The 64,415-nt window shown below is 42.8% G+C and overlaps 6 protein-coding genes and 1 long non-coding RNA gene across 8 annotated transcripts; 3 read left to right on the top strand and 4 right to left on the bottom strand.

Annotated features, from left to right (window-relative positions):
- The first annotated feature begins 16,938 nt into the window (after window positions 1-16,938).
- LOC128737378 (uncharacterized) lies at window positions 16,939-19,543 on the top strand. 2 transcript variants are annotated; one of them, XM_053832004.1, is made up of 4 exons: window positions 16,939-17,109; window positions 17,425-17,785; window positions 18,540-18,822; window positions 18,905-19,543. In XM_053832004.1, exons 2-4 carry the CDS (start codon window positions 17,455-17,457, stop codon window positions 18,999-19,001), a joined length of 711 nt encoding a protein of 236 aa, XP_053687979.1. In that variant the 5' UTR covers window positions 16,939-17,109; window positions 17,425-17,454; the 3' UTR covers window positions 19,002-19,543. The 2 variants fall into 2 exon arrangements, with proteins under 2 accessions (XP_053687979.1, XP_053687978.1); XM_053832003.1 differs by having other exon boundaries at window positions 16,940-17,109; window positions 17,420-17,785.
- Window positions 19,544-19,804: 261 nt separating this feature from the next.
- On the bottom strand, window positions 19,805-20,895 carry LOC128733482 (uncharacterized). Its single transcript, XM_053827093.1, has 3 exons — window positions 20,880-20,895; window positions 20,555-20,817; window positions 19,805-20,470 (listed from the first exon to the last, which is right to left on the bottom strand). Exons 1-3 carry the CDS (start codon window positions 20,893-20,895, stop codon window positions 19,805-19,807), a joined length of 945 nt encoding a protein of 314 aa, XP_053683068.1.
- A 1,534-nt stretch (window positions 20,896-22,429) lies between these two features.
- LOC128738443 (uncharacterized) lies at window positions 22,430-22,957 on the bottom strand. Its single transcript, XR_008412114.1, has 3 exons — window positions 22,929-22,957; window positions 22,553-22,696; window positions 22,430-22,495 (listed from the first exon to the last, which is right to left on the bottom strand). It is a non-coding gene; the product is annotated as an uncharacterized LOC128738443 (long non-coding RNA).
- A 12,227-nt stretch (window positions 22,958-35,184) lies between these two features.
- LOC128735052 (GTP-binding protein 128up) lies at window positions 35,185-36,741 on the top strand. The gene is made up of 4 exons (XM_053829521.1): window positions 35,185-35,367; window positions 35,438-36,273; window positions 36,338-36,460; window positions 36,527-36,741. The coding sequence occupies exons 1-4, from the start codon at window positions 35,326-35,328 to the stop codon at window positions 36,627-36,629; spliced, it is 1,104 nt and encodes a 367-aa protein (XP_053685496.1). The 5' UTR covers window positions 35,185-35,325; the 3' UTR covers window positions 36,630-36,741.
- A 23-nt stretch (window positions 36,742-36,764) lies between these two features.
- On the bottom strand, window positions 36,765-37,509 carry LOC128733473 (salivary glue protein Sgs-3-like). The gene has a single exon (XM_053827081.1). It carries the CDS (start codon window positions 37,482-37,484, stop codon window positions 36,765-36,767), a length of 720 nt encoding a protein of 239 aa, XP_053683056.1. The 5' UTR covers window positions 37,485-37,509.
- A 7,377-nt stretch (window positions 37,510-44,886) lies between these two features.
- LOC128733600 (golgin subfamily B member 1) lies at window positions 44,887-47,159 on the top strand. The gene is given in 3 exon segments (XM_053827312.1): window positions 44,887-45,385; window positions 45,542-45,999; window positions 46,002-47,159. Coding segments are annotated over 3 exon segments (1,380 nt in total). The 5' UTR covers window positions 44,887-45,170; the 3' UTR covers window positions 46,709-47,159.
- On the bottom strand, window positions 47,149-48,372 carry LOC128733599 (GTPase Era, mitochondrial). The gene is made up of 2 exons (XM_053827311.1): window positions 48,117-48,372; window positions 47,149-48,060 (listed from the first exon to the last, which is right to left on the bottom strand). Exons 1-2 carry the CDS (start codon window positions 48,348-48,350, stop codon window positions 47,182-47,184), a joined length of 1,113 nt encoding a protein of 370 aa, XP_053683286.1. The 5' UTR covers window positions 48,351-48,372; the 3' UTR covers window positions 47,149-47,181.
- Window positions 48,373-64,415: the final 16,043 nt, after the last annotated feature.

The raw sequence follows: 64,415 nt of genomic DNA, 5'->3' as shown, positions 1-64,415 counted from the left end.
AATTCTGGAATTTTTACGACAACGCACCGTCGCTTTCGAGAAGGAACATCGTTTTCAACGAGGGGTCAAGAAGAGCAGCATCAGCAAGTGGCGTCCGCGATTGGTCATGAAATTTTGTGGGAAATGATCCCAAGGTGTGGAGCGTGCTGAACCACGCTTTCCATGCTGCAAGTTCAAGAGGTACTGCTTGTGCATAAACCTAAGCGGCTTGAGTTTTGCTGGATTATGCAAGCAAAAGTGGAAAGCGTGTAGGACGCTATATCTCTGCATATTAGCGTTGGTAAGAGGAAATGCTTATCAACTTAGGGACTATATTTGCTCGTTTCATTATCCTTGATTTTTTTCAGGTATAACAAGTTCAAGTTGTCACGTAGTTTTCGAGCCGCAAATCTCGCATGTGCATAGTATTTCTTGATATTATTTCGATATATTAAATTAAATTATGGTTGTATATGAGCACCATTGGCATTAAATTTGTTAAAAAGGTATTTTTTATATCTTAATTTTCGTAATTACTGGCTTTACAAGAAAATTTTCGAATATCCAGGTTAGTCTCATATAACTAGTGCTTACATACTTATATTATCCATCTAGCTCCCCCCATCTACTAACAACAATTCCTTTCCCGAAATACTAGTGAAGATGCAGAGGATTCCCTGGTCTTTAGTAGCAACAAGTATTGGACTAACATTCCTTCCCATCCCACCAGGACCCGAATTTGGACGTGGCCGGCGTCGGTATTGATCAGCTTGCAGGGACCTAATAAGGTTGCACAATGAGGAACAGTGTGTTGTCCCAAGTATGGTTTTTCCAGTCATCATTTTACAATTTTCATCGGTCCTGGACAATAACGGAGTAGCAGCACACGGGCGATGTCCTATGCTTATGCTTATGCCTATTATGCAAGCAAAAGTGGAGGCGAACCCTCAATTGATGAAAAACATTGTTGATACTGTTGTGGTTTTTCATACGTGTCAGACCGTGTCCGTCGCACGCGGTGATTTAGTGTGCTATGCGTGATGTTTTTGACCATGAGATCCTGTGATCAATTTTTGGCGGCATCTTAGACGATGGGGTTGTGACGCTTGCTCATGAATCATGAACTATACCAAGTCCATTATCGAAATACCAGTTTGCATATCAAGCTGGTAAATCTACAATCACAGCACTAACACGCTCGTGACGAGAATTGAAAAGTCTCTTTCATCGAAAGAAATAGCATTAGGCGCGTTCCTCGATTTCGAAGGGACCTTTGATAATGCATCCTAATTATAAGACAATTTGATGACTGTATAGCCGAATGGATCCACAGTATGCTCACACGTAGGCAAATCATCTCGGAGCTGGGAGGTAGTCAACAACCGTGACTGCAACCAAAAGTTGTCCACAAGGAGGGGTTCCTTCACCCCTGCTCCGGTCATTGGTGGTTGATGATCTTCTGAGAAGCTTAGAGGGAACAGGTTTCGAAATTATGGGTTTTGCTGATGATTTGGTCATCATTGTTCGTGGAAAATTCGACGACGTGATATCGAATAGAATGCAGAGGGCCTTAAACTTTACACTGTCTTGGTGTAGACAAGAAGATCTGAGCTTTAATCCCTCAAAAACAACAATTGTTCCTTTGACTAGGAAGAAGAAACTGGTTAAAATCTCTTCATCTTGGGGAGGATGAAATTAAATGTAGGGTCTTAGTTAAATCTGGGAGTAATCCTAGATGCAAAACTATCTTGGAACGCACAATTAGATGCGGTAATTAGCAAGGGAAACACTGCCTTGTGGGTATGTTCTAGAATGGTGGGAAAAACATGGGCCCTCAAACCAAAAATGGTGATGTGGATCTACACCGCCATTGTGAGACCTAGGATAGTTTATGGTGGCCAAGAACTAAGGAAATTATTAAAAAGCTATTAAAAAGTTGAACAAAATTCAACGATTAGCATGCAGGGCCATAACTGGAGCAATGCAAAGCACGCCTTCAAAGGCTCTAGAGGCTATCCTCCACTTGCTACCCCTGAATCAACATGTTCAGTTAGAGGCTAAGAAAAGCGCACTAGCACTAAAACGATTGAAGACAATACTCAGCGGGAATAAAACCGGTCATTTGAGTATTATGAATCTTCTACCTGCTGGTCCAGCTGCGGAAATGAACAGTGATTGGATGGAAGCCAGAGCCAACTATGACATGCCATACACGGTAAACGAATTCTCGCGTTCGGTATGGGATGGAGGGGGACCTAGTGTCCGCAGTGGTTCAATCAAGTTCTATACCGACGGATCAAAAATGGGAGTAAGAACGGGTGCTGGAGTGTGCGGCCCCAGAACAAGATTATCTGTAGCAATGGGCGACTGGCCAAAGGCATTCCAGGCAGAAATAATAGCTATAATAGAATATATACACGTCTGTCTTAAAAGGAAATTTAGACATGCTAATATCTGCATTTTCTCTGACAGCCAAGCGGCACTAAACGCCCTTAAAGCTTTAAAGTGCACCTCAAAAATTGTCTGGGATAGCAGTTGCCTCTTACGGCAACTAAGCCGGGCGAATTCAGTAAATTTGTATTGGGTTTCTGAGGTATAGGATCCTGGGTATAGAGGGGAATGAACTAGCAGTCGAGCTACCGAACAGTCATCGCCAATTGGATGGCCGTACAATCGCTCAAACAATCAATCAAGCAATCAAAAAATTATAACGCCGAGTATTAAGGTTACTCAAAAGTTGCTGAGTCTCAATAAGAGAGATCTCAACACGCTTACCGGTCCTTACAGGACATTGCCCGAGTAAATATCATCTTCGGAATCTCGGTTTTGTACAAGATGATATTTGTCGCCTGTGTAAAGCCGAGAGCGAAACCGCGGAACACTTGCTCTGCAATTGTGGAGCACTAATAGGACGCAGACTGCAGTATCTGAAAAAGGGCTTACTAGAGCCTAGAGAGATCTGGTTTGCGTGGCCGATCAGGGTAAAAAGCCAAGCTAAAGCCTAGGTGCTTCATTCCGTTATCGAAACTTGACCTTCTGTTTTTATACGACGGACTTCGCAGCCAGCTGTTAGTGTACAGGACAATTGCAGGGCCAGTTACTACGATCCTATTGAATCTAGCAGCCTCTTCCAGTTGGGATTCGAACATACGACGACTGGTTTATTAGACCAGCGTCATACCTCGAAGCCAACTGGGAGACTAATCAGGCCGATCAGGGTAACAAGGTTCATAAACAAAGTCATCCCTAATTGGCACCTGTCTCGCTCCAACTACTAGCCTATCACTTCCTGAATAAGTGATAGGTAACCTTGAAGCGTACAGCAAAAGAAATAAACGGGGCATACCACAATAGTTCAAAATAATGGACCTCAGTGGTAAGGGTACCCAAAAGAAGGGGGCATACTAAGTATATAAAAAGGCGGATATTGTGAAGCTATTAAAACACGGCAGGCTACAATGGGCTGGTCACTTAGCAAGGATGCCGGATGAGAGACCAGCGAAAACAATATTTAGCATAGGACCTGACAGAGGCCGAAGACTTCGAGGTAGACCCCGTACCCGCTGTTGACGTGGATGCTAGAGCAGCGGATGTTAGGGGCGACTGAAGAGCGGCAGCCCTACACCGAGCTAATACATACTTTTTATACCAAAGCTAGAACCGAAAACTAAAAATGTTTAATAACTGTGTAACAATATAAATTCACATTTGACTATAGCACTAACTCCCGATAGAATTCTACAAAAAAGCCAACAACCGCCAGCAACGGCACTTCACTCCCTGCACCCAGACCAGTCAATCGAGACAATTTGCGTTTGAATTGTCACCGTTCGTCGGTAATTTAATTTTTGTTATGTGGAAATGGAGGGCCTAATTAAATAGGTAGCTTAAAAATGATAGACAGAAATGGATAGTTTAAAAACTATCAAACAGTATCGAACTGATAAGCATTTCGGGAGTGCTGATTCTGCTTTAATGTCGAACGAATCTCGTGATTGGTTTGGTGAAAATTTGTTCTTGAAATTTGAACGGTGAATCGAAACGACATTACTGTATCACCTTCTCGTTTTACACAAGTGTTAGTAACAGATGATATAGTCAAACGTGTGCCTATGAGAACGTTTTACGAACACTTTGACAAGTTAGTAAACCTTCTTGCCGTCAGGAACCGCTTTACTGACGACGGACAACCAGTTCGGTATAACAGGACGGCAGCACACGTCACGAAGGCAGCCTATCTCATGCTCACCACGCCGAACACCAGCAACTCTGTGATCATCCGGACCCCCAGCGAGTCGTCGAGCGACATGCCTATTCGCCCACTAGACGCCACTAGATCGCCACAAAACCTGGCCACGTCGAACACCAAACAATAGGGACGGTTCACTAGCATCGCAGATCCATCGACGCAGTCGAAAAAAACTGTACGCCATAGTAAGAACCGACCGAAGCGTTCCGAAGACACACAACAGTCATCAAGCAAGGTCATGGCCTCTGTATTTTGAGACACGGTTGGAATTTTGCTTATCAATTTTCTACCAGAGGGCCAAACGATCGACGGTGATGACTACGGTGAGCAAAGAGCGCTGCTACCATGGTTCAAGTTGCATAGAAGGAAACAATGCGACCTTTCAAAATTCCCATCATTGTCCAATCTCTCTGTACAATACCACCCATTTGCTTGTAGTCGAAAATCGTCCGTTATGTTCCCTGCATTCAGGAAGAGTGACAATTGCAATGTCAAACACAATCACGGAAATGCTTTTGTGTAATTACTCAAGAAAATTTCACATGTAAAACCACATCTCTACCTCACGTAATCAGCTTGATGCAATCCATACCAAACTTATACTGAAACAGCATTTGATAGTGTCGAGCGTGGAATTCCGTTAGCTAAGCCCGACTGTATTCCCACTTACGAGATTACAGAATGGGAATTTATTGAGTGTGTCTTTATCTAGTTGATATCCAAATAATTCAACAGTACCTCGTTGTAGTACCTTAGAACAATTATTGCTGCGTTATTTTGTAAGTGTACCGTAGTAGAATCCTAATCTAGAAAATTTCCAGCTCGAAAAAATCCACGTGCAAGCGGGACATCGATTCTGACTCGCGCTTTAAAAAAAAAGCAATTGAAAAAATTTAAGATGAAAAAGAAAGCAGCTAACAGGACAACAACACTTGAACTTGTAAGACGGCTGCAACGGGAAGGCGCCAAACGAATGTGTTACGGCAGTTATTAACTATGTTGCGAATATTTAAAACAATCGACAATAAGTTACATATTTATGATGGTGCCAAATCCTCAAGATAGAGAAAGAAATAATACTAATGCTTGCTAAACTCACAAATGATTGTCTTAAAACGATTCAAGGCAAACATTCAGTCGATTCAGAGATTTCATTTTGACTAGTTTACACTTTGCAACATTTTTTTTCGCCTCAGTAAATCAAAGATTTGGGATAGGTGTTGAGCGTGTAATCTAAGTTTAAAAAAACACTAGTAAAATCAGACTAACTAACTGAGACACGTTTGTTGCAAAGATGTTCTAGTAAAAAACACTTAAACTAACATCTAGAAGTACGATATCATTAAGGAAAATCACATCAAAGTTACACTTTTCGCATGTTCCCCACAGCAAGACGCTGAACCCTAGGTTCCACCAAAACTCCTATCACAAAACGTTACCACAACAAGTACGGCGGCGACGGTACCTTTCTACGGTGCAGTTGAGATTGCAATTGAGCACAAATTTTTCCACCTCGAACGAACAGTTCAATGCCGATGGATCATCCGCACTCGTCGTCGCATTTCCGTTGGTGATCCATTCGCGGTTAGCCCTTTGTTGCAACAAAGCCCGTGATCCAGTTCGCGCCCCTCGCCGGACGATACGAATGAATCCGCCGATGGTCGTCGAAGCAGTTGCTTTCCAACCGGGAGATGCAAAGCGAGCGGTCGAGGCATAAAAACTGGTACGGATTGTCGCCGCAAGAGTGGGTTTACCGATTTAGCTGCTCCACCAAAGACCCGTCGAAAATCGGGTTCGTCCTTCGAGCGTGCCTCGCAAGTAGTCGGATGCGTTGGCTCATCGAACGAACCACCGAAACTCATCGATGGTTGCGAGTAGTGCTGCTTCATCATGCGAAACTGTTTTTGCTTTTCCCGAATCAGCGTCTGATAGTTCTGGAGTGACAGACGACGGATGTTATCTTGCCGCGGTATGTCACGAACGTGTTTGGCAATATCTACGGCGGCCGCAATCAGCAGTATTATCAGCACCGATAAGAACACGTACATCGAAGAGTTGGAGCCCTGGTCGTGGTTCGTACGATGAGAGCTGACAATCTTCCTGTCGTGCCCTTTCCCAGTGTCTAAAGTTTCGAACGATTTCTCTTTGGAGAAGTAAAACACTTCCATATCCCTGCACACCTCCGGATACTCCTTCATGCGATCCAAAATCGATTCCGTCTCTACACTGGAAGGCTGGAAATCCTCCACACCAAAATCAAACCATTTATCGGATTCATCTTCCCTATCCATTCCGCCCGTTCCAGGCAGATGTTGCTTTTTCGTAATCTGATGAAACGCGTGTCTCCCCACATGACCACCAACGCTACCTTTGGCCTTGGCGCGCACAAAGGCCTCCCGTTCGCGGGCTTGATTGATTTTATTTTTGTAGAAGTTTATGATAACCATAAAGACGATGAAAGTCACGCATGAGTACAGGTGCTTGTGGCCGGACGTCATTTCTGCTTGCTGCTTTCCTTACTTAGACCGTTTTGCTGGGCACTTACACTCCGTCGGATGAGTAAAGCTGAACTGAGCTCGTCCCTTCACACCTATAGGGTGGAAAGCACCTGCTGTAAGCATAGGTTGTGAGTTACTAATAAAAATCGATAACATACCGACAACGACGACGATCACAGGACTGATAAGGAAGTGAGACGACACGGCGGCGGCGTGCTGATGGGTGGATAATCGTGTTTTTTTTCCTCTCCGACGCGGCGGTCCGGTCGATAATAATCCCGCAAAGCAAAGTGTGCAATATTAATGTATGCAACTTTCTGCAAAGGAAGTAATCACACTACTAATCGTCGGACGATGGATTCCGGGGGCAAATGCGACCGTAGGACGAATGACCTTTGACAAACAGGTGGCTGCGTTCACTCTCTCTGCATCTCTCTGTTATTGTTGGTGGCACTACATTGTTAGGTGGGAGGTATGGCATATTTTGTGATGCTTTACGAGCATGCGCTGGCGGCGCGTTATATCCTTAGCTGTTGTGGGTGTGTGTCGCTTGTCCTGGTGTGCTTCGCTAGTAAAATTGTTTTTGTTTTGAGTTAAAAATAGCTCAAAATAGGGAACGGTATACCTAATGTTTAATTGCTGCATACTGGAAAATCCCTCCAGCCTCAGGATTGCCATCATTTAATCTTCAGGATGTAGGATTGCTCTAGTAAATAGAAGCGAGTAGCAATATGTGCGGATAATCCGTGTTCGCGTTTCGTCCTTAAAGATGCAGGAAATTCTAAGATTTCGTTCAAGTCAAGTTCAAGTTCAAGTGAATCAGGATTGTGTCAGTCAGTCAATGTTTCCCAAAATCATTCTAAGCTTGAACGTTGGAACGCCCTTTCAAGGGTCTCCAAATTAAGTAAACGATTTCTCATAGGAATTTCTTCTTTAAAACCCCCGAACAAATGTTGTCGACATCTTTGTCAGCATAGAGTCCCGATTCGAGTTCGTACTGTTTTACGTAGTCGTTTCCATTCAATTTGATCTTGTGCCAGTGGTCACCTATTTCCCAGGTGCCATTTAGCACGTAACCTACCACCTTACTCCAGACGTATGATGAGAATCTCTTCCAGCAGTGCCTGTAGCTGGTGAATCATTCGCCTCCGCCACTCTCTGCTTTCAGTGTGTACTCCGTCAAACATCGTCTACAGCACCATCCGCTGAAACACGGCAATGGCGCGTATATCCTCCATGAGCAGCGTCATAGCTTCAAGTGCATAAAGAACTACCTATTTAATGAAGGTTTTGTACATTGTCTCCTTCGTACGACGGTATATGCTTCTTAATCATAACGTTTCCCGAAGGGCATTGTCGATTCCCTACTTGAATGCACTGCTGTGATGTCATCACAGGTTTTTTTGTCCGCGGTTACTAGTGATCCCAAATATACGAACTCATTTCCTAATTCTAGTTCGTCGCTGTCAACCATTAACGTCCATCTGCGAAACCTAAGAGTGTGCTACTTTTACTCATAAACATACCTCCCGTCGGATCACCCCCTCAAGAGTAATGTTGAAAAGCATGCATGATAAGCCGTTATGTTGTCACAATACTCACCGCATAATCTGCCACAGCTGCTCTCGACTGTATCGTATGGTGCTTTGAAGTCAATAAACACCGTGATGCATGGGCACATTGTGCTCCCGACCTTTCTGCAAGATCTGTCGGATGGTACAAATTTAGTCTGTAGTGACACGAGCCCCCATGAAGTCAGCCTGTTAATTTGCTACGAAACTGTGAGCTCTCGGTGACAGCCGACGTAACAGGAACTGGAAGAGTACCTTGTAGGCATTACCAGCATTACGCCACGATAATTGCAGCGACTAAGCCGATCGCCATTTTTGTACTAAACAACTTCCTTCCATCCTCCCGTAGCTTCTCTCAAATCTTGAAAATAATAATCGAATAATAAGATGAATTTAGTTACGAGCATTTCTCGGCCATGGTTACAAAGCTCTGCTGGTAGACGGTCCATACCGGCGGCTTTGTTCTTTGCTTTTCCTTCTGAAACTTCGCAATTCAGGTATTCATCGAAAGACTGCCTACACCTATCGACCACCTCGTAATCAGATTTCCTCCTTCGTCCCTACACATGCCAGGTTTCGGCGTGTAGCCCTTACGAGATTGGTGCGCCTTCTTGTAAAACTTACGCGTGTTATATATGAGCTCGGAATAATTGTTCCAATTCTCCACGAGCCCGATATCTCTGCCGCTATTCTAACGCCTGACGTTGAACCATGAAGAGTTGCCCGTATCAGTCTTATTGATCAGTTTTGTTGGAAAACCATATTCAAGCATAATTCGCAGCAACTCAATTCACTTCACTGAATCGTATGTCGCCTTAAAGTCTGTGCACATTTGGTGAATCAGCGAATTATATTCTCGAAATTTGTCGGTGAACAGGTGATGCACTGGTATTTACCAACAAAACTTTCCCGCTATGGCCTCAGTCTATTGTTTGCTGAGACGAGAAAAATTATCCCCCGTAACTCCCACATTCCAGTCGATGGCTCTTTGGTGATAGGTTGAGAACTGAAAACAAAAATAATTCCTTCAGGCCTGGTTAACCTAAAGTGGATGGGCGACTTCCGAATCTCGTATATTTCTCAAAAGCATTAGTTCTTAAGTAACCTTTCGAAACGGGATAATATCATCACCTATCCGCGCGAGAATGCCTCATTCGTTCTCGTTTCCGCGTAAGTTCATTTCGCAAGCAAATTATTAAAAAAAAAGTTGGTTAAGCGGAACGTGGTTTTGCGTTCTCTCCGCTTAACTTGTGTGCTCTCAGAGACGTCAATCTTGTTTAGCGGTAAACTCTTTAGCGCCCAAGCGACAAGTTTCGGAGAAAGAGAGTTTCGCGTAATAGACCATATTGCAGGCACTTCTTTCAAGTACCACATCTACTACCCTAGAAAGGTAGAATATGGAATCGGTTTCGTAGTGTTGGGCAAACAAAAATAACGACTTATCCGGTGGAGGCCCGTAGATGACCGTATAGGTGTGCTGAGAATTAAGGGCAACATCTTCAACTACAGCCTAATCAACGTATACGCACACGCACAAATGAGAAATCCGATTATGCTAAGGACGAGTTCTACGGTAGACTCGAAAGGACCAATGGAGAGTGCCCAAAACATGTGAAAATCGTCATCGGATATGCAAATGCACAGATCGGCAGGGATGAATTCTTTCGTCCTGTCATTGGAAGAGATAGCCTTCACCTCTCGACCAACGATAACGGTCTGAGGCTCATAAATTTCGCCGCGAGCAAAGGTATGGTCATCTGTAGCACCTATTTACTACGTATGAGTATTCGAAAACACACTTGGAGGCATCCAAATGGGGACGTGAACTCTCAGATCGATCATATATTGATGGATGGTCGAAACTTTTCATATGGCATCGATGTTCGATCTTTTTGGGGACCATATATCGACTCTGACCATCATCGCGTCGTGCATAATAGCGAATTTGGAACAACTGCGAGAGACGTGGTGGGCACGACGCGTGGAAGACAGCGTAACAGCTGGTTTGATGCCGAATACCCAGGGAGTGACAGATGACAAGAACCAGGTCAAGAGTCGCATACTGACTGCGAGTACACGTCCGAACAGAGATAGGTATAGAGACACTATTGGTCAATATCTGAGGATTTCTGATGAAGATGAACGGGTTTTGGATATTTCGAATCGTATGACCACCCATAGTAAAGTCCGAATCTAAGTAGGTCAGGTTTGCAAGTACAATTTCACTTTCCCGGAGAGCAAGCCTCAAGCATTACATCGACTGAAGATCATCGAGGAAATGATGAACTCTGATCCTCTTTTCTTATTCTTATTAATACCATCACAGCCACAATAAAGGATTCCTGGAAATAATTTTAATTATTTCTTATGATAGAAATATTTCAAATTATTTTCTTGTCTGTATTAACATTTGGAAAACATTTAAGATACATCGCAAATGTTAAATCGGCCAGGCCAACTGTGATGTATTGCCGCAAGGACGATTCTGTGAAATGTATCTTGTTTGAATAAGCTATTCATACATACATACATTTCTGAATTAGCAGGGAAAGAAGAAACGGGGACGTCTCGTACCAACCGTTTCTGATAAATTATTAAGCTTTCTTTCGTTGGGAGTATTTAGCTAGTAAAGATTAAATAATACTCCGGACCCTCGAGGATGAACTTATGGCATTTAGGCCAAAAGTCCGACTGCAATAGGCCAAGATTATAGCACCTTATTTCGCTCTCTGCAAATAGATGAAACATCTCAACTACCAAAGATGTAGTAAAAGGTATAGATTATTCGTATGACATGAGTTACTTAATAAAGTAACAAAAATTACTGTATAATGAAATTACTGGATGACGAAAAAGAAAAATTACTTAATATATATTAAGTTATTGTTTTCGTGGAACTTCATGACAAACAAAAAAACTACAAGGTATACAGTCCTAAGGGTTGTACGAAAGGGTGACGTAGGACTATATCAGTTCAGCAGATCAAAGACAGGGGACGGGGGTTCATAAGTACAATGCCTGCAACCTTTGAGACATAGAAACTTCTTTTAAAAATCACTTGTGTGCATCTAAAGGTTGAAATGGTAATGAATTATCCTCCTACCACAGGGGTGAGGGGTATCAAAGCATCATAAAATAAATAAATACAAAATAAATTCATGCCTCCAAAAAAACCCACACGCCAAATTTGGTTCCTTTTGCACGAATAGTTCTCGAGTTATGAAGAAATTTGTATTTCATGTGTATGGGATCTCCCCTTTTTAAAGAAAGCAAAGGTTCTAATCCACCATAGAATAAATCCGCCCCCCTGTTAAGACGGATGGGTCTCATTATACCATAGAAAACATTCCTGCCTTCTAAAACCCCCGCGTGCCAAATTTGATTTCATTTGCTTGATTAGTTCTAGAGTTATGAGGAAATTTGTATTTCATTTGTATGGGCCCCTTTGTACCATCCGTACTCTACCCTAACCATGCACAACATCATGTAAATAAATATTATGCAACAAGCAAAACAAAACAGACAACTCCGATCGTATTGAGACACACGGCGGGCACCGAACGCAAGCACCAGCGCCATGCATACACTTCACAAGTGCACGCATTTTGCTGAGCCGGCTCTCCGACCTGTCGGTGGCCTATGTGACTCGGTGTAAAGTTTCAAATTACAATTTCAGAACCAAATGTATCGAACAAAGAATCTTTCTGTCCCAGTAGTCTATCTCTTTTTAGCTTTAAGAGTACATTTAGAATAGGGAAAATATCGATATGCATTACCGATATTTTCCACCAAAATTTAGCTATGAAAGCAAACCCTTCGGATAATAAAACAAGCCATTTCGATTTCAGACTTTGTGCATTCAATGCGACCCCAATCGGGCTATCGCCAACTGAAGAACTTAGTCCCTCAAGCAACCCCGAGATCCGTTGATCTACCACGGGCTATTGCTAAAGTCCAAAGGCTAAAGCATACTTCAATAAACCGTCCGCGCCAACAGTGCTGTTATACCTTCTTAGAAGAAGATGGGGTCTCAGAATAATTTTGGTTCCTTTTGCTCGAATAGTTCTCGAGTTATGAAGAAATTTGAATATTATTTGTATGGGGCCCCCCTCATAAAGAGGGGAGCGGTCTTAATTTACCAAAGAAAAAATTCTTGCCTTCTGAAACCCCTACATTCCAAATTTGGTTCCATTTACATGATTAGTTCTCGAGTTTTTGTATTTCATTTGTACGGGAGCCCCCCTCTTAGACGGAGAAGAGTTCTCAGTACACCGTAGAAAATTAATCCTGACTTCTAAAACCCTCACATGCCGAATTTGGTTCCATTTGCTTGATTAATTCTCGAGTTTTGAGAAAATTTATGTTTCATTTGTGTAGGAGCCCCCCCTCTTACACCCCCCTTAAAATTGCTCTCTCACTCCCGTATAAAATTGCTGGTCATTTTATCTATCCAACGACATATAAATTGTTTAGTTTCGTTCAGTAGTTTAGTAGTTATTAGCATTTGAAATCTTTCATTCAAACGTCACACTTCTATTTTCGTTTTCACAAAGTGCTAACCAGTCCCAGTATAGTGAACAAGTTCTACGTCAAAACCAAAACGATCTCACCGGTATTTCCTGTTTGTTCCATCGTTCATTCCATTAGTGTGCAAATTCATGAATCCGGTGCTCTCCAAAGCAGTGGACATTTTCCTCGCACAAATTTTAGAGCTGAACGGATTATTCTGGTCATCACCGCCACTAGCGCATCCAACAGTCACCCCGTTGTAATCTGATGGTGTATCTACTGGGCCAGAACCCTGTGAATGTAGATTTTCATATCCTTGAACTGGGGACAACTTCGTTAACCTGAGGAGGACAATCAGGCACCACCACTGAATAACTCTTCCGATTGAATTTGACAATGACGCATTGAGGACACCTCCGAAAGCTGGATTCCAGGTGTTTCATAGCAGGACGCCTAGTCTGCAAGAGCTGCTTCCGTGTGAACGACTGAATCGCTAGCTTTAAGGCTATCAACATCCGCTAATGGTGCTGGTAACTATTTTATGACTAGTAATACATATCAGGAACGCTTGATGACTTATTCTTTCCGTATTGGCTACAATTACCCTGTTACAGTACAACACACCTATAGTTCAATTACTTTAAAGGTCTAAAATCACCAATGACCTGATTCATTGAATAATTGAATAATTTTCACAATTCACAAGAAAAATTGACAGCAAAAATTTTTGCTGCCGACCACACGCGTTGCTTACTGCGATCTTCAGATGAACTCTGATCCTGTTTTCGCTGAAAACTATTGTAAAAAGATTCAGAACTACGTCGACAAGGGAAACTGACTGAACCGCCTAATACCTGGTACTAGCAGCATTTCAGTGTGGTAAGCGACGAAAAATTTCGTATAGTCATGGACGCAAAACCCAATTGGCATGAATTTTCATTAAATGACCTGTAACCTGTTATTAATGGGACCAGACTTTGTCCCGCCATTGGTGAAAACAGCGAAATCAGCATATACAAGACCCTTTTTTTTCCTTTTTTTCGGGTTATCCAACTGGTCGCTTAATAGCGTATAAAACTCTGCGCTGGGCCCTTTTGTGTTGTCAACAAAGTGTCAGGGAGACCTCAAACATCAATTCTACCTGACGAGACAGGCACTGGCGCCCACTAAAACACAGGTAGAGCCCCAAGCATAGCCGTCACGCCTATACCCGCAGGCGGAGGCGTTTCGGCCCAGCGCGGACTCCACGAACTGACTCTAAGATCTCTCTGCCAAAGACCGGAATGTCATATTTTAAATATAATGATGATGATGACGATGATGATGATAATGATGATGATGACGATGATGATGATGATGATAATGATGATGATGAGAAGAAAAATAATAGATCGAATTTGTAAATGTGCTTTGGACTTTTTGTACCACTCGAGTTGCAATATGTGGTATAGTGAAGAAGTGGAGAATTCGTCAGCCCCGCCTGACACTGGTCTTCAACCGCGCGCACGCTTTTAGTTTCCCAACACAAACAACCACAAATGAACCAATAGATAAGACAAATTTCGGAGCAACTCGGATCAACTTATCAGAGCAAATTTAATCTTTCATCCCCTTAGCATTCACAATGCATTCCCACGATACAAAGTAAATTGAGCGCAGCACAAGCTGGACGTTCGCGGTAGTCGACAGAAGCTTCAAAATATAGAGACTCGCCCGCCGAGACCAAAGTGCTGTAAAGCTCTGGGCTTAAACGTCTCTTTAAGACTCGACCCCTTCCCATAGACAGAGCCCGCGGGCAGCCATCAGAGCTCAGGACAGCCACGGGGCCAGTGCAAAAATCCTACTCTATCTAGCAGCACCGCCTAGCCGAAACTTGAACACGCGACACGAATTGACCTAATTTTCCCATCTGCTACCTAAGAAGTGCTATTACCCGTAATCATTACAGAGTGGTCCTTCGGCATCCAATCGGATCTGGTATCCCGCTTACATCCCCTTACTAACCCTAAGCCTCCGACCAACTGAATCAATCCGACATTTTTCGGAGATATTTGTGACAGTTGTTATAAACAGGGATGAATCCCAGAAAACTTCATCTATTGTCAGAGATCCTTATACTGGCATTATTCTTAAACGGAATAAAAGCACTTTCTGAACAACGCAACAATCACATTTGGTAAATTTTTACCCCGAGTCCCACTTGAAATCACAAAAGTATTTTGATATATACCCACATTCAGAAGTAAACGTGACCGCTGTTCATTTACTGATTAGTTAAAAAGCCCTACACCACGACAAGGTTCAGTTTTATCGTAGGGCGAAATCAGCATATACAAGACCCGTAACTAAATTTGTGCTGCTGTAAGCTATCAGTTCGGTTGCTGGTTTGGATAATGTTACCGACGCTAGTTCGTAAAATGTAAACGTTCCCATGCCGGCTCTGGTACAGCAAGTTTCCTTGACAACGGAAGTTATTTGGTGGTCTAAGCAGGCGAAATAATAATTTTCTTTAGAACAACCTCAAATCTGAACAAGAAGCATTTTTTTCCAAGCTCGTGAAATCTATTAAGTAATTTATCTCTTATTATAGATAGGTAAATATAGTTTGGATAACAGCTGGATTGCGTTTTTAAAACAGATAGTGTTCTGTTAATCTGAAGTAGTTAGTAGCTTTGAAGTTCCCAACCAAATAACGGAAGAATCGGACATCTTCCGCCGGTGAGCGTTGCTCAGGTCGTTTGCTACCAGGAAAAAACTACAACCTGTGCCATTTGTCTTCCGCACTTAGACGTACAGAGCCCAAAAATTGAAACGGAGGTCGATGTTCAAACAAGCTTTAAAAACAGGGCTTTTAGATAATTTATTATTAGATAATTTATATTTAGATAAGTTATTATAATTAACCAGCCAGTCCGTATAAAATTGCGACAAATGAACACGGGTATTTCGTAGTTTTAATGTAAGATGAAACACTTTGCAAAATCTTTCAATAAAAATCCAATGTTGCAAAAAATCTAAAAAATTTTGATAGCCTGTATCTTTGATGATATTTTAAGAGAATGAACCACATATTCCATCAAGTATCATTAGCTTTTGGCGGCAATGGAGTTCTGTTAAGTATGAATAGCTTGCAGGTTGCAATATATCGCATTTTAATGCTTTTATTGTTTAATTAATAAAGCATTGTTTTGTAATTTTTAATAACATCTGCTAACTGTTGTTGAGATAACGAGCGGCTGCCAACATGTTATTCCCGTTATCGCGCTGGTCACGGATAATACCTGTTTCAAATCAATGTTGAATTCGGTCAATTCTTTCTCAATGTCGTTATTGAGGAGGCTGTTTGTCTTTTATTCATTTCATGCGTAGCTATTAATAAAGCCATTCAAATAGGATTGGAAGTCTTTTTAAATAGAAGTTTAAAGATAGAGTATACCAATAAGCTTACTCACCCAGAACCGAATGAAAATCAGTGAAGATCGAGCTAAACATGTACCTGAAAGTACCTTAGTTTTTGATGTCGGGGGCGTAAAGGTCCCAATCTGTAACGGAAACCACGATTCTAATCTGCGAGCCTTGCATTCGACTCGAACAAACACCTGATTGTAGGCAACCAGCTCAACGTCATACGCACGAGATGGCTTTTAGCATAAACATGCATAAAGCATAAACTGACCGTTATTTAATCGCTCATTTCTCTCATTCGTAATATTTACTCATACTTCTTTCCCTTTAACATTCGCAGGTTTCAGCAGCAGTGCCAAATCATCAAGTTTCTCAACTGTTTTCCGAAAAGTGATATTTCAGATTTCTTGTTGTGATTTACAGATTTCCGTTGATTTTATTTAGTATAATTCAAATTAAATAAAATGCTCGTCGGAAAATCCAATAAGCACCAAGTAAAATTCCAAGAAAAGTGGTGAAAATATTTAGGAGGCTCACCCCTTGGCAACACTGGGTTATACACCGGCAAAGCGTATGTAAATAAATCACACACACGAGCAATCGAAAGAGCATCTCTCTGATGCTAAATGCTCTGAATGCTCCGAATGCCATACATACTCAGTATCAGTACATATATGAATTTATTCCACATACAGGCAAATAGGTAGCATAACTGATTCTCAAACCGCTGCGGCTGCAGTTGTTGTTCGTAGCTACGTAGGAGTTTTGCCTGCGGCTACGCTTTTGTCTGTTTTTTTTACCAGTTTAGTGCTCAGTTGTGTTCCGATTATCGAACTTTTAGTAACCCATTTTCCTTCCAGCTGTGTTGTTTTGTTGGTTCAGAAAAATCAAACAAGAGGTACGTAAATAACAATAATTTCGGTCTAAGTAGGCGTTAGCCTTTCGCCAAATTGGCCGATTGAATTTGGTTTGCAAATGAATATGCGCTGCATTTGGACTAGCGGTGTCTCTTGTAGAAACTACGTATTACCTATGTACGTACATACAGAATCGCTGCTTGCTGAGATGCACGGAACTCCCACGCAAGCGCAGTGCTCCGCACTGTTTTGGAAACGGGGAACTCGCTCACTGCTACCCACACAAACGCTTGTCGGTTTAGAAATAATCCATATTCGTCTGTTTTTTTTTGTGTGTTACTTTCCGTCAAGGTCAGAAAGTGTCTGTTTAGGTTTTCACCGAAATCATGCAGCCCCAACCCCAGCTCGGTGCCGGTAAGGAGAGCGATGTTCAGAAGCAGCCCACGGCGGCGACGACGACGACGATGGAAACGGCCGTTAACGGAAACGGGACCCATAAGGTTGCAGCTGCTGAAGCTGCGCTTCTGCAAAGCCCAGGACAACAGCAAAAGCCCAGAAAGCTGTCCTTCGACGATACCGATGTGGAGCTGTCGAAACTGAAACCGGGCACCGAGGTGCACCGGTTTCCGTTCTCCCTTATGGCGCTGAAGGTCGCTGCAGTGTTTGTCATCGCTGGGGGATTGCTGTGGCAGTACCTGCCGCTGCCGTTCAACTCGGGTGAGTAAAAACAATCCCTTCGGAGTTTACTTCATTGCCTGTTTACCTAAGAAGGCCTAGAAATTTGTTCTGTGTATTGTGTTCGAGAGTTCCGAGTTTGTTTATATGACGTAAGGCGATGAGTTGATTTGTTTAGATTCGGTCACCGTAGATACGATGGAACAGAACAGTGGCTAGCAATCGTGTGAAAACCACTTTTTTGTTGAAAAATCGTTAAATCATGCAATGATTTGTAGAGTGTTAAAAAAACAAAATGAACGGTTTGAACAACAGATTGGTGTGTCATGTCACTCAGAATACAAAGCGCACTAAAATCGAAATTGGGGACAAACGTGGTGCTCTCACTTGTGTGGAACACACTGTACCTATTTCCCTTTTCTCCTAGCGGATGATGACCGCATATGTATCCAATGCGGGAGAGAGGAAACATCGCCCCAATGTAGACGCGGCGGGTGTAAGGCGGATATAAAGAAATAAAATCATTTACTAGTCGGACACTCTCGCTCCAACTGACTGCTCACCGGTACCGGCTGCGCTATATCGAAGCGCTAATTGCAGTTTCCATGCAGTGCGCGTATAAGCCATCGCAAAAATCCGTCTCCCACATTCCATTCTTTCGTTTCGAGGGCGACCAACCAGCTTTACATCTAGATAGTGCATATGCTAATTCTACTAGACTCTAACGGAACCGAAAAAACCAAGCTGCCTTCTCTGCCAATCGAAATAATGTACGTCGCTAAAATGTTTATTTCAGGGTCGCTGACTTCGTCACTGGACACGCTCCATGAGTGGCGTCAGCTGGTCGCCAATCGCACCGTGTCCACCATCTCTGGCATCGACTTCGATTTCGATGGGTGGTACGCGATGCTGCAAGCGAAAGCCAGTGAAGCTCGGGCTCAGCTGCGGGAACCTTCGATGATCCTGCTGGCAGCGCTGTTCGGTCTCGGCGTGATGTCCTTCACCTATCATGTGATCTACCTGGACAGCAACATCCCTGGCGTCAATCCACCGACACCCTTCTCAGCCAGTAAACAGAAGTAAGCACGCAACCCGATATCGGATTACCTCGTCGCTATTTTTTCTGTTCGTTATCTTAATCCATTCCTTTTTTTTTCGCAGGAGATTCTCCGATAAGGAACGGCGGTTTCATCTCGGTTACGTAACGGCACTACTCAGCGGATTGACGGTGTTTTTAATCTGCTTGCTGGTCGACTAGTTGGCTCACCCGAGAAGCACTTGAAGTGCGCCTTCTTCCACTAATCATTCCATAGTCACACACAAAAATCCGGCTATGGCTAATGTTTCCACAGACAGTGCGGGGCCTTACAGTAGTAATCAACAGCGAACAAGTAACATTTTCTTTTACCCTGATCGACCAACTGAATAGTATGTAGAATAAGGCATATTTTGAACTTTGGAGCACTTTTATTTGATAGCAATTGCGGTGACTATTTATTTTCACGTGTCATTACCATGCAATTAGACTTAGAAGGCGTAGTATAGCTGAATTGTTAATTTAACTAATCCCATATTGCATATATTGTACGCTAAAAAAGAGCAAAAGACTAACCATTTACTTTTTTGTTGAGAATAAGTGTCTGAGCTTAACATAGAACTTGCGGCTTAAACATTAAGCGTGGTAAAATAAGTTGCAGATGACAGCGAAATTTTGTAGCGGGCAGCTGCTTGTATCAATCAGTGTTTAGTTTTAATATAATTGTAAACTATATATTTTGATCCTATCTCGGTACAAATATAATTAGCAATTCTCGAATAAAGATTGTTTTATTTTTGTCAACAGTATTATGGGAAATGAAGAATATATTTAAGTATTATGGTTAAACATGTTCAAAGTTACAGTGAAAATCAGTGCAAAGCACTATCGTCGCTTCAAAATCTTTTATCACTGAGACTAGCATTGTTTTCTCTCTAAATTAACTCGAAGATATCGTACAATATTTAATCAACAAACATCGACAGTAGGTAATACTCACTGTGGCACGCCCCCATCCGCGCCGTTCACCGCTTCACGGCGGCAGCGAAGCTGCTAACGGTTTGCAACCGTCCACCCAACTGCTCGTCCTCCGGGGTGGCCGGTGTTATCTTCAGTATCTGCAGCCGGCTTCCACCGCTCAGCCGGCCCACACAGCGCACCAAATCACCGGTCACAATGGCCGTCATGCGGAAATCGATCTCGTAAAACACACCCTGCATCACCGGACCGGACCGGTTACGCAGCAGCAAAACCTTTTCGCACTCGTACGCTCCCTCCTTGATGCTCAGCACGTTGGCGTACAGTTCCAACAGTGCCGATCGGCCGTCCGCAGCTACCTTGGTCATTTTGAGAATGTGCTCGATCGAACCCGTGATCAGTCGGAGCTGTTTCGGATCCTTTTTAGCAGCTTCGTTCGGCGCTTTCGTAGGTTGCTTAAATGAAGGACCTGACGTGATTGCCGGAACCGTACGCTTTGGCCAGTTAGTGTTGTTCGAGTTCTGTTTAAACGGAACGGGTTCAAAAGCCACCCGCTTGACTGCCTTTTTTGCGTTAGAATCATCCATTTTTCTTTTGAGGTTACCTTCGGTGTTGCTAGATATCTGCATATTTTGTACACTGCTTGCTACCGTCGTGGCACCGTCAGGTGCCACATATGGTGAGGGGAAACTAAAACGCGCATTGTTCGCACCCTGATAGTATAGAACTCAAACTTAACCTTTTTGAGCAAACGCATTACAACGAAAATTACTTACGAAACCAGACTGATTGAAAACATTTCCAGCGTGAAACGGAGACCCATTGTTGGCGGCAACCTGAAACTGATGGTTCAGCATAAGGAACTGCATAGCGGCGGATGAAGCCGCCGAGGGAGGATTCAGTTCGTGGTGACCGCCGGAGGTGGCCACACCTATCCCGGAGCTAGAGGAAACCGGCGAAGATTTCTTCAGCAGTGTAGGAGTTTCGAGGATGGCTGCAGCAGACATGAGAAAGCTAGCGTTTCTCAGCGGAGCCGGTGTCCGGGGGCAGTTTGCCGTCGCTGAAAGTTCCGATGATTTGTGAAACTAATTGTAATGCTTCGATTAGTATAGTTGAACTTACCGTATCTGTTTATCATATTCTTTTATATAATATGATTGAAGCAATAATTAAAACAGGAGAAGTGGAAAAACTTGTTTAAAATTAACACATTTCGAAACTTTATTCGAACAGTATGGGATAACTCGAATAAATCGAACGAAGCCATCGAAGCAAACAAAGACGAGGGACGAGACAAACAGCAAACATGTGACCAGAGATGCCATATAACATTGAAAATTGTAAATTTGTTCTAAAATTGCAATGGGGTATTAGGGCTATTAGGGGCATAATCAAGGGGTCGGACAGTCAGCACATTCCCGCCCCCGCATAGTCAAATACCATATGCCAACGATTTTCCATATAGTTTTCTAACCATTTGGTGAATCAAGTGGACCATTTGCTATATAATCAGATAACCATATGCAGACTATACTCAGCAATGGTTTTGACTATGTGGTAAATGGTAACTTGAGAAATAACCATTGTATGAACTAGTCGTTAGGTATGGTTACCATACAAAAATGCTGATTTTCGCGAACAATTTTTTGGCGATACCATACTTGGTATGGTGGACATACAGTCAGTGAAATTGTACTAAAACTATTACATATATAGTATTATTATGGTTTTTCGGAAACAAACGATTCACATTGAATGACAGGGACAATGGTATTTATATTGTTACTAATGGTGCATGTATCATTCGTGTAATGGTTTTGATATGGTTAAGGGATTATACTGGAAATCGTTGGTGTATGCTATTTTATGCTATAAATATTGTTTCAACCAAGGGGTCGGACACTCGGCACAGCCGTTTTTATGTTAGGCGACTTGAAACGAACCGAACTGTGCCGGTGCTGTACCGAAAGTGCCGAACTGCAAGATTTGTTGAATTTGTTAAAATCTGATAGACCTGGCAACCGTGCGAGATGATTTTGACAACTGGCAGTGCTCCCATTTCATATGTAAAATTGAACCGGAGGTGTGTAAAGCCCTATAAATGTTATTTTTATAAGGCTTTAGAGGTGTGCCGTTTGATATTTCTGCAGTGCCGGGGCACTATGTGCTGAGTGTCCGACCCCTTGTGTTTCAACAATGGAAAATAATTTAGCCATATTATATAGTTCGTTTATTAGCTCATAAATGATATGAAATATAATTTCAATTATTTCGTAATGCTCAGGCGCTTGCGATTTTGCGCATTTTCACTCACGCCTCCGTTTGTAACCATCCACCATGGTAGCTTCATGGATAACTGTGCCAAGGTTAGTCAAGAGAGGTTTTCTGATGTTCAAATTTGTTTTTCACCCCCGCTGGGTTACCCTTGACGACCACCGAAATTTTCAATGCGGAAACTGTTGAATGTATAAACAACGTCGATGGTTGCTAACCAATCGTTCCGCGCACTTCTCTTCTACAAACTGTGAAAACTAGATCACCTATTTTAACTCACCTTGAACTGTGCAGCGTAACTAAATCCTGGCAGGTCACCGTGTCACCACTATACGTACTTTTGACTTCCTCGCCGATATCACCTTGGACACTCCAAATGAAAGCGGATAGTAGTATACGCGGCATGCTGCGATCTCTTTAAGGCAAAACTTAAGAACATGTTCGTCGCTTAATAGTTGCTCGATCTGCAGATAAAATATTTCAATTAAATTATGGCAATTCAATTTTTAAACAATACTCACTAGCATTTTCACGATGATATAATCTTCACTCAAAGATTCTAACCGGCAATCAGAAATGACGGTGACGATGGTGACGGTTAGTGTAGAGGGCGGAAGTCCAACAGCGAAGCAATGAATAACAGTTTATCGCTTTTTCGTTCGTTTCTGTGGGTACACAGTAAAATAATGTAACCCATTTATATGTACACAGAAAAATCATTCAACCTAATTTTTCACTCAATGGTCAGAATTTCGTTCTTACTATTTATTTAGTACTAACTGTATACAGTATCGTACGCCAATCGTTAAACCTATATGAACTTGAATGATAGCAAATGATATAAAACTTTATCAGGAACAGTAAGTGTTGATCATACAATACATTTAAAATACCCACCGTTTTATCAATAGTTTTTGATTATGCGGGCCCGCTTACGAAAATTTCGGATGCCTGACAAAAATCGAACAGAACCAGTCAAGAGCAACATTTCAATAGGGCCCAAGTGCAAAATATAAAAAAACTGGTTTTTTGGTTATATTTAAAGCTTTTTAAAGTATCTATAATAATACCAAACATCATAGCGATTTAAAAACTTTATGAGTCTTAAAAAGCAAATTTGAAAAAGCCTTATGTGAAAACTGGCAACAAAGTTTTCATTTTGTGCTTTGGCCCTTCTGTATGAAAAAGCCTATAAGCAGTTTGTGTTTTGTTTTGCATTCGGCCCTATTTTTGTTGTGGGATTTCTGCTGCTTGCTGCTGCTGCGAAGATGATCCCCGCCGTACAATTGCGCGAGAGACTCTACGGACGACCGAAAATAACAATACGATGCTACCTGCATAAATAACACGATCATTCACAGACACGACATGTTTAGTATTTAAGCCTGCGCGGCAACAAAAATTTAAGTTACACTCAACCCCCGCTAATATGAAAAACGGCTCGTTCAGATTGGGCGAGTTCATTTTTAATCTGAATATTTGGTAACTCTATTCATTTTCACACACGCGCAAGACGCGCACTCTATGAACTTGTTGTTTTGATTTGACGAAAACAAACGTTTTGAAAACATCTCAAACATGCGCGAATTCTAAAGGTTCGGTTTGTATAATACGAAATTGGCTCGGCAGTTTCAACTAAACTGGTCTATTTTGAGTGATGGAGAGAGATAAGTTGCATATGAGCTATATTGCCAAAGCTCCGGAGCAAGAGGAAACGCATTAAGATTTTTTGCTTTTTTTTAATTTACCAGTCCACCTTAACGTCAATTCAAGAGCAACATTTCAATAGGGCCCAAGTGCAAAATATAAAAAAACTGGTTTTTTGGTTATATTTAAAGCTTTTTTAAGTATCTATAATAATACCAAACATCATAGCGATTTGAAAACTTTATGACTCTTAAAAAGCAAATTTGAAAAAGCCTTATGTGAAAACTGGCAACAAAGTTTTCATTTTGTGCTTTGGCCCTTCTGTATGAAAAAGCCTATACGCAGTTTGTGTTTTGTTTTGCATTCGGCCCTATTATTGTTGTGGGATTTCTGCTGCTTGCTGCTGCTGCGAAGATGATCCCCGCCGTACAATTGCGCGAGAGACTCTACGGACGACCGAAAATAACAATACGATGCTACCTGCATAAATACACGATCATTCACAGACACGACATGTTTAGTATTTAAGCCTGCGCGGCAACAAAAATTTAAGTTACTTTTCGGCTTACACGAAAAAAGCTATTTCCCTGTATATATATATATCACCTGTGGAGGAACCGGATAGAGTTCGTTAGTTGCGCGCCCGAGACATTTACTATCGCTGAACTGCCAAGGCGTGATGCACTTGCACGCTGTGAGTTAGAAATGCTAAATGAATGAACTGCTGCTGCTTCACACTACCAATAGCGACTGCTGCACTGCCGCACCTCACGGGTAACACGTTCCGCTTCACAAACCTGTTCAACGGTGGCAGATTTGCCGATGAAATTAAACCCCAACTTTTCTAGTAGAAATAATAAAGCTGATCGGTGTCCCAGTTACGAATTTCTAACCTTTTCTAGCCATTGCGCTTCAAAACAACGTGATAAAAAAAGGCCAAACGCGAAACGCTGTCTAAAAACTGGCCCAACACCAAAATCATATCACCACTGACAGTAAATAAAAGCCTCATGTCAAAGGCCCCATCAACAATTGATAATCAAATCAGCCTTATGAAAAAGTCGTATTACCGAATGATCTCCGAAAACGGCCAAACGCATATTTTTTGCAAATTACAAAGTAAATCAATGTATTTTCTGCTAGTTGTTGCATTACACATTAAACTACAGTAATGACCCGATTTTATCACCCCCATGATGAATTTAGGGGTGACAAAAACGGGAAAGTGACAAAATCGGGTATTTTTTCAATTTCTATTTTTGACGTAGGACTACGTCTTACGGCAAGCTTTGATATAGGGTGTCATTCCAAAAAATCGAAAAATGCGAGCGTCACGAAAAATGAAAGGTTTTGAGCGCTAATAGCTCAGCGGTTTTCCGATCGATTTTCAATATTCTAACATCAATCGAGCGAAAAATCTTCTAAGAATTGACCCAAATGAAGAAAAGTATGGATTCTTGATGTTGAACTATTGAAAAATTGAAAATAATGAACCCATGTCTTACTAGAATTCTCGTATCGTGATTGGTTGGAAGATTCTTAACGATGATCTAAACCTATACCAATTTAATATCTGTGCTTGGGAAGTAAACCAAACCAAGTGATAAAGCTTCCTCATTTCAACAAGATTTCTTAACACCGTGGTTCAACCTAGACCATTTTGATGTCCTTGCTTGGGAAGTACGCCAGAGAGAGTGACAAAGCCCCCTCGTGCCAACAGATTTCTTACGAACGCAATTAAACCTAGTCCAATCTGATGTCTGTGTTAGGGAAGTGTGCCAGAAAAAATGACACAAGTTCGTTGTTCCAACAGATCGCAAATTCTTTACTGCGTGACGATTAAACCTCGGCGAATTTGATATCTGTGTTGGAAAAATGTGCTACAGCTGTAGTGTTCGGTTATAATTCGGCTCTGTATGTATACGCATGCTTGCCGTTTCATTAGAAGTGTAGTGAAAAGATGTGCCGTTGATAAAATAGGATTGAATTGGTAAAATCCCTTCAACGTGGGAAACCATGGATAATAAAAACAATCTTTAATTTCAGTAAGGTATCAGGAAAGTAATAGTTTGTGTTCTTGATTTTGTTAAATTGTTTTCAAATGCACAATCCTTTGAGAATTGAACATATGCAATGTTACTACTTTGATAAATGTTACATACAACGCATGTAGCATGTATATATGTTGTATATAGCATGTATACATGAAGAATCGAATGATTACAAGCATGAATACATGCTACTATCACTACAAAGAGACTTACGTAGTCCTGCGTCACCTATATATGCGGTCGTGTCTTGTACACAAGCCCTCTGATTTTTTTACAGATAACTTAGAACGAACTACATATATTTCATTCTGATCACTTTTAGGACATTTCGCACTTTCATCTACCTCTCTGTGGACATTTGTCACCTGTTCACAGCAGTCCCACAGGTATGAAAACACGCGTTTTTTAATTGCGCCGAAATGGTTGATTATACTGGTTAACTATGTTCATAGAAATTTCATAGCGTAAAAAGCTCTTTCTTATGGTATGAACGATTCTTCGATTAACTCCCCTAAAAGTAAGATAGAAAATTTATTTTTCAAGCAGTAAGAGATAGAGCAAAACAATGTTCTACAAAATTTTTGAGAAGATGATTATAAAGAACTTTGCCAAAGAAAGTGACCTTCTAGCTATTATAGTTGTGGAGATAAGAAACAACTTTTGTGAAAACTCCACGATAATCAACACAGTTCTTTTCACAGTGTTTTAGCACATTTGACATGTTTCAAAATAATTTTCAAACGAAGCTTTTGATAAATCAAAAGCGTGACAAAATCGGGTAAAAAACGTGACAAAATCGGGGGTGACAAAATCGGGTCAAAAACGTGACAAAATCGGGGGTGACAAAATCGGGGAGTGACAAAATCGGGTTACCACTGTATTATGTTTTTCCATCATAATGTGACATTCAATTCTAAGCAACACTGTTTATATCAAATAAGGAGTTAAAAAATGATGCTCAAGTTTCAACATCGATTTTCTCGAAACTGTCAGTTTTGACTTCGGCCTATTTGAAATGTTGCTCTTGAATTGTGTGTGACGCTTGATCGGTTTTTAATGTGAACGCATTCATACCACCGGGGTACAGATTAAAAATGTTCAGATTAAAGAAGGTCATACCAACGGGGGTACACGGTACTTTTCGGCTTACACGAAAAAAGCTATTTCCCTGTATATATATATATCACCTGTGGAGGAACTGGACAGAGTTCGTTAGTTTGCGCGCCCGAGACATTTACTATCGCTGAACTGCCAAGGCGTGATGCACTTGCACGCTGTGGTGAGTTAGAAATGCTAAATGAATGAACTGCTGCTGCTTCACACTACCAATAGCGACTGCCGCACTGCCGCACCTCACGGGTAACACGTTCCGCTTCACAAACCTGTTCAACGGTGGCAGATTTGCCGATGAAATTATTGCGCTCTTCGCCTTGGCTCTTCGCACTCAATAGACCAAATCATCATACCGTCAATTGACAGATACTGGCGCCCTTGTTTACATTTTAGAAAACTTTCCTTTCCGTTTATAGCGAATGTAGTGTGTTTTTTAACATTTTACAGGCATAATGGCTTTTAGATTTAGTCCTAATGCTGTTTAAACTCGATTTAAACAACAAACTTGCTGTTTAAACAGTTGAAACTTTTTTGGATTCTGCGGTCTGTTTGTAAACAAGGGCGCCAGTATCTGCCAGATGACGTCATCTTGATTTGGTCTATTGGACTGCACAGTTATAAAGTGCAACCATCAAAACTGTGATGAAAAGTGTGCTACTGATAATATCGCTAGTAATCTTATATCGATAATACCATCAAACTTTATCGTCACGGAAAAGTATCGAAAATTGGAGGGTTTAAAATGAAATCTTCTTGGCTTGTTATTATTTTAACATTTTTGTTCTATTTCTTACAACCCATCGGCAGACAACCATGTTTTCGCCGCCAACATCTCGTGTGTGCGAAAATGAGATAGCATGTCAGCACTGCGTTTCACTCAACTGCCAGCAGTCTGATTTGGGCCCGCTGTCAAATTTTGAGCCCAGGACATGCTGTCGCTGACGTTCACTGCAGCTCGATATAGAGATGTCGATGGGGTGATTTCTTACGTATTTTTGCTTATACTGTCATATTATCGTTATTAATTATTAACGATAAGAAAACTATCAATAATCGTTATGGATTTTGATCGGCATTTCCCATCATTACAACTCTCCCATCTGAGCTGACATTTGATTTAGCAGTGGCGCCAGTACCAGTTGTAGGAAAAGCAAATAGTATTTAATTTTTCATTTATTTCATATATGCTGCCTATTTGTTCAAATTATGAATTATGCGCGGAATTATGTATTTAGAAACTATTTTTATATTATTCGTAGCGTCGATAACAACTCTACGTAAGCATTAGAATTCAAATAGGAATCAACCAAGATTCATGGGTTTTTACCACGAAATTTTGGCAACTTTTCTCACCTACAAAATGTGTGACTGAACAAGTGTGCTCAAAATCCAACTTTCAATGCAAAGGGCAATAAACCCCAACTTTTCTAGTAGAAATAATAAAGCTGATCGGTGTCCCAGTTACGAATTTTTAACCTTTTCTAGCCATTGCGCTTCGAAACAACGTGATAAAAAAAGGCCAAACGCGAAACGCTGTCTATAAACTGGCCCAACACCAAAATCATATCACCACTGACAGTAAATAAAAGCCTCATGTCAAAGGCCCCATCAACAATTGATAATCAAATCAGCCTTATGAAAAAGTCGTATTACCGAATGATCTCCGAAAACGGCCAAACGCATATTTTTGCAAATTACAAAGTAAATCAATGTTTTTTCTGCTAGTTGTTGCATTACACATTAAACTATTATGTTTTTCCATCATAATGTGACATTCAATTCTAAGCAACACTGTTTATATCAAATAAGGAGTTAAAAAATGATGCTCAAGTTTCAACATCGATTTTCTCGAAACTGTCAGTTTTGACTTCGGCCTATTTGAAATGTTGCTCTTGCAGTCATCATTTTTCGCCCGATTCTCTTTATGTCAAATGTGACACTTTGAGGCAGGAGAAAAGCGGTTCATCAGTTTTGCAGTTTCGGACAAAAGGTAAAAGAATAATATGGAACATGACAAAGCAGGTATAATTTAATTGTTAACCTGTTTATTGCACGCTTCGTGCTGCTACAGTCCGCTGCTGCTACCCTACAAAAAAGGAGGGAAACCTGAATTGGTGCAAAACCGGTTGTTATTCGAAACCTCTGGCAGTAATCCGGCAGAAAAACCGAGGCGAAATTTCTGCCTAATTAGCGCCCGCTTAGGCGCGTCCGGCAGAAATCAAACAAAAATCTGGCAGCGAAAAACTTTTTCTGCCAGACATTCTGCCGGATTTCTGGCCGCAGTCACCCGTGAAAACTAGCAGAAATGACACATATCCGGTTCGGGCAGAAATTTCGCCTTACGGTATTTCTGCGGGATTTTTGTTCGATTTCTGCCAGTTTCGGATAAATACCGGTTTTGTACCTATTCAGCTTTCCCTCGTTTTTGGAGGGTAGCAGCAGCGGATTGTAGCAGCAAGAAGCGTGCAATAAATTATACCTGCTTTGTCATGTTCCATATTACAGTGGACCCCGTTCGTTTGAACGATTCCTCATGCAAACTAACGGGGTTACTTTTTAATTTGCACAACTGGTAACCCGAAATATGCTGAAACTTGTGTGAACTGGCCGCCCTGCTCTTTGTTATTGTTTTGGTGGTTTGTTTTAGTTGCCAGTTGCAAGTGCGAATATTGCATTTTCCGATCGGATTTCTATCTTAATCGTTAGGAAAACGAAATGTGAAACCGATTAAACACGCTAGGTCAGTACAAACAAATCGTGTTTATGTGCATTGTCTGCATAAACAAATGATGTCATGTTGAGAATGACATTTGAAGCATTTTTAATTTGCACGTCGTGCAAACCAACGGGGTTCAAATTAAAAAGTGTTCAGATTAAAAATGGTCAAACGAACGGGGGTCCACGGTATATAAAAATCAAGTAGCTGGCAGGCAGCCATGTTTTCGATGCCAACATGTTAGCGTTAGTGTAAACGAGAAATCATATATTCGCCACTCTTCACACAAGTTAGCTCTTCAGCTGTCAGTGGGGCCCACGACTCCTGAGCCCGCCTGATGTTAGCTCTCGTCAACGCAAACGAGATAAAGGTGCCAGTTAGCTGATAAAAATGGATTTCTGTCTGTCTGTCTGTCTATCTGTTTGTCTGTCGGGATGTTCCTTATAGAATCAAAAACTACTGATCCAATTGGCGTGAAAATTAGCATGTAGAGGTTTTTGGGGCCAGGAAAGGTTTTAGTGATGGTTAGAGACCCCTCCCCCCACTAAGAGGGGGGGCTCCCATACAAATAAAATAAAAATTTCTGCATAACTCGAGAACTAACCAAGCAAATAGAACAAAATTTGGCATGTGGGTGTTTTTGATGACAAGAATTTATTCTATGCTAAATTGAGACCTCTCCCCTCTTTAGAAGGGGAATTATGACTCCTCTCCCCTTTAAGAGGGAGGGCTTCCATACAAATGAAATACAAATTTCTTCATAACTCGAGAACTAATCAAGCAAATGGAACCAAATTTGGCATGTAGATGTTTTCGGAGGCAAGAATTTTTTCTATGATGAATTAGGACCCCTCCTTACTTTAGGAGGGGGAGCTCCTATACAAATGAAATACAAATTTCCTCATAACTCGAGAACTAATCAAGCAAATAAAACAAAATTTGGCATGTGGGAGATTTTGGAGTCTTGAATTTATTTTATGATAGTTAGAGACCTCTCACTCCTGTGGTAGGGGGATATGGACTCGCATACAAATAAAACAGAAATTTTTGCAAAACTCAAAAACTAATCGAACTTGAGAAATTCGAGATTCTTCCATAAAACATTAGTCAATAACAAGACCACAAAGACTATCTATAGTAACACTAGATCAATCAGGACGAGACGGCCGCGAGCGTTGCCGGCAACCCGTCGTCGGAAGCGCCGCCCACTGGGGGGAGGCAACTCACCGTAGAAATCACTACTGTCTACATTTATTTGTTTTCCTAGGTCTACCTGGGTTTCCTGGAACGAGCGACAGCGAGTAAGGAGAGGATCGCGAAATGGTACTTTCCACGAAAAAGCTTTCCGTAAAATGGTACCCAGTAAACCATTTGGTTTGTATATCTCGATTGCAACTGAAGTATACGAAATCATATCTGAACGAAAAAGTTATATTTCACGCCATATAAGAACCGAGGGGCAAGACACTGTTGAAAATATATTACTTTTCCCTATGGAAATATTTTTCCAACCTTAATATATTGACCTTTCCCACCCATAATATAACCTAAAGCCCTATAAAGTTACATTTATTTATACATTTATAGGGTTTTAATAGGGCCTAATATATTTATATTATGATAATATTACAAGGGGTCGGACACTCAGCACATAGTGCCCCGGCACTGCAGAGATATCAAACGGCACACCTCTAAAGCCTTATAAAAATAACATTTATAGGGCTTTACACACCTCCGGTTCAATTTTACATATGAAATGGGAGCACTGCCAGTTGTCAAAATCATCTCGCACGGTTGCCAGATCTATCAGATTTTAACGAATTTACCAAATCTTGCAGTTCGGCACTTTCGGTACAGCATCGGCACAGCTCGGTTCGTTTCAAGTCGCCTAACATAAAAACGGCTGTGCCGAGTGACCGACCCCTTGTAATATTATGAAGTGTCTTGCCCCTCGATAAGAACATATATGTACCAAAGTGGAGGCGATATACGTGCGAAAATTTTGACAACTATTTGTAATTCTATTTTGCGCAGTTTTTATAGCACGCAATTAAATACTCCTGAATATATGATTAAGATATAATCAAATATGGCAATTGTCTATCCTGCTTTATAATTCACAGTCATGAATTGTATATGAAGACACGCACGACTGCAAAACAACTTATTGTTCACTTCGATTTGACATACTCTAATCATTATACAATTCCAATGTGAAATTGACATTAAAACGATTTAATGTGAACTTTCTATTACGATTTTGTGTTATCTGGGGTACATTCCGCTTAAGGTTTTTCGCAAAATGATATTCGGCGAAATGTTGTACAATCATGGCGAATATTACTATCCGCTTTCTGGCTATGCAATGAGGGCTGCCCCCCCTCAGGGAGTTGTTTTCTACTTTACTGTGAGGAAAAATTGCAAATTTGTATATTAAACTACCCATTCCTGGTAACTAATAAGCATTAACATAAGCAGCAAATCAGCATATCTGGTATTTTATACTGCATGTTGTTGTATATTAGCTTTTTGACTGCATATGTGTTGTAAATTGGCATCCAAAATTGTATTCAAATTCTTCGTGTCGGTAATTAGTTGTAAATTAGCATTGTCAGCACTATAAGAAAGTTATCAGTAAAGTAGCTGTATATATTGCCAAAATAGCATTTAAGTAGCATTTAAGGCGACTTAAATGCTTATTGGTCTACATTTGAATAGCATTGGCGATGCTTATTGTTTACCTGGGATGTATTCATAGTTCAGTAACTGCCAAAATGAATCACCTAAGGTTGAACTCCTCAGAAACTTGCAAAACTCGAGATTGTGACAAAGATCACCCGAGATTCATGATTTATGTACAACACAGGTTAATTTGTGGCAATACGTAGTTTGTCGGGTCAGCTAGTATTTATATATTTCTTACTTTCAATTAAGGCATTTTTTTAATTGCTTAGAAATTGCAATAACAGCGAAGAAAAAATTTGTCTTACATATAAACCTCGATATAAACCTAAATGCATTGTGATACTTTAAGCTCGTTTTAATTAATCGTAACAAAATTCATTACGACAATTATCAATGACCTTCAAACAAAACAAGTTTGGTTAGCTTATTACGAACAGACTGAATGCTTTTTACTATTGAGTATTTGTGTTTTTGTGAAGAACGAACATTGGAAGAACTGGGATTGTTGTTTTTGATTAAATGGATATGGGCTGCATTAACCTCCATTACTCGCACTGTTCTATTTTGTACAACGCCTGTAAATCATTAACTTTATCTCGGTATATCTCGGGATTCCAGCAATAAAGAAAATTACTGTTTCAACAAAGCTGATCTCGGACCAAGATCTTTCAAACGATGGAAAAAGTTTCATAAGTTTTCCACCAAGTAGCATTAGTATTCGAGTGAATTCTGTTAGGTTTTAGCATGCCTATAAATGAAGTTCGCACGAGTAACGAAAGGTTAATATCGTTTGAATTCGGATTGTTGTTACAACTTCGCTTAGAATGAATTGCTCCAAAAATATCTCAACATGATCTTGGGTGAATCCGAAAACTACAGAACTCAAGAGAAGGCATTCAGTCGAATCTCGACGGACAGGGTTAGCACGCCCTCTACCAGAGGTTGGAAAACTCGCAAAATGATTAGATACGCCGAGCATCGGCAAACGGTTTTTATCATGATAAAACAGCTACGCGAGTGGTTCAATTCGCCTATAACAATGAGCAACATACACTCACGCTTCATAGCATCACTGAATATACAAATATCGTGAGCAACACCAAAGTGCGAATTACCGCCTTCTGTTGCTTGTAAAGCCACTAATAATACTTCAAACTATTCCCTTTTCGTGGTAATATTATTTTGAATTCTTTCCGGCGTTCCTGGGCATTCTATATCCGATAAATCGAACACACTCAATGTTTAATATTCAATTTTTGAACGAATTCTAATGTTCACATTGAGGTTCTGTTCGTGATAAAATTCAAAGCTGATGCGTACATTATCGGCGAGGCAGGCCAATAGGGTATGTTTATGAGGGTTGTTCATCGATTCAAATGATCACTTTTTCGCGAATTCTCTAATCACTGCTCTCTACGGATGACGATGATAACTTGTAGGTTGTATATGTACCATCACTCTCGCATCACAACCACACTGACATCATTGCATGAGATCATATAACAACATCACACGCATACATTCTTTCAGATAGTTGCAATCACTAACATTTATAAGCAGTGGTAACTCCCTTGGGATAAGAGATGGCGTTAGTAGTACCGTCCTTTGCTGTGTATATGCGAACCTTCTACTATACTCAGTCTAGTTCTGGTGTATTTGCTGAATCTGTACGTGGCTACACTTTCAAGGATATTTTTTCATGAACATGAACGTGTACATTCCTCTATAAAACTCACGTAAGGGTTGTTGCAACTTGAAACAATAGGCCAATTTATACTACACATACATACATTATACAGTGGACCCCCGTTCGTTTGAACGATTCCTCATGCAAACTAACGGGGTTACTTTTTAATTTGAACAACTGGTAACCCGAAATATGCTGAAACCTGTGTGAACTGGCCGCCCTGCTCTTTGTTATTGTTTTGGTGGTGTGTTTTAGTTGGCAGTTGCAAGTGCGAATATTGCATTTTCTGATCGGATTTCTATCTTTACCGTTAGGAAAACGATATGTGAAACCGATTAAACACGCTAGGTTAGTACAAACAAATCGTGTTTATGTGCATTGTCTGCATAAACAAATGATGTCATGTTGAGAATGACGTTTGAACCATTTTTAATTTGCACGTCGTGCAAACCAACGGGGTTCAAATTAAAAAGTGTTCAGATTAAAAATGGTCAAACGAACGGGGGTCCACGGTACAAATACTAATTAGGAGGAATTTTCTATGGGAATGATGATTTCGATGCTAGGTACGAAATTTTCGCTTGACACCACCCCCTGGATCAAACTGATAAAGAGCCAAATAGAATGCTGTGTCAACGCGTCTGTCAGCGTTATTCTGACAGTTTTCCCATGGATTTACTGTCAAATTGATGCTGCCGGATATGTTGACGCAGCATTCTGTTTGGGTCTTAACTAACCGTAAATTCCAACGCTACCATAAAGTATTAATTATTGTGCGCAGCCCTTCAGTGTCACGAAAAGTATGACGGATTTTTTATGGGTGTGTTCTAAAACCCCTACCGAATAAAGCGCATGGCAACAGAGATGCCATATTTTCTAAAAAAATGTCTGCAACTGCTCGAAAACCGGAAAAATCGAGCAGTTTTCCGGCTACTCGAATTTTCTGGTTTGAAAATAATCTGCGAAAATCTGCACACTTTTTTAGGAAGTCTGTGAAAGTTTAAAGAGCTTCGAACAAAAATCTGCAACAAAACAATAAAAGTCATAAAAACTGCAAATATCTGCAAATTTATAATGATCTGCAAGACCGTTCCAAAAATCTGCAATTTGCAGACAAATCTGCAAATCTGGTATCCCTGCATGGCAACTCCGTAATGTACTAAAATTTGACATTTCGCTCAGCGGCTTTTCCTTTGTTGACGTGCATGTGCAATCCTCGTCCTTCGCACAGGTATTTCTGTCTGCCTGCATGGAAAGAGATGTGTGATGGATAGTCACACGTTCGACATTATAATTCGAATTTTGTTTTAAATCTTGTTTTTTCGACGCACCCTTTTCGTAAATTTTGGTGAATTGTAAAATATCGGTTTAGGCTACCAAACTTGATCGTTAACAATGAGTACCATACTGGAAAAAATCGCTCAAATTGAGGCCGAGGTAAGTGAAAATAGAAAAAAATTGACCGTCTGTATGAGGAGGTTATATAGCAGCCAATGATCCCTTCTAGATGGCACGTACTCAGCGGAACAAGGCCACGGCCGGTCATCTGGGTTTACTAAAGGCTCGTTTGGCGAAACTGCGACGAGAGCTGATCACCCCGAAGGGAGGTGGCGGCGCTTCCGAACAGGGTTTTGAAGTATCCAAAACCGGTGATGCACGGGTTGGTTTCGTCGGTTTTCCGTCGGTTGGCAAATCGACGCTACTGTCCAACCTGGCCGGAGTGTACTCGGAGGTGGCAGCGTACGAGTTCACAACCTTGACCACCGTACCGGGTTGCATCAAGTACAAGGGAGCGAAGATTCAGCTGCTGGATTTGCCCGGTATTATCGAGGGAGCGAAGGATGGCAAAGGTCGCGGTCGGCAGGTTATTGCCGTAGCGCGAACTTGTAATCTGATTTTCATGGTGCTGGATGTGCTGAAACCGTTGACCCACAAGCAGATACTGGAGCACGAGTTGGAGGGCTTTGGGCTGCGATTGAACAAGCAACCGCCGAATATTAGCTTCCGCCGGAAGGACAAGGGTGGGGTGAATCTGAACGCAACGGTTGCGCAGTCCGAGCTGGATCTGGACATGGTCAAGTCGATTCTGTCCGAGTACAAGATCCACAACGCGGACATCACGCTTAAATACGACGCCACGACGGATGATCTGATTGATGTAATCGAAGGCAATCGGATCTATATTCCGTGCATTTACCTGCTGAACAAAATTGACCAAATTAGCATCGAAGAGCTGGATGTGATCTACAAGATTCCGCACTGCGTGCCGATTTCCGCCCATCATCACTGGAACTTTGACGATTTGTTGGAGATGATGTGGAAGTATTTGAAGCTGGTTCGAATGTGAGTTGCATTTCGGATTAATAGTTAATTTTAAAAACGTTAAAGGAAAATTCTTAAATTACAGCTACACTAAGCCCAAGGGACAGCTACCGGACTACAGTTCGCCGATTGTTTTGCATCACGAACATACCAGCATTGAGAACTTTTGTAACAAACTGCATCGGACAATTGCGAAGGAGTTTAAATAGTACGGTTTCAGAGTTTCATTTTTAGTTAATCGGAGACTAATTATGATTTATGTTTTCAATTCTAGCGCACTGGTTTGGGGTTCTTCGGTGAAACACCAGCCGCAAAAAGTTGGTATCGATCACGTGCTGAACGACGAAGACGTTGTCCAGATCGTGAAGAAAGTGTAGACATTTCAGCCGGTTTTTTTTTGTGTAAGTCAACTGATATTTTACGGAACAAATTTGCTATCATAAAGACGTAATCCCAATCAACACGCAAGCAATTAACGGGAAAAATGTTAACGCATTCACTAAGTTTAATTTCTAGCTGCTCAAAGTTGTGAAAGCCCCTACATGATCTGCTGATTCCGTGGTGGTGGTGGTGGTAGTGGAAGTGGAGCTCGTTGGTTCCTCTTTCCGCCGTCGCTGGTACAGTCCCCGCCAGTTCGGCAATCTACTGACGGAGGAATGCTCGGTTGTCGATGAACCGTCCCAGGAAGGAACCGTTGTAGAGCCGCGTTGGTATCGCGGAATAGGTCGTCGATTGTGGAACCGACCTAGGCGGCCTCGCGGTGCCCTAGTGGTGGTACTCGTCGTCGTCGTTGGTTCCAAGGTAGTGGCTTCCAGTGTTGTTGTTTCATCCTCGGTATCAGTTGTTAAAAAGTCCGTTGTGGTATCCTGAAGAGCAGTTGTGGTTTCTGGCAAAACGGTCATGACGGGCTCTTCCTGTGAAGTTTCTTCCACTGGACCGACACTTTGAGCCACAATGACCATCACTTTTTCAGCCTCACGTGGCTTAGGTGGTTCTCCGGTGGCCGTTTTAAGCTGCGGTTGGTTGGAGTAAACTTGTTCACTGCCCAGGGTTGGATAGTACGGTCCACAGCAGTGCTGATAGGTGAATCTTGGACACTGGAAGTTCGCGTTCAGGTACTGCTGTTCGTTGAGATTGTCGCCTTGGCTGTAGCAGGTGTTGATCGGAACACAAGGACAGCGTCTTAGTAGAGAACCGGTGTCGTGGCTCGTTGCTGGTGGTAAATTGACCATTGAAAGGAGAATAGTTGCGACCGCAACGGTTCGAAACTTCGACCAGAACATGCTGCGAAAATGATAACACCAATTGTTTGAACTCTAGTTAATTGTCAATAATGCTTTAGTCACCTGGAAGTTTTGCACTCTCACTGGTTTGTAGTTGAATCATCTTCGCTAATGTAACGAATTGGCTTTATATAATTTTTTGGGGTCTATTTTGATTCTGTTGCCCTACTACCTGTGCTCATGCTTTAGGGCAGGTTTGGTTTGCCTACAGCGCTTTTGTAATCGCGGGTGTGATTCATTTCCTAGAACCGGATTCGTTGCTAAATTGATGCAGCTGGTGAGGTTTGTTTTTGTTATTGGGCATTTATTGGGCGAGGCATTTTGTTATTACTTGACTGACTTTTTGCGAGTTGCATGGAAGTTTTTAAAGCTGATTTTCAGATATGGTGAATCCCCAAATTTGTACACGGCTTTTCAGATTTGCTTATTGCTTCTATTTTGGAGCGCTTTCACAAAATAATTTGAATTATGAACTATTATTATTCAATTAGAATCATTCATGGAAGAAAATGAACCTTCGTTTTAGATGTCCAGATGAAATTTATTATAAATTTTGTGGCAATAAAAAGTTGTTGATGTCCACCCTAGCCATCTAGTAATCTCTGAGTCTTGGCATAGATTGTGGGTTGTGGATTTTCTCAGCGCATAGGTCGTAGCACACAGTGTTATGCGCCACAGCTTTTTGACATAAAAAACGTCTTACAGAAATGCAGAGTGTTATTTAAAGAAATTTGGAAATGCGAGCGTCGCGAAAAGTAGTTATAGATTTTGAACACTCAGTTATTTTTCTTCTCAACTTCCCAACTACAGACGACATGTCTGTTCACGGTCCGATTACTGTGAAGCAATTTTTGTGCATAGATGTTGCAGTTAAGGACACAGGACAAAACACATTCGGACGGAACGGAACAACTTTTGACGTAGGACTACGTCTTTCAGGAAGGTAGCTGGTATAGGGTGTCATTCGAAAAAATCTTTCTCGAAAAGTGGTCAGGTTTTGAACGCTAATAGCTTGGTGGTTTCCTGATCGATTTTCAATATTCTTACACCAATCGATTGGAAAATCTTCTAAGAATTGGCCGAAATAAAGAAAAGTATGGATTCTTGATGTTGAACTATGTTAGAATATATAATGTATGTACCTAATAGTCATAGCAACCACTGTTGCTTACTCGAATAAAATTTTCACTCTTGCTTAATAGACTAAACCAAACGGATCTCACACGGATCTGGTTATAGGCCCAGAACTGGCCATATCCGAAGAAAAAGATGTCCCAAGCAAACGGAACCAGCAAAGGACGAAGCGGTGGAGGAGACGAAACTAGCAATGGACGAAGCGGTGCAGTTGGACGTATCAATGCAGTCGCTATGCCGGTCATTGAAGAGCTAAAGGGTCGTGAAAATTACACCACTTGGGCCTTTGCGATGAAAATGACGCTCATCCGAGAAGGATCTTGGTCCGCTGTAGTCCCGGCGGAAGGTCAAAATGTCGAGGAGGAAGTGAGTATGCGCGCATTAGCTACGATTTGCTTGAGCCTGGAAACGACCAATTATAGTTTGGTTTTGGATGCGAAGGGTGCTAAGGAAGCCTGGGAAAAGTTACGTAATGCTTTTCAAGACAACGGTCTAACGGGAAACATCGGATTGTTAAGAAAGTTGACGTCGATTCGGTTAGATGAGTGCCGGAATGTCCACGGCACATAAACTTGCTGGAATTGGTTTCAAGGTCGATGATTCATGGCTTGCTGCGTTGTTGGGACTTCCGGAACACTATGAGCCCATGATTATGGGACTTGAAGCATCAGGTACTCAGTTGACGTCTGACGCTGTGAAGGCTAAAATTCTGCAAGATGTAAAGGTGCAACACGGTCCGAAAAGTAGCAGTGCTGATGGAGCTCTGTATTCGAACAAGAAATCGAAACGACGAGGTGGAAACGCATCAGTGAAGGATGATACCTGCCACAACTGTAAGAAACGCGGGCATTTTACGGTAGTGTCCACAAAAGCAAAATTTTTCAAAGATGCCTGGTAAGGCTTTATGCAGTGTTTTTGCATTGGGCAATGTAAATGCAAACGAGTGCTACTTCGATTCTGGCGCAACATGTTATATGTCCCGAGCGCAGTATGGATTCGTGAGTCAAGAACAGATGTCACATCCGGTGAACACGGCCAACAACGACAGTATGACGTCAGTTGCGAAAGGCTTGGTTAAGCTTGTACTCAATGAAGGTCCGGTCGAAGTTCAAGAGGTTTTGCAGATTCCAGAGCTGTCTACCAATTTGCTTTCGGTAAGCAAAATTTGTCAGAAGGGTCTTACGATGGTGTTCACATCAGATGGTTATGAAGTGCGTGAAAAGACTGGAAAAGTTATTGCATCGGGAAAACAGGTGAATGGTCTGTATATGTTAAATAGAGAACACGAGGACTCGCTGTTAACAACAAGTTTTGAAGTCCGGCATAGACGGCTTGGACATCTCAATTCTCAAAGTTTACGAAAACTGACAAGAATGGCAGATGGTATCGCACTAATCAATTGTGAAATTCCGGAATGCATAACTTGCGTAGAAGGCAAGCATGTCCGGAACTTGTTTCCTTCCTATAATTCCCGAGCTGACGGGTTGCAAGCTTTGGTGCACTCGGATTTAGTCGGTCCGGTGGAAATTCCTTCCCTAGGTGAAAGCCGATTTGTAATGACTTATTGATGATGCAAGCAGGAAAGTGTTTTTGTATTTTTTGAAAACGAAAAACGAGGCATTTGATGCATATATCAAGTTCAAGTCTATGGGCGAACGTCAGACAGGACGAAAGCTGAAAATTTTAAGAACCGATAACGGGACAGAATATGTGAACTCAGTATTTCGAGACAGTTTCGAGAAGGATGGAGTACGTCATCAAAGGACATGTCCGTACACTCCAGAGCAGAATGGAGTAGCAGAGCGGATGAACCGTACGTTAGTTGAGAAAGCTATTTGCATGTTAAACGATTCGCGACTTCCGAAGCAATTTTAGGCCGAGGCAGTTTCAACAGCGGCGTATCTAGTAAACAAAAGTCCTACTAGATCCTCGGAGATAATTCCAGAAGAAGCTTGGTCGAATAAACGAGTAAGTTTACGTCATTTGAGGATTTTCGGATCGTTGGCACTGGTTCATGTGCCGAAGCAAAAACCTAAAAAGTGTGATGTTAAATCCCAGAAAGCAATTTTTTTGGGATATGCTGATGATACCAAGGGTTATCGATGATCGATGGTTTATGATCCGATTAAGCGTGATATCCGTATCAGTCGTGACGTGGCGGTGATGCAGGAAGGAGAGCCGCAAAATTTACTTGACATTGCGGAAGTTGCAGGGCAAGCCCAGCTCATGGAGCTGCATACAATCAAACAACCGCCAGTTCATTTTGATGAAGCTGAGGGTGAAGCAGACAGCGCACCAGTTTAATCGGGAAGTGACTGCAGTGATATTGAATACGAAGATGCAAACAACGAGCCTGCGCTCCCGTCGCAATCGAACAGACCAGCTGAACAGCAGCAAGGGTAGAGGTCGATGTCCAGGCAAGTATTCTGATTATGTAACTTATAGTTCGTTTACTGGTGAAGCTATTTCTCCACAGTTGTTATCGATTCAGTCGGAAATGCCGTATGATGATCCCGAAAACTACGATGAAGCTCTCAGTAGACCTGATCGCGACCAGTGGATGGCAGCCATGCGAGAGGAAATCGACGCCTTAGAGGAGAACAATACGTGGGAGTTAACTAGTCTTCCAAAAGATAGGAAGTCCATTCGAAACAAATGGGTTTTTAAAACAAAGCGAGGTCCGAATGATGAGATCGTGCGATATAAGGTGCGCTTGGTCGTGAAAGGTTGTTCTCAGCGGCTGGGAATTGATTACGACGAAGTCTATTCTCCGGTGGTGCGATATTCCACGATTCGTTATCTTTTGTCGCTTGCTGTGAAGTACAATTTGGATATCGACCAAATAGACGCAGTGACTGCGTTCCTCCAAGGAAAATTGAAAAACGAAATTATATATATGGATTTGCAGGAAACTCAAAGTAGGTCTGTCGTTTGCAAAAAGCTTTGTATGGGCTAAAACAGTCTAGCCGTGTGTGGAATTGCGTACTAGATGGAGCCTTGAAAGAGTTTGGATTGGAGCGTTCACAAGTGGATCCTTGTTTATATTTTAAGCTGGACGGACAGAAGATGTTTTTCGTCACAATCTATGTGGATGATTTTTTGATATTTTCTAATGATTCTATGCTGAGGGACAAATTGAAATTTTTTATCAGCAATCGCTTTCGGATGAAAGATTTTGGTGAAGCTACTTTTTGTCTTGGATTAAGAATCACAAGAGACAAAGCACTACATCGAAAGCGCTCTACGAAGGTTCAACATGGTGAACTGTAATCCGGTGTCCACACCAGCAGATGCGAGCGTACAATTAACTAAATCGATGTCACCCGCTACAGCAAACGAGATGCTTGAAATGAAGCAGATACCCTACCAGGAAGCAGTGGGTTGTCTTACTTATCTGGCGCAAGCAACGCGGCCGGGTATCAGCTACGCGGTGAACCAAGTCAGTCAGTTTAGCAGTAATCCAGGGCGAGGACACTGGAACGCCGTCACGACCGTACGGCAGAAAATCGGATTACATATTCAAAAGAGTGCTGTGCAGAGTTGTCTGGTTATTCGGATGCTGACTGGGGAGGAGACCCAGATTCCAGAAGATCGACCACGGGATATGTCTTCACACTCATGGGAAGAGCTGTATCATGGAATGTGAAAAGGCAATCTACAGTTGCGCTTTGCTCGTGCGAAGCAGAGTACATATCACTCTCTCGTACCATCCAAGAACCATCCGAGAAGCGCTTTGGTGGAGTTACCTTCAAACGCAGATTTTCGGTGCACAAGCCATTCCTGTGTGGTGTGATAACCAATCAGCTATAAGCATTGCGCGTAATCAAGGTTATAATCCAAGAACTAAACATTTAGACATTCGGTACAACTTTGTGAAGGAGGTACTGGAAAGAGGTGCAGTTAAGCTAGGATACGTTAATACTAAGGAGCAACCTGCAGACGGTTTCACTAAAGCATTAGCAAATTAGAAACAGCAGCACTTTAAGAAACTATTAGGCTGCATAGCTTAGGGAGGAGTTTTAGAATATATAATGTATGTACCTAATAGTCATAGCAACCACTGTTGTTTACTCGAATAAATATTTCACTCTTGCTTAATAGACTAAACCAAACGGATCTCACAAGTAACTATTGAAAAATTGAAAATAATGGGCCTATGTTTCACCAGAATTCTCGCTTCGTGATTGTTTGTTGGAAATGACGTCATCAAAGTGAAAATGTGTTTTCACGCTTCGGCTTATAATTCAATCAATTTTCAATAGATTTCCAAGATATTTATACCAATTGATCGGAAAGTCGATTTGGAAAATATTGAAAATATAGAAAACCATTGATTTTCAATGCGCGTCATTGAAAAAATGAATTATTTTCATATTTAGTAACTTTCTTGAACAAGAACATGAATGCAGTTGCAACATGGGCCAACGAGAATTCTCTTCAAATCAATCATTCCAAAACAAAAGTCATCCTATTTGGAACTAATAGAACCGAGAATACTGCCGTTTCAGCACTATTACTCGAAGGAAACCAAATCGAGTTCACACATCATGCAAACAACTTCGGGATAGTTTTTCAAGCTGACTTAGGATGGGATAGAGCCGTTGCCGTTCAGTACGGAAAAATATTTACATCGTTTTACATCGACCATCGATAACAGCGCACTGCTTTCTGTACCTCATCGGTGCTTTGAAATATACCCGAAAAGAATGCGATACGATGTAGCAGCATCTCCATCCTCGGGTAAAAGATTTGTCCAGCAATTCCACGGCAGTCAAAACAGTGCTTCGATTCTTCAAGAAAGCCAAACACGTGCGACTGGATTTCGACGACGATACAGGAAGTCTTGTGGGATATTCTGATGCCGGCGACGTGACAATATGTCGGTCTATTTCAGGGTACGGAAGGAAAGCAGTATCATGGACAAGTAGATTGCAGCATTGATCTATCGAATGAAACAAGAAAACGTGGTCCTCGGGAAGGCTAGTCAGGAAGCTGTGTGGTTCAGAAAGCTATCGAGAGCGCTTAGAGCAGGTGGTGCCCAGGCATAGGCATGGTGCGGGCCAAATCAGATCGCCCATGAATGCCGCGGGCCGCAATAATCTCTGGTCATTCCTGTGTATAACAAAATGTAAAATAGGCGACAACAAAAACCATTTTCTAGGAATCACCATGAGATTTAAATCGGAAAGCATTCAGATTCACAACATGCGCGAGGCATAATCATTAAACTGAGGGACTCCTATGTAACCAAAAAATTTTCTCTCAAGTTCACCATTTTTCAAATCAGTCCGCGGACCGCAAGAATCATCTCAAAGGACCACATGCTGCCCGCGGGCCGCAGTTCGGCCATCACTGGCTTAGAGTGATACCAACCACCATCATGGAGGACAAGCACTTCATGCAAAACCTAAACTGCATTTTGGATACCGCTTCAGTCATTAAAGAAATCCTCGTGGGCCGCACGGACTACCTCGAAACGCCGCATGTGGCTCGCGGGCTGCGGTTTGGCCATCGCCGCTTTAGGCAGATTATTATACTTTTGGACTTCTATGAAAAGATTCTCTTATTTGTCTTTTGAAATATATCATGGTATTTTGAGCATAGAATTTTCTAATTTTTTTCATAAAAAATTATACTAATTATAACAGAAGCGATCTCTTATATAAATGGACTTTTCTAAGTGCAAATTATTTTGAATTTATATAAACTATACGCACGAAAAGTCGGATGAACAATATTCATAACGTTTGTTACAAATAACTGAAAAACTTCCATCGCATAATTTATTTGTTATTTGCCTAAAAGTTTAGTGTTCCATGTTCCATCTTCTTTCATGTTCTAGCTACGCCCGCGGCCGCGACACATAAAAGGTCGTTCTGAAGATGAGTATGTGTGTGAGCAAGTTGAATGGACCAGTGCTGGTAGATTCAAAAAGCTTGCACATATATGAATCAATTTTCTTCTCTTTGAAGTATTTGTGAATTTTACTTAGCTGATAGCTGGCTGCATTTTAAAATAAGCACCTAATAATTTCATTACAAAGAAAAATAATTGAAAAAACGCATACCTACAAAGCCTTAATAGTAAAATAATATTCGATTGTGCAACTTTTTGGCCGACGTCAAAGTTTAATGCTCTTTGTTACTCTGGCAGCCGTGTTTGTTGCAACCAATCAGCGTCGACCACATCCACCCAAGACGTCATCGCGGGCGGTGGGCTGATTCCGTTAGTTTTTCTCCATTCGTTCGCTAGCTTTCACAGGGATTTCATCAGATTTTTTATTTGCGTTTCTGTGTTTGATCAACAAAATTTCCTGGTGGCAATGGTACATTCCCAAACTAAAGCTCCAACGAGACGGATAGTCCTAGACCCGCTGCCCTAGTAAGAGTAACCAACTATAGTAACCGTGGCAGACATGGTTCTTCTGTAAAAGTTTTTCGAGTTTTGAGTTGTTATTAAAAGTTCAAAGCAAACAAAGAAGTTTCTCGACGTTTTTCAAAAATGAGTGCCCCAATTGTGATTACCGTACCCACGAAGTACATCCCGATTAATTTGGCCCCGGCTCTGGCACCGCATCCGGTGGTGAAGCTGGAATCGTCCGTTTCCAGCTTCGGATCGGATACGGAGGAATCCGCCTCCTCGATGGAGGAGTTCCTGGTGCGCGGCAAGAAGCGCCGCCTTGACCACCTGACCTGGGAGGAGAAACTTCAGCGAAAGTAAGTACCGTAATCTTCCTTTGAAGTTATTTGAAAGGCCTAGAAATTTCCACCTCATTCTTGATGACGTGGCATTGCAGTCTGTTGATAATGGGTGGGAAATCCCAGATGGCTTATCGATTAATTGAATTATTTATTTTATTTTTTTTTACGTAGGAAGTTGAAGAATCGAGTAGCGGCGCAAACCTCCCGGGACCGTAAGAAAGCGAAAATGGAAGATATGGAGCTGACCATCCAGCATCAATCGGACCAGATCGCTCAGCTACAAACCAAATGTGAAAACTTACAGCAGGAAAAAGAAGCCATCTACGGCAAGTATCTTGACCTGGAAAAGCGCTTCGAAGACCTGCAGCGGCAGTTTGAGGAGCAGAAAAATCAGCAGCAAAACGCAGCCTTCGTAACCACCACCACCCCCTCGATCAAAACCGAGCCAGAAAATGACGTAACCTCACGCAGTGTTGGTTGTGTTTCCACTCTAACTGGATCAGCAGCATCCGCCTCTTTCCCTCTGCAGCAGGGACCGGAAACACAGACGACAGTGGGTCAGGAACGTACTTCGCTGGAGGTGGCCTCCAGCGACAAGACAGCCTCGCTCTGGAGGATAATTGCTCTTTGCCTGCTCTACAGGACATGCTCGAAGAATTCGATGTGTCCAAGCTCGAAGAGCTCGCCGAAAGCCTGCTGGCCGACGTCACCAGCGAGCTGGAAGAGTCTGATCGAGGAAGCTGCCCGGCAAATGCCGAAGATGCAAGCACCGGCAGCCGAGTGTCTGGACCAGTGGTGGGGACCGCACCAGAACGGCTGGAACCCAGCGAAGAAACTGATTCGGGAAGCAGTCTAATTTTGGACACACACAACTACTCCAAGTCACCGTTTCACGTGGAAAGAAAAGAACAGCAGTCCGACATGGACCAGCAGCAGCAACAGACAACGATGGTTTTCGGAACATTCGACAACGAAACCAATTGCATCACCATCATCCTAAACGATGACGAACTACCGCTCGAGGAGGAAATCATCTGCGAGGAAGCGGCAGAAGTGGAAGTCTCCGATGAGCAGCAGGATTTCCGGATGAAACTAGAACCCGTGCAGGAGCTGCTATCGCCCATTCCGAGCACAACGTGTTCGGATTACTCTTCCCAGTCGGCGGTGGTGCCGCTCGAAGACGAGTTGGCGGTATTAAAATGTCCACTAACGCCGGGCTCGTTCGTTTCGGACGGTGGCTACGAATCGCTCGGATCACCGACCGGGTCAACGATCGATTACAGTATGAGCACACTGGATGAGTTCTGGAATCTAGACCTGTTTCCCATTTTGAACTAGAAGTGACGGGCAGGTTCAACACAACCCAGTTTTAAGCCCTGTAAATATTTACCCTGAGACTGTTCTACTTGTGAGGATGATGACGAAAAAGATGTACAAAGTTGTTATTAGTTGCTAGTGTCCCGTTTTTACTTTGTAATTTGCTGTTTAGGTTTATGTTAGATTGCTGTAAATAGTAGATTTTATTTAATTCGTTAGTTTTCGACCACTCTAGACGACACATGCATAAGATTCTCTCTAATATTGCAGTAGGTTGAAGCGACATCGCAGCTGAGCTGCGATGTGCTGTTTTACCACCCACTTTCACTATTAGTTTATGCACAAATGCTAAGTAAAATGATAATTATTTGTTATTTTATGACCACTAATTCGGAACTATTGTCAAATCAGTGAAATGGTTTACTTGGAGTGAAAATACAACAAAAAATAATGCAAGAAAATGTTTTATTAACTTCCCTTCTCAGCAACATTTCTTACTTATTCTTCAATCGCGTCACAATGGTCAGCGAAACTGGCGCGGCAAAGGTTTCGATCAAATCGGACGTTATACGTTCCGTAATCTGTCGCAGCTTGCCGTTACTTTCGCCGCAAACCAACCGCTCGAGGCGTGCATTCGGACACGTTACGACAGCACTGGCAAAAATCTTACCCTTAATGCGCTCGTAGAACTCGAGCTCCGTGTCCAGCAGATAGGGAATCTCCTGCGGAAGGTAGTCCAGCAAGCGGGCCTGAACGCTCTGCACTATCAGCTCTTCCGGCGTTTGGTCGGTACTTTCCGTTGCCAGGTGTTCCCAAGTGCCAGGCTGCGCGTGCGAGTAGATAAAGTTCATCACCTCTTTCAAACCATCGCCGGTCATTGCCGACACCATAAAGACCTCCGCAAAGTGTGACCAGCCTTCCTGCTTCGTCCTTGGCTGCTCCACAGTGCCATCGGCCTCTTTCACGAGACTTTTTCTCCTCTTAACGTGGTAGTTCTTTATGTTTTCCAACTTATCGTTGGTAATATTACGCACTATATCCAGCAGAATACGTTTCGATTTCAACGTGTCCACTTTGTTCAGAATCAGGAAGCTGGGGATGTGTGCATACTGTTGTAGTACCTCCAGCAAAATGGGGTTCAAACAGTTTCTAGTCCAACTGTTGGAAACATCGTGCACGACTCCGACGAGCTGACTGTTCTGAATGGCAGTCCGACAGGCCTTAACAAACCTCGAATCCAGCTGATGCTTTTTCATTTCACGCTCACCCACCAGTCCGGGGGTGTCGAACAGAATCATCTGCGAGTTGGAACGACTCTGGATAGCTTTAGCCGCCTTTCGTGTCGTGTGAACTTTCATCGATGTGGGACATACCTGCAAATGATTGAGTGATAACATCCGGAATGACGGAGTTCAGCGCAGTCACTTACCCGATGGTTAATCAAATGATTTATCAATGTGCTCTTTCCGGCATTGGGAACGCCAATAATTGCCACCTTGATGAGCTTTTCTGCCTTCGGTTGGCCGGAGGAACTTTTGTCGCTGGTCGAATCGGATTTATTCTCTGCCACATTTTCAGACACACTAGCACTGAAGTTCCTGCTCCACTGTATCGGAGAGACCGGGCCTAATCGGCGGATTAGGACTAGTAGCGTTTGTTTCATTATTACTTTGAGGAAATTTGGTGTTTTCTGGCTTAAATTTGCGTGCTGAAATTGATCTCCCGAGAAAAGGAATGTTTTGATTGGACATTCGTTTCCTTTTCGTTATGTCACTTCACTTCGTTGTTCGTTTCGTTGCGAATTTTGCGCATAAATGACGTATGGTATACGCACTCACATGTACAGTACCAGTGATGCCAAATTCCCTTTCACATTTTCAATTTAGAATTTGAATAAATTCAATAAATTATTAAAACAAATTCTAGATAGAATTAACAAAAGGGCGAATGTCGCAAATGTAAACAAAACGAGTGAAAGTTATTTTTGCTGGACCAGCATAGGAAAATCAACCCTCACTCGATCACTCGATCACTGACGAACTGACATGACACATAGAAGAAAATCCTTTAAAAACCATCGTCCTACACATTTGGCCTGCACACTAGCACCCTCTGTTATGCATGTTGCGGAGTAGCTTGCATTTGCAGGGTGAAACCTGTAGGGTAGGGCTGTAGGGTTTTTACCATTGTATGGTTTTATACTGAAAACTCGATGCAACACTCGCGCGCCGCAGTGTGGCCATGTTGCGAAACATGCTTTTTTGAAAAATGAGTAGTTTTTGATTTGACGATGGAATTAACGCGAGTGTCCCGTCTGTTTGTCTGTGATTCTATCTTCAAATGGTATAAAAACTGCAATTTTTTTAGAAAAATTAAAAAAGTCGGTAGACGTTTTACAATTGACGAAGGGACGGTAGAAGAAAGTAATGAAATTTTTTTTATAGCGAAAGAGAAAAAGCGGAAAGGTGTGAGAATTGTTTTTAGTAGCTACGCTTAACAAAGTACAGTGGACCCCCGTTCATTTGAACGATTCCTCATGCAAACTAACGGGGTTTGTTTTTAATTTGAACAACTAGCAACCCAAAATATGCTGAAACTTGTATGAACTGGCCGCCCTGCTCTTTGTTATTGTTTTGGTGGTTTGATTTTGTTGGCAGTTGCAAGCAGCGAATATTTTATTCTCCGGTCGGATTTCTATCGTAATCGTTGGGATTCGAAATGTGAAACTGATTAAACACGCTAGATCAGTACAAACAAATCGTGTTTATGTGCATTGTCTGCGAAGGCAAATGATGTCATGTTGAGAATGACATTTGAACCATTTTTAATTTGCACATCGTGCAAACCAGCGGGGTTCAAATTAAAAAGTGTCCAGATTAAAAACGGTCAAACGAACGGAAGTCCACGGTAGTTGTTGTGACTCCTACACGCAAAATAATCCGGACGTCCTTTCCACGTGAAAAATCACGTGAATTTCTCTACAGGCCGTACAGGGAGTTACGTGACTTTCAATTGAACATTATTGGAAAATACAATATTGCGGAGTTTCCACCTATTTAGAGTTCCACGCGAAAATTATTAGCGTGGTTATTTTCTGCGTTTACCACACATGTTTGCAATTTAGCAATTTGAACCATCAGTTTTTCGTTATTGCCTTACCACTGCACCCCTCCTTGCTTGACAAGCTTATTTTCAATGTATCTAGTAAGTACAGGATAATTATTATTAAAAAACGAATTTGCGTACGACTCGTAAAATTGCTGCCAGGTGCAATAACATCCATCTGATTTTCACGTAAATGCACGCATACTTACGTAAACTACGTTGAATTCACGTAAATAGTACGGGAAAAGTATTATGGAAAATATTCATATAACTTTTCCGGTATTTTCGACGTGAAAATTATTTTGAGTGTACCTTTTGTCCAATACTGGAAGTTGCATGGGTTGAACCAAGCTATAATCAGAGGTTTTAATCGGATTCGTACCCACAACACCCGCCAGGGCATGTGGCCCGATGGTACCTACTAATGTACCTTTGAATCATAGAGGCGCTGGACAAAAGGAGACTGCACAACCCCCTTTATTAAGCGAGCGACATATTTTCAGTTTCCTTTTGTCCAGCGCCTCTATGGTTCACAGGTGCATTAGTACCAGCGAGCCACATGCCACATCCAGTTTTTTCTTTGAAACAAGAATTTTGTTCATGAAAATATTGGAAGTTGGGTTCAGATTGGCAGTTTGCAGTTTACACATTTCTATAGACAGAACCCCGCTTTTGTGCCCAAAACCTGCTTCCCACTAGTTTCCCGTTAATCAGGATTGAACCGGATGAATTTTTTCAAAAGCAAATGTTCATTTGCTCTTATTCGACAGATAAAATTCATCCAGTTTCAACACGAACTAAATTATTAAATTTGTTATAAGAAAAGAAGCATTACTTGTAAAGGAAAGGCCCCGGTCCATACACGTACGGATATGTTGGGCTGGAAATGAACAAACTGTTGGCGGGTAATTTAGGTCAAGCGCCAAGTCAAGAGATGGTACCCGACCCGTACCCGATTAAGAAAAAAATTAAAAACCCGTACCCGACCCGAACCCGCAAGTTTATTATTTTTGATACTTGAATCCGACCGCACCCCGTCGGGTACGGGACGGGCCCGGGTACCCCTTTAGGGACCATCTTTAGTGTTAAATGTGGTCAATAGAGATACCCGACCCGACCCGTACCCGGTTTCAAAAACAAAAATTAGGAACCCGTACCCGACCCGAACCCGCAAATTATTTTTTTTTCAATACCCAAACCCGACCAGAACCCGGCGGGTACGGGTACGGGTGCGGGTTTCGGGTAAATTTTCCGCTACCCGACCATCTCTACTGCTTTTACCAGCTTGGTTCGTGGCACTCACACACAGCCGAGTATGTTGGGCGAGCATGAATTTACCAACATTTTCGGTCCACGTGTTTGTACGTTAAAAAAAATCCGAATTAATCCACCTAGCGGTGTGACCTAGCCTTTCTACTGCCACAAAAATTATTTTTTAATTCCTCAGGAACATTTATAATAAACTTGACTCTATTTTCCGTTCCTTATTCCTCAAAATCCTTATTTACCAGTAAACTTCACAAGAAAATACTGCGTGCAATAATTACATTTTCCTTCCTAGAGTGCATAAATATTTGTAAGCATCATTTAATTTACTTTATCAACACCTTATTTAGTTTTATAATATTTACGTGTTTTATTGAATTGATTTATAGAAATTAACTTTCTAACGGGTTTACAGACGGCCTAAACGCCTGGGCGTAGGAGCCACATACGAAGCTTGTTTTGAATTTACAATTTGAGAAGTGTGTTCATAATAGATTTCTTGATTTTAATACCATGCGTTAAAGAAAGCATCTTTCAAAGACAAGAATTCAGGAAAATTACGAAAAAAATTATTGCGCGAATAATTCCTTTGCCCTTTGGAAGGAAAAGGATATCTAGAACAAAATGATTGGCCTTCAAATTTTATTTTGAGTTTACTTGACTTCAATTTTGAAATTTATCTGAATTTGAAAAAATAACCAAGAGCATTAGATATGAAAAACGAAAAAGAGAAATTGAACTTTTTCTTAGCTGGCGCTCTTTCAGATAATTATTTTTGCATGGAAATCAAAACTTAAGCTTCTTTTGAAAGTACTTGCATGAAAAGATAGTGATTAGCTTGATCGCATCGTTTATACAATGTAGCCCGTTAGAGAGTTTAGAAAACTATCAAAAAATAGTGCAAAAGCAGCGCCATAAACATGCTTGAGAATGGAAAATATGATCGATATGATTACTAGTGCTTGTCATTTTCGATTTATTTATTAAAACCCTTTATAAGGCAGTGGCAACTATATTGCCACCAGCAAAAATTTTTTATTTTGCTTCTATAATTATATTGATGTCATTATAGACGCAAAACAAATATTTTTCGTTGGTGGCAATTTTATGGCCACGGCCTTATAAAGGGTTAAAACATGATACATGACATAAGACTTCTGTCTTTTAAAGTGTCACTAACTAAAATATATCGTACAAAATTACTAGCAACTTTTTCTTTCTATTTTTCATATAAAATTTCTAAGCTCTAGTATCTATTGATTCAGTGTCTATTTTCGAAGCCTGCAAGTCGTAGGCGAAATTCGTATCTGTCACTAATAAATATTAATAGTGGAATTTAATCGGAAAAAGGTTTTTTTGTTAATTTCATGTTTTGTATTCTACTAAGACGCTCCAAAAACTTCAGACAATTGACATGTTTCTCACTTTTCTTATATTTCAATAAGCAAATCGTAAACACATACATAAATTGATATATACATGCATGCACACAAATACATACATACATACACGCATACATGCATACATACACGCATACATCATACATACATCGAATACAATTGACATTTGATTGATATATTTTGATTTAACACGTTTCAACGGTTTAATATACGGTGCTTAAGTGTTAAAGTTTGAACAACTTTTGAATGGATCGTTCGATTTTCAATAACTTGGTTTCGTTTGATAGATCTCAACAGTAATTTTCAAATAGAAATAAACTGTAGGATATACCTGATTGAATTAATAATTATATGTTACAAAAATATGTTTTAAATACTTTTTTTTTCACATTTCTTTATGTAACTTTCAAACCACATGCCCAATCATCACAAAATTTGGAAGTTAAGAGTTTGATAGGTTCCTTTTTCATACGCAATTTTTTTTTTCAAATCGGTTAAGGGACCAATTCTCATTGGTCACATGAAGTCATATATATTTTGTATTTTTATATATAACTTTTGAACTAAAAGTCCGATCAATATGAAATTCAATAGCGACCTATGGGACAACACACACACACACACACACACACACACACACACACACACACACACACACACACACACACACACACACACACACACACACACACACACACACACACACACACACACACACACACACACACACACACACACACACACACACACACACACACACACACACACACACACACACACACACACACACACACACACACACACACACACACACACACACACACACACACACACACACACACACACACACACACACACACACACACACACACACACACACACACACACACACACACACACACACACACACACACACACACACACACACACACACACACACACACACACACACACACACACACACACACACACACACACACACACACACACACACACACACACACACACACACACACACACACACACACACACACACACACACACACACACACAGAGAGAGAGAAAATGCTCAGTTTTCGAAACTGAGTCGAATGGTATATGACATTCGGCCCGCAGGACCTTCTTTCGATTTCCGATTTTCCGAGTGATTTCTATACCTTTATACCATATTTTCATATAGTAGAAAGGCAAAACGTTAAACAAATTTTTGTGTTCGTCCGCTTGTTAATGGTTGCCAGATATTCCCCCAACTTTCCAGTTCTGGTACCGCTTGATAGGCTTGATAGGCGAAGGCTGAGTGTAAACTCTCCGCCTGCAAATGACGGATCTCGGTAGAAGCATGTTCGATGAACCTGAAAATACCGAGAACCTGAGCAGAGGGTCCAAAGCCCCCAAAGGAGGATGGTTTTAATAGCTATTATCCATGGCTAAAAGTAAAAACATGAATGGATAAACCCATAATCCAAGGTGTCATGCGACCCGTGCCGAGGGATGAATGGTGGGGGGGGGGGGGTTCTATAAATACTCAGCCTCAAACGGAGCCTGTGGAGCAGCCCTTACCGCATCATGAGGGGCTCTGATGTGGCGGACTTTTCTTTCCCCTCAACTCGTGGGATTCTTATGGAAGACAAAATCAAAAATATAACAAGTGTGGATACGGTGGAAAACCCGTTCGCTAGAGGAGGCATCCAGCGTTCTCCACCAAGGCATCCAGCGTTCTCCACCAAGGGTGGAGAAGGATGCAACTAGGAGCGCTAGTGTGGGTGGCAAAGGCAGCGGTATGCCTACCACGCCGGACACAGCGATGAACGGCCCAGCGCTTATCAGGGCGATGGAGAAAAATAGAGATGCTGTACCTAAAGTGGTAGCAGCGTCACAGCAGCTCGAGGTAATAATCGAGTTCACGTCAGGTCGCGGAAATTTCTCCAAGGACCTGAAGCAGAGCTTGCTCATGCTTCGGAGAACCTTGAATGCAGCGACCAAAACGCACAACGACCTCGTGGCCCGTGCAGGAGAGGCTAAGAAGGTGACCGTGAAGGCGTCGAAGGCAGTACAAACGGACGCTTGCCCGTTGACGGAGTGTCGTAACGCGGCCCAGGAGGCTACGGAAGGCGCTACCAGCAGCGGTAAGGCATCCGCTAAGCGCCCGAGACAGTCCCCGGGGGATAGCACCCCTGGCGGACCGAAAAAACGCCTGATCGGTAAAAGCCCTCAGGCTAGCGGGTTGGCAGAGCTAACCGATGAACCAGCGGGAAGCTCCAAGACAGGTGGCCCGTGGACCGAGGTTAGGGCCAAGAGAAAAGGCGGAGGAGGCTCCAGTAAAAAAACTGCTCCACCTAAACCGGCAAGAAAGCGAGCGAAGAAGGGCGACGCTCTTATCCTGAAAACCGACGGGTCGAAATACTCGGAGGTTCTGAAGGCCATGAGAGGAGACGCCCTACTCAAGGATCTGGGCGCGGACGTACGGAGCATCCGCCGCTCACGCACGGGCGATATGATCCTCGAGTTAAAGAAGGACGCCACAAAGAAGAGTTCCGCATACAAGCCAATAGCGGAAGGAGTGCTCGGGGACGGAGTGAAGGTACGTGCTCTCACACCAGAAGTGACTCTCCAGCTTAAGAACCTGGACGAGATCACCGAAGTGCGTGAGGTCGTACAAGCTCTCAAAGAGCAAAGTGGAGTGGTGGTGGCAACCGAGGCGGTTCGCCTACGCAAGGGTCCGGCCGGGACCCAGGTAGCCACCATACGACTTCCGCTGATTGACGGAAACAAAGCCCTGAAAGCTGCTAGGCTAAAAGTGGGGTGGTCGGTATGCCCACTGAGCGTGTCCAAGCAGTCGGAAGCTTGCTTCCGGTGTTTCGAGCACGGACATAAAGCCTGGAACTGCAAGGGGCCAGATAGGAGCCAGTTGTGCAGGAGATGTGGCAGTGCTGGCCATAAAGCAAAGGACTGCGCGGAGCCTCCTAAGTGCCTGATCTGCACCGGTAAACGGGACGCAAATCACGTAACGGGAGGTCCAAGGTGCCCGGCCGGTGCGCCGGCGACTAAGCCACGTTCATAGTGCAAGTGACACAACTCAACCTGAACCACTGCAGCACAGCTCAGCAGCTGTTACACCAAGCAGTTTCTGAGTCAGCAATGGACATTGCCATAGTCTCGGATCCATATCGCGTCCCTGCCGGAAACGGCAACTGGGTCTCGAATAGGTCTGCGACGGCGGCTATATGGACAACAAGCAGGTTCCCGGTTCAGGAGGTTGTGTCAACTGCAGACGAGGGGTTTGCGGTTGCCAAAGTGGGTGGAGTGTTCTACTGCAGTTGTTATGCTCCGCCGAGTTGGTCTATCGAGCAGTTTACGCGGATGGTAGACCGAGTATCAGTTGTGCTGACTGGTTTAAGGCCGGTGGTTGTGGCGGGCGACTTTAACGCTTGGGCGGTAGAGTGGGGAAGTCGTCGCACGAACCATAGGGGTCGGATTCTGCTTGAAGCTCTGGCAAAGCTCAACGTAGATCTGGCCAACGTCGGCAACACAAGTACCTTCAGTAGGAACGGTGCGGAGTCTATCATCGACGTGACTTTCGGCAGTCCTGGTCTGATAGGAGACTGGCGGGTAGATAATGGCTACACTCACAGTGACCACCAGGCGGTCCGCTATGGTGTCGGTCAGATAACGAGGCGGCAGGCGGCGAGTAGGGCCAACACTCCAACCACCCGTGGATGGAAGACATCATACTTCGATCCCGAAGTATTTGTGGAAGCGATCCGGAGAGAGTGCGGTGATCGCGGTATGCCCGATCCGAACGCTGATCATTTGGTTGAGGTACTGTCGCGAGCATGTGACGCTACCATGCCTAGGAAAGGTCGTCCTAGGTATGGCAGGTCACCGGCTTACTGGTGGACAGATGAAATTGCGGAACTCCGCGGAGCGTGCTTTCGTGCGAGGAGAATTATGCAAAGAGCTCGTTCGGATGAAAGCAGGGCTGAATGTCGAGTAGCACTCGTTGCTGCACGCGCAGCGCTTAAGAGCGGGATAAAAGCTAGTAAACGAGACTGCTTTGAAAGGTTATGTGCTAGTGCCAATGCGAACCCGTGGGGTGATGCCTACAGAGTCGTAATGGCAAAGACCAAGGGTGTGATGGCGCCCGCTGAGCAATCGCCAGAGATGCTGGAGCGGATCATCGAGGGCCTCTTTCCGCGCCACGAGCCAAGGCCCTGGCCTCAGACCGCTGAGTCGTCCCACGGCCGACGTTCCAGTATCTCAGACCATAGCGTAGGATGGTCGGCCTCCCAGCCGAACATCCAAAGTAACGTGGGCGACGGCGGTTTGGAGGTCGGGGAGGAAGTGACGGTTACGAACGAGGAACTCATTGATATCGCTAAATCCCTAAAGGTGAGCAAGGCACCGGGGCCAGACGGTATCCCGAATATGGCCATTAAAGCGGCTATTTTGGAGGCTCCCGAATTATTCGGGGCAGTAATGAATAGATGCCTGGAAGCTGGCCACTTCCCGGACAGATGGAAGCGACAGAACCTGGTCCTATTGCCGAAGCCGGGAAAACCTCCGGGTGTCCCCTCGTCATATAGGCCGATCTGTCTACTCGATACTGCCGGCAAGGTGCTGGAGAGGGTTATCCTTAACAGACTCGTACAGTACACGGAGGGTACAAACGGTCTGTCAAGGAACCAATTCGGCTTCCGAAAAGGCAAATCTACGGTGGATGCCATCTTGTCTGTCACTAAGACAGCCGAGGTGGCAATCCAGCCCAAGAGGACAGGTATTCGTTATAGCGCAGTTGTCACGCTCGACGTGAGAAATGCGTTTAATAGCGCTAGCTGGGACTCCATAGCCAGCTCGCTTCGGAACGTTCAAGTGCCGGTGTCGCTGTACAGAATTCTGGAAAATTATTTCCAGAATCGTGTGCTATGCTACAACACGGAGGATGGTCAGAAATGCGTTCCAATCACCTCAGGGGTTCCGCAAGGTTCCATACTGGGCCCGGTGTTGTGGAACGTCATGTATGACGAGGTGTTGAAGCTAAAGTTTCCGGTAGGGGTGGCGATTGTCGGCTTTGCGGACGATATCACCTTGGAAGTCTACGGTGAATCTATCAGAGAGGTTGAGTTGACGGCTGCTCACTCTATAAGCGTTGTTGAAGATTGGATGCGATCCAGGAAACTGGACCTAGCGCATCATAAAACGGAGGTTATCGTGGTTAACAACCGCAAGTCGGTGCAGCAAGCAAATATCAGTGTCGGGGACTGCACTATTTCGTCAACGCGGTTCTTAAAACTCCTTGGAGTCATGGTCGACGACAAGCTCAAGTTCGGGAGCCACGTCGACTATGCCTGCAAGAAGGCTTCCACAGCTATTTCGGCATTGTCTCGTATGATGTCTAATAGCTCTGCGGTATATGGCAGCAAGCGAAGGCTTTTAGCCAACGTGGTCCAGTCCATACTCAGGTATGGCGGGCCGGTGTGGTCATCGGCGTTAGGTACCAAAAGCTATCTAGCCAAGCTGGAAAGCACCTATCGTCTCATGTGCTTAAGAGTGGCGAGTGCGTACCGCACAGTTTCACATGACGCAATCTGCGTCTTAGCGGGTATGATGCCTATTGGTATCATCATCAGCGAGGACGTAGAGTGCTTCAACCAACGTGGAACTAGAGGCATACGGAGTACCACAAGATCGGCCTCGATGATCACATGGCAGCGGGCATGGTCTGATTCCACAAAAGGCCGGTGGACACATAGACTTATCCCGGAACTATCCGGATGGGTCAACAGGCGTCATGGCGAAGTCAACTTCCACCTGACACAGATTCTGTCAGGGCATGGTTGTTTTAGACAGTATCTGCACAAATTTGGGCATGCGGAGTCCCCCGAGTGTCCTGAATGCGCGGACGTTGAGGAAACTGCAGAACATGCTTTCTTCATATGCCCTCGTTTCGAGGGCGTGAGAAGCAACATGATGGCAGTTAGCGGACAGGACACTACTCCGGATAACTTAGTCCAAAGGATGTGTTCTAGCTCGGACGTCTGGGGTGCGGTCAATGCGGCTGCTACCCAGATCGTACTTGAGCTACAAAATCGTTGGAAAACCGATCAACGGCGAATAAACAGCCTAACTACCATAGTCCAGTAGTTATCTAAGAGCGTGCGTTAAGCACAATAGCCCCTCCCTGAAGTAATACCGATAAGGTGGTTCCAGGGGGGATTGAGGCTGGAGACTCGAGTAGGGTTTTAGTGGGTCTGGATCTCCACGATCTTCACGGGATACCAAACCCAACTCCCTGAGCTGTCTTTTCAGGTGTCTGATAGCAGATTTCCCTACTCGTTAAAAAAAAAAAAAAAAAAAAAAAAAAACACACACACACACACACACACACACACACACACACACACACACACACACACACACACACACACACACACACACACACACACACACACACACACACACACACACACACACACACACACACACACACACACACACACACACACACACACACACACACACACACACACACACACACACACACACACACACACACACACACACAGAGAGAAAATGCTCAGTTTTCGAAACTGAGTCGAATGGTATATGACATTCGGCCCGCAGGACCTTCTTTCGATTTCCGATTTTCCGAGTGATTTCTATACCTTTATACCATATTTTCATATAGTAGAAAGGCAAAACGTTAAACAAATTTTTGTGTTCGTCCGCTTGTTAATGGTTGCCAGATATTCCCCCAACTTTCCAGTTCTGGTACCGCTTGATAGGCGTCTACAGCATCGGTGGAACCCCGGAGGAAATGGTTCGAAGGTCGCTTCTTCGTTACCTGACTCCTGCGACATGTACCTCAACGGTCGACAATTGATTGTATGATTGTATCATTCTTCCCCACTAGGACTGTTGTTGCTGACTACACTTTATCCGTGAGGATTCATCCATGGTTCAAGGCTTTCACACTTTTCTTCACAAACCGCACCATCCACTCCTACACTTCACCCACGTGCGGCGTAGCCAGCGGATTGAAATGCCATGCTGTCGGTGCGCTACATAGACGATTTTAACTCTAATCTGCGCTATTACTTTGCAAATAATTCCGAAAAAGTGTAAACTACCTCACTCTCTAATGGTTGTTTTGTTTTGATTCCTTCTCGCTGTCAAGATCGGAAGGGTTCATAAAAGTTTCACCGTCGGCCCTTACACCGTCGGGCACGATGGGCCTAACATTTTTCGGCCCGCTTCTGGTCTTCGAACCACTTCGTTCGCTTGTTTATGGTTGGCAGATATTCCTTGGTGCACCTTACTCAAGTCTTGTTGGCTAGGTCCTGGGACGTCTCGTAGAGGTTCGTTGGCTGACTCCTGAGGCATGTACCTCAAAAATTGATTGCATCTTCCGTCTCCGCTATGAGTATCAGCAGCACTTCATCCGTGAGGGTTCGTCGATCGTCCAACATTTTCTTTTTTTTTCCTTCATAAACCGCACCATCCGCTCCCACATTCCGCCCATGTGCGAGGTGACTGATAGATTGCTGTTGATGCACTGCTTCTGCCGGAGAACCGACTGGTAGTCAACTACGACACGCAAGTACGCAATACATCCATACGCATGTTTGCTGGCATCATTCACTGGTGAAGACATGCAGCTCGATTGATTCGACCATGGAGGAAAGAGAAAAGAGAGTCGCCGAGAGTCGGGGAATGGGAACGTTCTCTACGTCCGGCAACAGGCCTGTTCAACGCTTCCACATATCCCAGCAGTGGCTGCCGATCGCTCCGTCCCAGTCACAGTCGCTTCGCCATAAGTGTTGCACAATGGTCTTCCCGTGGATAGTGAACGGTGACAGCATGCCCAGTTGATTAAAGAAGCTCATGACGCGGCTGAGTACGGTTCGTTTAGTAGGCTATTTGTCTCCACATAAATACGGAAGAAGCTCATCCCGAAGCTGCGTGGAAAAGGAGTTTTCATCACCGGCCCGATTTCACGTAATTCCTAGCATCCGTTACTGCATCGTCGTTTTATGGGTGAAGTGCATCGACTGAACTGTATTTAACTCAGCCAGACTCTGCAGAACTTCGGGAGAATTGGACATCCAATTCCGAAATTCGAACCCACCTCGTTGGTGAATGTATAGCACCTGCCGCGCTCGATCTAGGACCTCTTCAACAGTGTCGAAATAATCATCGTTGTAAGGTCGATGTATTGTTACTGTTGCTGCTTCCGGATACTGTCTAGTGAATTCCTTCGCATTGCGGTTCTTCATTAATTGCATTGAACAAGGAGAACTGGTCGACCTAACGGTGGCAACGTCCATGACATATTCGCTCTGAGGATCTTTGAGGGTTTTTGCGGAAGAGGAAACGTAGGAAGCGCTTATCTTGAGCTGGTGATACATTTCCCGCACATTCCCGCCGAAGGCGATTCTACGCTCTCGATCAAGCGCAACAAGCTTATCGGGTCAATTCAGCAAATTGGAGCTGAGAGAGACGCCTTGTCGATGTCGTGCTGCAGCAGCATTCCAAATGAGCCGCACCATCGCTGGATTCTTGGGGTTCCAGACGACGTTTAAGGTGAAAATACCACACTTTACTAGGCTCCGTTTTGGCAACGATTCTCTGTCGTTGTCAGGTGTGCTTCTCTTGTCCTGATATCCATTGATCTGTCGGTGGCGGCAGACGTTTTGGTGTAGCTCCGGGTCCTTTTCCAGCTTCTTTCCTAGTTGTTTCAACCTCTTGAGGGCCATTGAGTGGTTGTTAAGCAACTGCGCATCATCTGCGGTTCAATAGAAGTCCGTAGATTCCCAAGCAACAATGTTAGTTTTATTGTACTCTTATGGCGGTTTTTATTACCAATTTTGGTCTTAAATGCCATCATAAGAGTATAATAAAATCCAAATTGTTACATTGGTTGTCTAGTCGGGTTTACATTGCATTGAAATCGGATTTGCTACGAAGCCGATTCCATTTTGGAATGTTTCGAAGTTTTCCTTATTAGTTATTTCCATGAACAGCTTCATGTCGTCAGCGTATGCAAGAACACGAGTGAATTAGGAAGAATGACCTTTCCTTTCATTCCGTACAGGATGAGCAGAAGAGGGCCCAGGTTAGGACCCTGTCGAACTCTAGAAGTGACTTGTGTCGGTTTGGAAAACGTGTTTTGAAAAGAAACCATTTGTTTCCGTTCTGTGAGATATGACTGTAGCCATTTCAAAGGTTTTTCTTCTATTCCATATTTTTCTCAATTTAAAGATAAGAAAAGGTACGTCAATTTAGAACGCTTTACTAAAGTTAGTGTAAAGAGCTTCTACTTGGTTGTCAGTGTCCATTACATTCAGATTGAACAGGGCAGTTTGTAATTGTAATTTGGTGTTTTATTTGCTGGGATTTTTTTTATTGACAAATAGTTTCGGTATACATAAACATGAGATAATGGAGATAATGAAATAATTCAGAGATAACCTTTCTATACTCTAACAGCTAGCTGCAAATTTAATCGAATGAAAAACAGAAAGTCAAGCTTCGAAAGAAAACGTAATCGTTATTGCTATTGTTGGAAACGTTAAGCTTAGTTCATTTGGAACGAAAATTTCGTATAAAATGTGGTACTTATCTTCTGATCAGGCAAACAACTTATGGACTCAATAGTCTCCGCCTCTCCCAGCCGTGAAACAAAGAGCACGAGTTGATTGGAGACTCTTGATTTCATCCAAAGATTTGTTTGTTTAACTTCTAGAGCACAAGACACTTCCACTATCATCTGAACAACAACCGTGCAGGTTGGGCCAAAATGAAAGATATTTCATAACAACACAAATTAACAAATTAACATATTCTAACAAATCAATTAAAAACTTGTGCGTAAACAACGCGAGCGAAAAATTTTGACGTTGGTTCCCTGTCATGGGTTGCTTTGTTTTCTATGCGGAATCAAAAAGTGATTTTCCTTCTCATACATTTGTATCATCGATAGCTGAATTTAATAATTGAGTATTTATCAAGTATAATTGTAATCAAAATGCCCTGTTGTACTTGATCGATAATCTGGTTAAGAATTTTAAAAACCGATTCAATGGACGCGCTTGCCGCTAGACCGCGGCAAAACACCATGCTTCTCCATTGGAGAATTAAAAAAACCTCATAACGGAAGCAAGTGAAGCAGCTGATATTTGCAATACTTTTTGATTAGCAGTTTGCCCACCGTTCCGCACTCCACCCATTCAGAGCCACAACGACCAGTATGGATGAAGTGTATCCACGCTCGGTTATGAATATGGACACGCGATATACGTTTATCCATGAACCATGGCAGAAGGGAGGAGGAGACAAAATTACCACAATATCAGTTCAAGCTCGAACTTTATCTCTCGAATGGGCAGGTGGAAGAAGGTAAGCACCTTCGTCAGCACCTTTTAGGATCGGGGGGTGCGATAGATCGTGGTAGGCCTTTTCCCGAACGCATGCATGCCCTCAAGGTACGACGACACGGGTCGGATGGGATGAATGGGTGGTGTCGGCAAAAGCATACGTTCGAACTGTGTGAAGCTCAAATGAATTACACACCAACCACTTCGACGCTGCTGCTTGGCGCCGCCGAAGAACGAGCCTCCATCGGTGTTCGTCACCGCCGCGCCGCCATCGCCAACGCCGTTGGGTTGGCTACAAGAATAAGAGGCAGAAGAATCAACAGGACGAGCACACACAGTGGAGAACAAAAGGGAAAATTCTGCTTCCTCATCTCAACCAACGCCAACGGTTGCTGTGCTTGCGGAAAGCGCAACAAGCGGCACTTTCGCCTACTATACCTAGCTAGCGCGGCTCCTGCTGTATTCTGTTATATGCTGCGTACGGTTCGAGCGGATTGCGAGGCGAGCTTTTAAGTCATCGTCCGGCGCAAATATCAGTCAGTCGTCGACGTGCAGTCGAACCGTACGGATTTGGAACTTTATTCGCTCGACTAGACGGGACACAGCAAGCTCTTATCAGTCAGTGATCCTGGCAAAAGGGACATTCAACAGTTGTGATTTATTTTAGTGGTGTTCGGAATAAAAAATAAAAAAAAATTGAATTCGTTTTTTGGTTCCGAAAATGAACAAGTTTTCGAATAGTTCACCGAAAAACCACAGTTTAGCAAACTAAGACAGTGCTTGGGCAGTTTTGCCTTACCGATCAGTGTTTGTTTGTTTAGTTTGTCGCACAAATTTCGTTCAATCGTTACGAATTAAGAGTGTTCGTTTGTGTTTTAAGTGCCGCGGTTACTTCCAGTGATTAATCAGCGTTTTTGCTTTGTTTTCGAGCTGGACAGGCGCCACCGATTAAGAGGGAAAGGAGTCTTCCTTCCACCAGCAGCTGCGAGCTTGCCGATTGCCAACGGCCGCGCTGTTCAGCGCGAGGAAGCCTAATTGAAAAGTAAATATATAATTCTAGCTTGTATAGACGTAAAACGTACCTTTGTCGCGCGCTTTACAAATCGCCTCCATCAAAGTAATAATCGCGAACGCCTGGCTCCACGCCCGGCTTTGTTCGCCGGAATGCCGTCGGGTTATGGCTTCTCGGCTCGGCGGGATCCAAAGTGTACGGCAATTTATCTAGCACCCAAAAATTGTAAGAAAATATCGAAAGAGTTGTGGTGAAGATTATGCAAAACATTTATTCATCAGACGGCGGGTACCGAACGGTCACTAATTGTTTGTTGCACGTTCTTACTGGCGCTAGAGCTGCGATCGCCGAGCCGAGTCATGCGTCCGCACTAATTGTCTAATTGGTGATAGAAATCGATTGACCGCAGCCGTCGCCTACTTTGCATCGCACATCTGGACCGGGTTGTTTGCTGAGCGCATTTTCAAGTTTTTGTAAGATAAACAATCTGTTTATCAGCTATGCTCCATATTTTAAGTGAGACAAAATTTTGATCAAAATCAAGGGTTCAGAATTTCGATCGAGCTACGAAT

This window comes from Sabethes cyaneus, chromosome 2 (genome assembly GCF_943734655.1).
Source record: "Sabethes cyaneus chromosome 2, idSabCyanKW18_F2, whole genome shotgun sequence".
Lineage (NCBI taxonomy): Eukaryota > Metazoa > Arthropoda > Insecta > Diptera > Culicidae > Sabethes > Sabethes cyaneus.
The sequence above is the reverse complement of the archived record's forward strand: the minus strand, read 5'-3'. Positions and strand labels throughout refer to the sequence as shown.

What these genes read in the sequence shown, in the direction of transcription:
- LOC128733473 (XM_053827081.1), bottom strand. Translation starts at nt 37,484, where the DNA reads ATGGTCAATTTACCACCAGCAACGAGCCACGACACCGGTTCTCTACTA.
- LOC128733482 (XM_053827093.1), bottom strand. An exon ending in CTCCGTTTCACGCTGGAAAT is followed by an intron (nt 20,471 to 20,554) that starts GTTTTCAATCAG and finishes CTATACTATCAG; the next exon opens with GGTGCGAACAATGCGCGTTT.
- LOC128733599 (XM_053827311.1), bottom strand. Translation starts at nt 48,350, where the DNA reads ATGAAACAAACGCTACTAGTCCTAATCCGCCGATTAGGCCCGGTCTCT. An exon ending in ATCATTTGATTAACCATCGG is followed by an intron (nt 48,061 to 48,116) that starts GTAAGTGACTGC and finishes AATCATTTGCAG; the next exon opens with GTATGTCCCACATCGATGAA.
- LOC128735052 (XM_053829521.1), top strand. Translation starts at nt 35,326, where the DNA reads ATGAGTACCATACTGGAAAAAATCGCTCAAATTGAGGCCGAG. An exon ending in TCGCTCAAATTGAGGCCGAG is followed by an intron (nt 35,368 to 35,437) that starts GTAAGTGAAAAT and finishes GATCCCTTCTAG; the next exon opens with ATGGCACGTACTCAGCGGAA. An exon ending in ATTGCGAAGGAGTTTAAATA is followed by an intron (nt 36,461 to 36,526) that starts GTACGGTTTCAG and finishes TTTCAATTCTAG; the next exon opens with CGCACTGGTTTGGGGTTCTT.
- LOC128737378 (XM_053832004.1), top strand. Translation starts at nt 17,455, where the DNA reads ATGCAGCCCCAACCCCAGCTCGGTGCCGGTAAGGAGAGCGATGTTCAG. An exon ending in GCCGCTGCCGTTCAACTCGG is followed by an intron (nt 17,786 to 18,539) that starts GTGAGTAAAAAC and finishes TGTTTATTTCAG; the next exon opens with GGTCGCTGACTTCGTCACTG. An exon ending in TTCTCAGCCAGTAAACAGAA is followed by an intron (nt 18,823 to 18,904) that starts GTAAGCACGCAA and finishes TTTTTTTCGCAG; the next exon opens with GAGATTCTCCGATAAGGAAC.